We start from the raw sequence: 72,089 nt of genomic DNA on the forward strand, positions 1-72,089 counted from the left end.
GGGTAGTGGAGCGGGATCGTGGCTATCATCGTGGCTCGCCACATGGAATCAGTTACGGGGAGTGGACCGGCGTCTGCTGTCGTGACTCGTCAGAGAGTGGTGGAATCACACAGAATCCACCGCAGGGAGTGGAGTAGAGTCGTGGCCGTTAATACGGCCTGTCAGGGAGTAATGGAGCTACACAGGGTCCACCGTAGGGAGTGGAGCAGAGTTGTGGCCGTTAAAATGGCCTGTCAGGGAGTAATGGAGCTACACAGGGTCCACTGCAGGGAGTGGAGCAGAGTCGTGGCTGTTAATACGACCTGTCAGGGGGTCCAGACTTATCGGTCGAAGCTCGATTGGAGTCGGTGGTGAGGTCCGGTACCCGTAGGAGTTTGGGCGAGATCTTCCTGCAGTCGGAATAGAAGATGAAGTCTGACTGTCATAAAAGTTCGGATGCAGTCTACTTGCAGTTGGGGTCGTAGGCGGAGTCCGGCTCCCGTAGGAGCCCGGGCGGAGTCTTCCTGCAATTGAAATCAAAGGCGAAGCCCGGCTCCTGTAGGAGTCCGGATGAGGCTTACCAGCAGTTGAAGTTGGTGACGGAGCTCGGCTCCCGTAGGAGTCCGGGTGGAGTCTTCCTTGCAGCAAAAGTTGTGGACGGAGCCCGGCTCCTGTAGGAGTCCGGGCGACTGAAGTCGGTGGTGGAGCCCGGCTCCCATAGGAGTCCGGGCAGAGCTTCCTCGCAGTAGAAGTCGTGGGCAGAGCCCGACTCCCGTAAGAGTCTGGACGGAGTCTTCCTTGCAGTAGAAGTCGTGGACAGAGCCTGGCTCCCGTAGGAGTCTGGGTGGCTGAAGTCGGTGGTGGAGCCTGGCTCCCGTAGGAGTCCAGGCGGAGCTTCCTTGCAGTAGAAGTCGTGGGTGGAGCCCGGGTCCCGTAGGAGTCCGGGCGGAGTCTTCCTTGCAGCAGAAGTTGTGGATGGAGCCCGGCTCCCGTAGGAGTCCGGGCGGCTGAAGTCGGTGGCGAAGCCCGACTCCCGTAGGAGTCCGGGCGGAGCTTCCTCGCAGCAAAAGTTGTGGGTGGAGCCCGGCTCCCGTAGGAGTCCGGACAGAGTCTTCCTTGCAGTAGAAGTCGTGGGCGGAGCCCGGCTCCCATAGGAGTCCGGGCGGCTGAAGTCGGTGGCGGAGCCCGGCTCCCGTAGGAGTCCGGGTGGAGCTTCCTCGCAGTAGAAGTCGTGGGCAGAGCCCGGCTCTCGTAGGAGTCCGGGCAGAGTCTTCCTTGCAGCAGAAGTTGTGGATAGAGCCCGGCTCCCGTAGGAGTCCGGGCGACTGAAGTCGGTGGCGAAGCCCGGCTCCCGTAGGAGTCCGGGCGGAGCTTCCTCGCAGCAGAAGTTGTGGGCGGAGTCTGGCTCCCGTAGGAGTCCGGGCGGAGTCTTCCTTGCAGTAGAAGTCGTGGGCGAAGCTCGGCTCCCATAGGAGTCCGGACGGCTGAAGTCGGTGGCGGAGCTCGACTCCCGTAGGAGTCCGGGCGGAGCTTCCTCGCAGTAGAAGTCATGGGCGGAGCTCGGCTCCCGTAGGAGTCCGGGCGGAGTCTTCCTTGCAGCAGAAGTTGTGGACGGAGCCCGGCTCCCGTAGGTGTCCGGGCGGCTAAAGTCGGTGGCGGAGCCCGGCTCCCGTAGGAGTCTGGGCGGAGCTTCCTCGCAGCAGAAGTTGTGGGCGGAGCCCGGCTCCCGTAGGAGTCCGGGCGGAGTCTTCCTTGCAGTAGAAGTCGTGGGCAGAGCCCGGCTCCCGTAGGAGTCCGGGCGGCTGAAGTCAGTGGCGGAGCCCGGCTCCCGTAGGAGTCCGGGCGGAGCTTCCTCACAGTAGAAGTCGTGGGCGGAGCCCGACTCCCGTAGGAGTCTGGGCGGAGTCTTCCTTGCAGCAGAAGTCGTGGACGGAGAGACGGGAGTTCACCAACAGTAGTCGAAAGTACAGAGGGTCGATCTCGCCAAGAACTTCGACCGAGAGAATTTTATACCCAACAAATAGCAAGCCTTGTGGATAGCACAACAAGCTCACTAAGATCTTGACATACTCTATTGACCAAGTTTGAAGGAAGGTCTTTTGTAGTTTCTACATCACTAATCAATCTAAGTGTGAAATTCAATAAGACCAAACTGGCTAAGTAAGTGGGTGGAATGCCCCCCGTAGCTTTCCTTAGACACCAATAGAGTTGGTCAGGCCAGCATACAGACCTAATTAGAAAATTATCTATCACACTTTTCTCGACACCAATTGATCTAAAGAATTCGACTTTGAATTGAAAGTGAATCTCGATATTACAACTTAATATAATTTTTAAGAGGGACTTTGAACTGCACTCGATACGTCCTAACTACATCTACATAAAATATACTCTACATATTATGCAATATGGCATGTAATCATCAATCATACTAGCAATCATATAATCATGCCAAAAATCAAATAAGGGTGCAATTGAAGTCATAACATATGACAAGCATATCTAAGAAATACTACTAACCCTAATCATATTAGGCATGCATAACACCCTTAACCATACATTGATTTAAGCATGAAGCTACCATGATAATATAAATTTCAAATTATCATAAATTCATAATTTTAATAATTAAAATTTAAAATCTTGATACATATAAAATCAAAAATATTTTTTGAGACTAAAGATCAGTGCTAAAAATCAATACAATATTTTTGGCAATGTATGACCAATAACAATTCTATGAAACTATTTTGCACTTATTTGATTGAATCAGATAAGGATGACTCTGATACCACTATTGAATTTCAGCCATGCCGTAAAAAAAAATTTTTAAAATTTTTAAAATCAAACAAGTCAATAGCTTTAACAATTAAAACTATTGAGTCGAATCCAAAATCCTAGAATCATCTTATCGATATCAATAAAACAAAACAAGCATGCAAAAAGGAATAGAATTTTTACTTTCACCAAAAAGGATGAAATGGCACATTTGTGTTCTCCATGAGACTCCAAAGTAGAAGCCCTCCAATGGTGATCTACATGGAAGTTAGCCAAGGTCCTTCCTAACTGGTGCGCTACCGCAGCCTTTTCTTCTCAAGAATACTGCCAACTTTGAACTCTAGGAATGATCACATCAAAGCCCAGTTACTTCTGATATTGCCACCAGAATGACATCAAGAAAAACACACCAAGAAGACACTCTTCAGATATCTCACAACTTAGGATTTGATTTTTGGCTCTAACACATGAAAAAAATCAAATCTTAGGGCACACTAGGAACACTTGCTAAAAATCTCACTACCCTTCTTGCAACTTTTGTCACTCAATTTTTTCTTGCATTTTTCTCAAATTTTTTTCAAAATTTTTTCTATGATTCTCACACCCCTTATCTCTGGTTTCAATACAAAAATATAGTAGCAAAGTGTTGCTCAGCTATGCAACCCAAGAGGGGGGGTGAATTAGGTTTTTGAAATTTTAAAGTTAATTTAGAAGCACAAGGATTAAGTAATAGTAAGCAAGTTATGTATAGTAAGTGACTTAAGCTAGGTATAAAAATGAGATGTAAAAATATAAAAAAATAAAGAGATTTAGATAGAGTAAGCAAGCACACCACAAACAATCAAGATTTATAGTGGTTCGGTGCCAACCTTGCACCTACATCTACTCCCCAAACTCCTATTGGGAATTTAAATCCACTAAAATATATTCAATAAGAATACAACATCGGTACCTCCGACTCTAGCTATTCTAAACTAGAATACTTATTTCTCAGATACAAACCAACCCAATACAATCTGATTCAAGGTTCGGATCAACCTATCCAAGTTTTGGAACCCTTCCAAAACTAAAAATCAAGACAAAAGCAGAGTGTGAGAGTTAATGACAAGAAATATAAGTTTAGCTTCTTTAATGAGCAAATAAAACCTTAAATACACTTTATATAATAAGGAAGAAGCTTTTTTGATTTTTTTCAAGGTTGTTGAAGACTTGAATGAGCTCTTGAGGGTTGGTGAACTTGAAATGAAAGCTTCTTTTGCTTAAAGAGGGCTTTTTGCTTCAGGCTGAAATGAATGCTTGAAAACCTTCTCTTTTTCTCTCCTTTAAGTGTCTTTATATCTTCAATGGATGCTAGAGACAAATTCGAGCTGAAATAGAGCCATTGGAGAGCTTTAAATGAGCATTAAATATGATCAAAACAAGCTAAAAACTAGCCATTACGAAAATTTTCCGTCACAAGGGAGAAGGGTCAACTCATAGGGTCGACCTCTGCACAGGGGTCGACTCATAGGGTCGACCGCTGTGGCACAGAATAGAAAGTCACTATTTTGTATTTTTGACTTGCACAGCAGTAGAGGTCGACTCATAGGGTCATCCCCTTTGGGTGTGCCAACCAAAAATAACATGTATGATTCGACCTCTGCACAGGGGTCGACTCATAGAGTCGACCGCTGTGGCGTAGAATAGAAAGTCACTATTCTGTATCTTTAATTTGCACAGCAACAGAGGTTGACTCATAGGGTCGTCTCCTTTGGGTGTGCCAGCCAAAAATAGCATGCCGTTCAGCCCTTTTGATAGGGATCGACCCTAAGGATCGATCTTTTTCTTTAAACTTAATTTTTTCTCAAAATACACATCCAAAAATTATGAAATTACCTCCAATAAATCATAAATCTTCTATTCTTGCTCTTGAGATTTTTGAATCAGAACTTGATAAAATTATAATTTTATCTCTAAAATACAATAAATCTTTTTTCAAGCCAAAATCATTAGTAACCCCCTCAAATATTTTGTAATCATCAAAATCAATTCATGGAGCAACAATCTCTCCTTTTTTGATGATGACAAAATACTTGAGCAAAAGCAAAATATAACATATATAAAGCATTGATTAAGAATTTTAAATTTATGAAGATGCATCATTTAAACATTATAGCCAATTATTTGAATAAAATACATCATAAATAGTTTGAAGATTAGTTTTAAAATAGCTTATAAGATTATTTTCTTTTGACAAATTTGCTTATTGCTCAATTTTATTTCTCTACTCACTCTTTTTGACACCATCAATTAAGATCACTACTACCCTTTTTAAAGAAAAATAAAAAAGACACCCCCTCACTATAGCAATCATAAAAGATATTTCAAGTTGCTCATATAGAAAATATTGCTATTCATAATATTTCATAGCACATATATGAGGTATTTTTCATATCACATAATTAAGATATTTCAATTGATGCCATTCATAAAAATCAATCCAAATGACATTCATAAAAGTTAAAAGCATATATATATATATCCAAAATATGATTGAATACATAAGTGTCACAATACATAAGAGTCAAGTCAAAATACATAGGCCATACAAAATGACATTCATAGAAGTTAAAAGCATATATATATATATCCAAAATATGACTGAATACATAAGTGTCACAATACATAAGAGTCAAGTCAAAATACATAGGCCATACAAAAGTCATGGATAACAAAAAATGCAACTTTCCATGAGTCAATCAGCCAACAAATACAAAGACCATAAGCTAGATCCTAGACATAAAAGACTAACTATACTAGATCTAATAAATATCATGGCTAGAGGTATCAGAAGAGTCAGAGATATGATGAGAAGTCTCAGGATCAAAGCCACGGGCATGTCCTCAACCACGTCTGCCTCGGCCACGGGTAGAAGTACCGGCACGAGCAGAAGGGTGTGAAGATCCTGGAGCATGGGAAGTTATGGACTATGCTAGGAGAAAAAGTCTGATGGTGTCTAATTGTTCCAAAGCTCTCATCAAGGACTGCATCAGGGTACCAATCTGAGTAGAGATAGTCTCACTGGAGCCCCTGATCTCCCTCCTCAAAAAATCAAAGCCACTCTACAAAATACCTTGAAGCCTAGCCACCACTGCAGACAGGTCGGAGACCTCCATGATGTTCTCTTACGATTGGGGATGGGCTAAGGCTAGTACCTGCCTCTGCAAATCTGAAACTCTGTCCATCAGTCTCAGAATATATCCCTCAAGCTCTTCAATTCATGCAGACTGAGTTGTAAGCATCTGAAAGATAGTAGAGATATGAGGGATCAAGATCTGGTCTGAAACAGCTTGAGATGTCATCCTCTGAGCAAAACCTGAGGTGGCAAACTGCTGGGATAAAATTTGAGCAAAACCACGGGTAGAAGTACCACATTGGGACATCAACTCAATCTGATCGTCTGCAAGTTTGATCTCTGAAGGATCTACTCTGCTCCCAAACTATCGTACAAAAACATGCCTCCTCACTGACTCTGAGGGACTAGTCTTATAATCAGACACGAACTAAATATCAGGAGATACTCTATGATCATGAGGAGGTGAAGACAGTCCCTCCTCCTCTGCTCTCTCCTCAACACCCTTCGACCAACCGCCATCAGTCTTTGAAAAACTCATGCGATGCAGTGTGTGGCGGTTGATGGTGTAAGAATGTGATAATCTGGTGACTGTCTCCCCCTTAAAATAGACTTCGAACCTCCTAAAGACTAGGGTCAGTACCATACCAGAAGGTAGGTGAGCCTTAGACCTATTTAGGGTCTCTCTCATGACCACAAACATCAAAGCAGGAAGGTTCAAGGGGGTCTCAGTGATCACATGGTACATGATGCAAATATCCCTACCAGATAAGAGGTCATGCCTGCCACTCCTAGGGACAAAATATTTGGTAACCATGTGATGCAAAAGTCTCATCTCTATGGAAAGAACCCTTGCTTCTAATTTATTTAAATTTTCAGTAAATATTCTCCCTAAAATAACACTTATTCCTTCTTCTTTGATTGGGAGCTCCATATGAGTATAACCTTCACAAGGCAAGTACAAGATTTATCACAAATGTAATGGATCAAGAACAATGTTAACACCTTTCACTAAAGACTTTACTGTTCCATTGCAGTAACTTAAATTCAAATAGAACTCTTTGACCAAATCAACATAAGTATTTTCCTTCAAAAGACAGTAAAACTCCCATCCTTGACTTTTAATTTTTGATCCAATAGAGAACCCTTCTTTTTCAAAAAACTTAAAATCTATGTTCTTTTTGGGTTCCACTTTTCGATTAGAGAGAGGTACCTTGCTTGGATTAAGTGAGAACTGTGAAGAAGCTGGAGCAGGATCTGAAACTGGGGTTGGAGCAGGAGAGGGCTCGACTGCCATTCTTTTTCTATGCACATCCTCTTCTAACCCACGAACAGACTTTTTTCTCTGCGGTAGCTTCAATTTGGGAGCCATTTCGAACAACAAAGACTTGCAAATAGCTTAAGAGACCTAATGAGAGGTAGAGTGGAAAGAATTTTAGAGGAAAAATAAGGATTTTTAGGGAGATGAACCATCAATTTGGAGATGAGGGTTTGAAGCTAGGATAAGCTTGATCCACCCAAATGAGAAAGAGAAGGAAAAGGGATTTAGTTTCTAAGAGGGCAATTTGAATGGAGAAAATTGGTGGGAAGAGAGATTTTAAGAGATTTTTGCGATTGAGAGAGTGGAGAGAGAGGAGATTTTTGTTCGGTGGGATGAGGAAGACGAAAGGCAAAGGGTCGGCTCATTTGCAAAAGAAGATTTTCTAATAAAACAAAGCACCTGATAGATTTTAATAAAAATTATAAGTTTATCCTAGGATCGACCCTGGGGTCGACGCATGATAAGAAAAATTTAAAAGAATGATGAAAAAAATTTAAAAAAATTTGAAACTTGAGGGAAGGGTGTCTATTTAAAAGATTGATCATATGAAGGATAGTTTTGTGCTTTTAAGAAGGGAGAGATAAGAATTTAGCTCAAAAATAGGTTCAATAAATTTTTGACAAAAGGAACTTGAAATCAGAAAGATACTTAAGCTGATGGATCAAGGATTCCTAGTTTTCTCTTAATTTCATAAAATCTATCTTCACTTAAGGCCTTGATAAATATGTCAATCAATTATTTTTCAGTATAAATATAATCAAGAATTATATTATTATTTTGGATATATTCTCTTATGAAATGATATCTAATTTCAATATGCTTTGATCTAGAATGCTGAATTAGATTTTTAATTAGATTAATAGTACTAGTGTTATCACATCTTATGAGAGTTTCATTAAGTTTGATGCCAAAGTCCTCAAGTTGTTGCTTAATCCACAAGATTTGAGCACAGCAACTTCTGGCTATAATGTATTCAGCCTCGACCGTAGATAGTGCCACCGAATTTTGCTTCTTGCTAAACCAAGAGATTAAGTTAACTCTTAAAAATTGACAAGTTCTACTAGTACTTTTTCTATCTAATCTACATCCAGCAAAATCGACATCTGAATATCCTATTAAGTCAATTGATGAATCCTTAGAATACCATAATCCTAAAGTTTATGTACCTTTTAAATATTTAAAAATTCTTTTAATTATATTTAAATGTGATTCTTTTGGATTTGATTGAAAGTGAGCACATAGATAAATACTAAACATAATATCTAGTCTACTAGTAGTTAAATACAATAAAAAATCAATCATGCCTCTATAAAATTTTGAGTCTACATTTTTACCTCCTTCATCCTTGTCAAGCTTACATGATGGGCTCATGGGGATACTAATTACTTTGGAGCCCTCCATTCTAAATCTTTTGAGTAGTTCTTTTGTGTACTTGCTTGCTTTGGGTGATGGAGATTCCTTCCTTTATTTGTTTGATTTGGAGTCTGAGGAAGAATGTAAGTTCTCCCATCATGCTCATCTCGAACTCTCCCTGCATGAGCTTAGCAAAATCTTGACAAAGAGTTTCTTTAGTAGATCCAAATACAATGTCATCAATGTATATTTGTATAACTAAGATATCATCATGATTTCTTTTAATAAAAATGGTTGTATCTATATTTTTTCTTGAAAAATTATTATTAAGCAAGAATTTACTTAACCTTTTATACCAAGCCCTAGGTGCTTGTTTTAAACCATATAATGCTTTGTTTAATTTGAAAACATGATTAGAAAAGGCATGATTTTCAAAATCGAGGGGTTGTTTAACATATACTTCTTCAGCAATATAACCATTTAGAAAAATATTTTTGACATCCATTTGGAATAACTTAAAATTCATAAAGCATGCATATGCAAGTAAAAGCCAAATTGCTTCTAATCTAGCAATAGGTGCAAAGGTCTCATCAAAATCAATTTTCTCTTCTTGATTATAACCCTTTGCAACCAATCTTGCTTTATTCCTAATTACATTTCTATGTTCATCCAATTTATTCCTATATACTTATTTTGTGTCAATTACTGGATAATTTTTAGGTCTTGATACTAAAGTCCATACATTATTTCTTTTGAATTGATTAAGTTTCTCTTGCATTGCATTTATTCAATTATAATCTTTTTCAGCTTCATCTATGATTTTAGGTTCAAAATGAGAAACCAATGCAAAATGATTATATGCATCTCTAAGTGAAGAATGAGTTCTTACTCCATGTGTAGGATCACCAATGATTAATTCTTTAGGGTGATTGTGATCATACCTCCATTCTTTAGATAGATCATTAGTACCTTGAGGTTGTTCTTGTTGTTCTTCACCTTCATCCTCTTGTTTGTTTTCATGTTCTTCTTCATTTTGAATTGTTGAGTCTTTTATGGTGAGCTCCTTCATCCCTTCTATAAGAGGATCTACATCATCAATACCTTCACTCTTCCTTGAAGAAAGATCATTAGTCTCATAAAAAATAACATATATTGACTCCTCTACTACTAAAATTCTTTTCTTGAAAACTCTAAAAGCTTTGCTAGAAGAGGAGTAACCAAGAAAAATAGCTTCATCAGATTTTGCATCAAATTTTCCTAATCTCTCTTTACCATTGTTCAAAATAAAACATCGGCAACCAAAAACATGAAAAAAATACAATGTTTGATTTTCTTCCTTTCCAAAGTTCATAGGCTGTTTTCTTTAGAATTGGTCTAATTAAAGTATGGTTTAAAATGTAACATATCGTGTTAATTGCTTCCGTCCAAAAGTATCTTGGGAGGTTACTTTCACATAGCATGATACGGGCCATTTTTTTAAGAGTTCTATTTTTTCTTTCTACTATCCCATTTTGTTGGGGTGTCCTAGGTGCTGAAAAGTTGTGGTCAATACCTTTTTCATCGTAAAACTTTTCAAAATCTTAATTTTTAAATTTAGTTCCATGATCACTTTGAATATTTTGAATTGAAAAACTTTTTTCATTAGTAACTCTTCAATAAAATTTTGAGAACACATGAAAAATTTCATCCTTATGTGCCAAAAAAAATTTATGTAAAATGAGAGAAATTATCAATAATTACAAAACCATATCGTTTTTCACCTAAACTAGTAGTTCTAGTGGGTCCAAATAAATCCATGTGCAATAATTCTAATGGCCTAGAAGTTGAAATAATATTTTTAGATTTAAATAAAACTTTTATTTGTTTACCTAGTTGGCATGCATCACAAATTCTATTCTTTTCAAAATTTAATTTAGGTAAATTGGTAACCAATTTCTTTTTAATAAGTTTTGAAAGTGAATGCATGCTAATAATATGTGAAAGCTTATAGTGCCAAAGCCAACTAGTCTCTTTTGGCATTCAAGGCTACTAGGCATTGCATGTTTATCTTGGAAAGATCATTCAAATCTACTATATAAATATTACCATGTTTATGCCCAACAAATTTAATGCCTTCATCATTGGGACTAGTTACTATGCATAATGAAGATTCAAAAATAACTTTATACCCTTTATCACAGAATTGATTAATTCTTAATAGATTATGTTTCAAACCATCTACTAATAAAATATTTTTAATATACTTGGAGAGAGTGGTACCAATGTTACCTATACCGATGATCTTTCCTTTGCTATTGTCTCAAAGGTGACCATCCCTCCATCTTTTGCATCAAGTGTGATAAATTGAAATTCATCACCGATCATGTGTCTTGAGCACCCGCTATCAAGATATCATTTATGATTTGTTCCTTATGATGCAAGACACACTTACATGCAAAAATTAAGTTTTCACTTTAGGTACCCAAGTTTTCTTGGATCCTCTTTGGTTAGTCATAATGGTTCCTTTTAAAACCTATATTTTCTTCATATTAGAATTTTCTGATTTGCTAGAGAAACATGTATAAGATTTGTGTCATACTTTACCACATTTAAAGTAAGTAATATTTAAAAACTTGTTGCTTGATGAGTTCACAAAGATATTTTTCAGAAATTTTTATTTCTTTAAAGAATTGTATCCAAGACCAGCTTTATCATAAACGACCTTTTGATTATCAAGTATCATTTAAAATTTATTTGAACTTAGAGTGAATTTTTCTATCATAGATTTTAACTTAGCAATTTTATTTTTCAAGTTTTGATTTTCTTGTGTCAAGATCAATTTTTTATTTTAAATAATCTCATTTTCTTTTAGTAAAGATTGATTCTTTGATTTTAATTCTTTATTCTTTACCCCTAACTTCTTTAGATTAGTAACTAGATCATAAAATACTTCTTGAAGTTCTTCAAAAGTAAAGTCACTAGGAGTTTCAGTATTTACCTCATTTTTATATGCCATAAGGTACAAGTTGGTTTGTTCATGTGAATCTTCTTCTTCGGAGCTTGACTCATCACTATCACTCCATATAGCTACCATAGTCTTTTTCTTATACTTTTTGGGGCTCTTCTTAAGTTGTGGATATTTAGACCTAAAGTACCCTGACTTTTTACATTCATAACAAATAAGGGGCTACTCCTTATCCTTCTCCTTGCTATGCTCCCCTTTTGTAGGTGGCCTCTTCCTCATCCCTTATTTTTTTTTCTTCATAAATCTTTTAAACTTTCTAGTGATGAGGACATTTCTTCATCTTGCTCTTCATTTTTTGTTTCATCGAATTCTTCATCGAGTTGAGCAGTGGATTTGAGGGTGATTGTCCTCTTCTTCTTGACATGAACTTAATGTTGTTTCATGCTTAGCTCGTATGTCATTAGCGATCCTAGAAGCTCCTCCAAGGATAAGACATTCAGATCTTTGGCTTCTTGGATTGCGGTCACTTTAGCCTCCCAAGTCTTTGGTAAAGACCTAAGAATCTTTCTCACAAGATCACTATTAGAGTAAGACTTATCAAGACTTTTTAGACTATTAATAATATCCGTAAAGTGAGTAAATATTTTAGTTATTGATTCATCATGCTCCATTTTAAAGAGTTCATATTTATGCACAAGCATGTTAATTTTTGATTCCTTAACTTGATTAGTGCATTCATGTGTTACTTCTAACCTATCCCATATTTCTTTAACTAACACGCATGTTAAAATACGATTAAGCTCATTAGCATCTAAAGCAAAATATAAAATATTCATAGCTTTAGCATTTAGTTGAGCCATTTTCTTGTCAACCTCATCCCATTTTTTTTTTGGTTTGGTTGATTCTACACCATCAATTATCTTAGTGGATGTGTATGGTCCATTAGCTATGATACTCCACATATCATAGTCAAGAGCTTGGATAAAATTTTCATCTGATCTTTTCAATAGGTAAAGTTTGACCCATTGAAAAGTGGAGGTCGGTTTGTGGACTGCCCCTCGGCTAGTGAAGCACCAACTTGAGTTGCCATAGACCTTTAGCTCTTTAATGGTTAAATCAAAGTAGGGCTAGAGCACCGATCTCTGATACCACTTGTTGCCCAGCTATGCAACCTAAGAGAGGAGGGTGAATTGGGTTTTTGAAATTTTAAAGTTAATTTAGAACCACAAGGATTAAGTAATAGTAAGCAAGTTATGTATAGTAAGTGATTTAAGCTAGGTGTAGAAATGAGATGCAAGAATGCAAGAAAATAAGGAGATTTAGATGGAGAGCAAGCAAGCACACCACAAACAATCAAGATTTATAGTGGTTCGATGCCAACCTTGCACCTACATCCACTCTCCAAGCTCCTTTTGAGAATTTAAATCTACTAAAATATATTCAACAAGAATACAATGTCGGTACCTCTAACTCTAGCTATCCCAAGCTAGAATATTTATTTTTTGGATATAAACCAATCCAATACAATCTGATTCAAGGTTTGGATCAACCTATCCAAATTTTGGAACAATTTCAAAACTAAAAATCAAGACAAAAGCAGAGTATGAGAGTTAATGACAAGAAATACAAGTTTAGCTCCTTTAATGAGCAAATAAAATCTTAAATACACTTTACACAACAAGAAAGAAGCTTTTTTAATTTTTTCAAAGTTGTTGAAAACTTGAATGAGCTCTTGAGGGGTTGGTGAACTTGAAATGAAAGCTTCTTTTGCTTAAAGAGCACTTTTTGCTTAAGACTAAAATGAATGCTTGAAAACCTTATCTTTTTTTCGCCTTTAAGTGCCTTTATATCATCAATGGATGCTAGAGATAAATTTGGACTGAAATAGAGCCGTTGGAGAGCTTTAAATGAGTATTAAATACGGCCAAAATAAGCTGAAAACTAGTCATTATGAAAATTTTTCATCACAGGGGATCGACTCATAGGATCGACCTCTGCACAGAGGTCGACTCATAGGGTCGACCTTTGTGGCACAGAACAGAAAGTCACTATTCTGTATCTTTGGCTTGCACAGCAACAGAGGTCAACTCATAGGATCATCCCCTTTGGGTGTGCCAGTCAAAAATAGCATGCCGTTCAGCCCTTTTGACAGGGATCGACCCTAGGGGTCGACCCTTTTCTTTAAACTTGATTTTCTCTCAAAATATACTTCTAAAAATTATGAAATTATCTCCAATAGATCACAAATCTTCTGTTCTTGCTCTTGAGGCTTTCGAATCAGAACTTGATAAAATTATGATTTTGCCCCTGAAATACAATAAATCTTTTTTCAAGTCAAAATCATTAGTAACCCCCTCAAATATTTTGTAATCATCAAAATCAATTCATGGAGCAACACAAAGCCATGTGGGACATCACCTTTAAATAAGGGACCAAGGGACGTGTCATGGGACCAAGGGGTGCCAATCTTTGGTGCTCCACTTTCTCACGCAGTGAATAAATTCACCATGTGGAATTTTTGGCACATGAGAGCCTTCATACAGAAGGAATCTCCCTCTTCTATGTGCCATTAAAATCTTAATTAATTTTGGTGACAAATCAAGAGAGATCAGGTTGAGAACTAAAGGCGACGCATTAAGATAAGAGTCTTCATTAAGAAGGACTCTTCATCTTCACATGTTAAAATGAATGGGGTGGCATTAATATTTTGGTGTGATGTCTGGTGGGTGTAGAGGAGTCCTTCTCCACTTGAAACCATTTCAAGTTTAATAGGAAACTAATTAAGATAGACCCAATCTCATTAGGTTAAAGACAACTAGTCTAGATTAGCTCAAACACTTTGATCTAAACTAATTTAGGAACTTGGATTAATATAATATACTAGCATATCTAATTAATCCATAGAATTTACATTAAACTCTATTAAAATCAAATCAAGACTAAATCCCAAAGTGTGTAATCCATTGAATTCCAAATCTAGCCAGCAGTGGATCAGAACTTTCGATGTAATCCTAATCTGATGAGATTAGGTCATCCGAAGAGTCCCAATCAACTAAGACTCTTCCTATTTGATTTCAGAATTAAACTCTTTTAATTTTGATGAGTCCATAAGTCAAGATTGATATTTAGTAATGTATCGTGACTACTCAAAAGATTTAAAATTTTGATAAAAAATTATCAAAATATCTTTCAGTGGTAAGTTACTGTGTAATTCAATCCTTCAGTCAAACAATATCTCAGATGAGCTGTGGGCATAGAAATATGTCAAATCTAATCACTTATATTTATGTATCTTGATCTGAAGGTGATGATTCAGTTGATGATACATTAGAAATCTTTTTTCTAATTATCGTCCTGCTTTAGCCAAAGACTTTCGAATCATCAACATATGAGATCACATAGGATGTTCGCTCTCCTTATTATGAATGATTGATCTCTTATTAATCACTCACAACCTCCATGCATACTTCACCACATCCAGAACACCCCATACAAGGATCAAAGAATCAAGTTAGAAAATGAACTAAAATATGGATCTATGTACACGAGATACCATGGTGATCTCTAGTCAAAGGATCACATACACAACTCCCACTAGAGAATCATCAATTGACATATAAATAAGACTCCATCTGATATTCTCTCATAGGTCTATTCAGTAAACTCATTCTCTAATGAGCACACATACCCTTATATTAGTGTCACCACACAAGTGGTTGTGAGATCAACCATCCTTATTTTTGAGCATACATAAGACATGCCAGTCTTACCAGTATCATTGATCCCTGACTCAATGAATGAATGACTAAAAATATTTTAAGTCATGACTATCAAGGATTTAGATCTCACTGGCGTGATCTCATCGCAGCACTAAAATCATTGTCCAGACTTATGGGGTTCATTATAATCTTAAAAATAATAAGAGCAGCATATAATAAATCAAAAATATTTATTTTATTAATAATATAAATATCAATTACATGAGTTTGGAAGATAAATTATAATAAACATCCTATCGTATCTCATATGCGATTGGCTTGTAGGATATTATTCTTTCAAATGGTGTAGCAGAAAGGAGGAATCACACTTTGATAGATATGGTGCGGTCTATGATGTACTTTACTGATCTCCTAATATTATTCTGGAGATATTCCCTAGATACTACCATATATATTGTAAACAGAATACCTTCAAAGTCTGTTGCAAGCACACTATATGAGATATGAAAGAGAAGGAAGCCTAATCTTAAATTTTTTAAGATTTAGGACTGTCCTGCTTATATCAAAAATATTTTTGGATATAAGCTTAGTATTAGATCAGACAAGTGTAGGCTTGTAGGATATCCTAAAAAAATTAATAGATACTACTTCTACCATCCTACTGAACAAAAGGTATTTGTTAGTAGGTACGTCACTTTCTTGGGAAATGAATTCATCCAAGAAGGAAGTAGTGGGATGAATATTGAACTTACGTAAGTTCAGAATCTATAAACTGATTTAGAAATACATGTGTTTAAACCATAAGAAGATCCTCAATCAAAAGTACCTAAGGATGAGGTACATCCACACTACACACCTCCTCTTCGAAGGTCAGATAGAGTGCGTCAAACACCTCTAAGATATGGTTTTATCATTGAGAATGATAATACGATCAACATCATTCAAGATGATGATCCACTGACCTATTTGGAAGCTATCATGAGTGGTGACTCAGATAGATGGCTGGAAGCCATAAAATCTGAGATGGACTCGATGTACACCAACCAAGTGTGGACTTTGGTTGATGCGCCTGAGGGTGTGACCCCAATAGGGTGCAAGTGGATCTTCAAGAAGAAGATTGGAGTAGATGGTCAAGTAGAAACCTACAAAACTAGGTTGGTGGTGAAGGATTTCAGATAAAGATAAGAAATTGACTATGATAAAACCTCTTCACCAGTGGATATGCTTAAGTCCATCCAAATTTAACTTGCTATAGAGGTATACTATAATTATGAGATCTGGCAGATGGACGTCAACACCGCTTTCCTCAATAGTAATCTAGAGGAAGAGGTCTATATGACTCAGCCAGAGGGATTTAGCTTAAGTGGAAGGATAAATCAAGTATCCAAGCTAAAAAAAATTATTTATGGATTGAAACAGGCTTCAAGGAGCTAGAACATTCGATTTGATATAACAGTCAAAGAGTTTGGCTTTATCAAAAATAAGGATGAACCGTGTGTGCATAAGAAGACAAGTGGAAGTGCTGTTGTCTTCTTGATTCTGTATGTCGATGACATACTGCTCATTGAGAATGATATCCCAATGATGCAATCGATCAAGACTTGGCTATCGAATAATTTTTTCATGAAAGACTTGGATGAAACATCCTATATACTAGGTATAAAGATCTATAGAGATAGATCTAAAAGGATGTTAGGCTTACGCCAGTCATGATACAGATCTCATACTAAAGAGATTTAATATGGAGGCATGTAAGAGAGGTTACCTATCTGCAAGTTATGGTATACGTCTCTCTAAGAAAATATGTCCTAAGACACTAGAGGAGAGGAAGAGGATGAATGAAATCCCTTATACTTCGACTGTGGGATCAATTATGTATGTCATGCTATGTACCAAGCCTGATGTAGCTCATACTTTAGGTGTAGCTAGCAGATTTCAGATTGATCCAAGGGAGGATCATTGGAAAGTAATGAAAAATATTTTGAAGTACCTAAGAAGGATTAAAAATATTTTTCTCATATATGGAGGAGGATCAGAGTTGAAATTAGAGGGATATACAGATTCTAATTTTCAATCTGATCCAGATGATAGAAAGTCAATATCAGGGTACGTGTTTATCTTAAATGGTGGGACAGTGAGTTAGAAGAGTTTCAAGCAGTAAATAGTAGCTGACTCAACCACCGAAGCAGAGTACATCACTGCTAGTGAAGCTGCTAAGAAAGCTCTCTGGATAAAGAAATTCATTATGAAATTAGGAGTCATTCTTGAGATTGAAGGACTAGTGCCCTCTATGGTGATAACACTAGGGCCGTTATTTAAGCTAAGGAACCTAGGTCTCATCAAAGATTCAATCACATCCTCAAATGCTTCCACCTCATTCAAAAAATTATAGAAAGACAAGATATTTTCTTAAACGAGTAGATACAAAGAATAATATAGCAGACCCATTCACTAAAGTCATACCACAGTAGCTATTTGATCGCCATCTTGATTGTATGGGGTTGAAAAATAAAGACGATTGGCTTTAAGTGCAAGTGGGAGATTAAAAGAAGAGTGCCCTATAAGCCAATCACAAGTACATTGTGATGAATTTTTTTTTGTAATTTTTTAACTCATGTAATGATATTTATTATTTGATAATAAAATGAGGTATTGATTCATCATTTTAGCTGCATCTTATTATGTCTAAGATTATGATGAATCTCAAAGATTAGGGTAATGATTTTAAGAGATATTAATGGATCATATTAGTGAGACCTAAAATCTTAAAATCTTAATCTTTAAATATTTCTGATTGTAGAAGCATTGAGTCAGAGATCAATATTTCGGATAAATTGGCACATTCTATATATGCTCAATGGAGAGGGTGGCAGATCTCACTAGCCACTTGTGTATAGGACACTAACACAAAGATGTGGGTGTTCCTTTAGAAATGAATCAACTGAATTGACTCGATAAAAGAGAACATCTTATGAAAGCCTTACTTGCATATCAAAGATGGTTCTCTAAGTGAGAGTTGTGCAAGTGATCCTTAGACCTGAGATCACTATGAAATCTTGTGCATATGAACTCATATTTTGGTTCATATCCAGGCATGGTATTAAGACATGTACGGAGTGATCTAGATATGGTGAAGTATGTATGAAGGTTATAAGTAGGTCAACATAGAATCGATCACTCCTAGTAAGAGGAGATCGCATCCTGTGTATTCTCATTCCTAGATGACTCAAGAAAAGTCTTTTGGCTAAAAGTAGGAAGGAGATTAGAAAGAGTTTTTAATGCTTCACATCGGAGTCATCATTGATTAATTGAAAATCGATATAAATATGTGTTTGAGTTTGATATGATTCCATACTCATGAACATATTTGGGGTGCAGGAATGATCGAAGGATTGAATTACACGGTAACTTGCCACTGAAGGATATATTTGATATTTCTATTAAATTTTATATCTTTTGAATAGTCATGATACATTGATAGATGTCAATCTTGACTTGTAAGTTTGATCGAATTAAAAAATTTAATTCGATCGCCAATTAGAAAGAATTCTAATTGTTAAACTCGGATCAGCTTGATTGGATCTAAATCGATTAGATTGAAATTCAATCAAATTCAGTCAACTTACACCTGGACCTACTACTAGCTAGATATAGAACCAAATGAATAATGCATATAAAAATTGGTCAAAGACCCTTTTGATAAGGTTGATTGAAATTTTGGATTCAATCAGGGTTCCCGATAAGCATGCTAGCACGTGTGGAAATCCTAGTTCTTTGGGAGATCAATTTGGTCTCATGCCTTGCTAATTTGCTAGCCCAATTTGGTCAGCAATTGGGTCTAGTTGTGCCACCTAGAAGTAGCAAAAAAGAGGTGCCACATCTCTTGATGAATGCTAAAACCCAAGAGTCCAAGTTGTGGAGGACTCTTGGTGCAAATAAGAAGAGCGCACACGCTCTTTGGTTTTGGCATGCAGAAGAACTAAGAGTCCTTCTGATTTGGGTCTCTAATTTTTATGGCAATAAGATTAGATCTTTAACCACCTAGCATGCCATTTAAAGTATGAAAAGACATTGGGATTGCACATAGAATTTTTGCTGGAACCTTTCCATGCACGCGAGAGGTCTTCTGCACATGCGAAGAGATGTGAAGATTCCTTCTGTTTAAGGAGTCTTAGGCGATAATTTTATCTGGTATTTTTTTTGATAATGATCACATTTAAATGCTGATTACATGTAATTAATCTAGAAAATAATCAGATGATGGAATGTTGTCTTTGATGCCCTTTTTTTGTGCGTGCGCATGCACGATGGAGAGAAGGCACTCACGCATCTCTCCGATGAAGAGTCCTTCTTTGGTTTAAACTCTTATCCAAATGGGGTGTCACTTGCTGATACCTTCCCATTTGAGTCATGGATTTCATGGCAAAAGTTTATGCAAATTTGGAATTAGAAGAGATGCCAAATGCATCTCTTTCTGGACGTGCATGCGTGAGAGGGAATTAATCGACATATCACACCCTAAAGAGTCCTTCTGTCTGAAGACTCTCAGATATGTGATATGAGGATCAGATATGGCTTTCCAAATAACTTGTGCCTTCTTTGTTGGTGCCCCATCTGGTGCTATAAATAGGGGATAGTAGATGGATTGATCATTCAATTCTTACATCTCCTATCCACTCCCTATCTCCCTCTCTTACAACTCTAGGGTTTAGGACAAAGGCTTGTTCCTTTAAGACAAGCCTAATCCTAATAGCTCTAAGGGTTTAAGAGGTCTAGAAGAAGATGGTCAGGTCCAGTGGGTGGTTCTGAGAGGTTCAGACTTAGGTCTGAAGGAAGGTCTGATCGATTGGTGGCTAGTTGAGTTCTAAGGGTTAGAACTCGTGAAGCAAAATAAAGAAGGAGTGCTGTCTTTGGTCTAATTTCTATGTGGATAACCATTGGAGGATGGACACTTGGATGTCTCATAAAAATTAGATTAGTGCTACAGGTATTCTTCTTATCCAAGTTTAATTTAATTATGCTTTGATTGTTATAGTCAAGGGTTTTTGGGTATTAGGGTTGCCGGAGCATCAGGTGTTTTGAATAAAAATTTTAAACACCTAACCCTTCCATTGTGTCACCAAAATCCAACAGTTCACCATCCATGGTAAAACTCAATTATCTCAGATGAGTGATCAAATCAATCATCTTTAGGATATGTGTTTGCACAAAGGTGCCTTCAGTCATGCGGGCATGAAACAACTGCTTAGATATCCCATATCTAGCAATTTGATTTTGTTCTCCATATAACTCCTTAAGACTAAGGAGTATAGAGGGAATATCCATATCCTCATACTGCCTTTGAAGCTCATTGCTTATCGAGGCAAGTATGATGCATTTGGCAGTCGCACTGTCATCTTTTCACATCTTATAGGTAGCCCTTTCCTCCTCGAAAGCATCTTCCCAAATCGAATCGGGTGTAGGTGTATCCATTATGTAGGAGACTTTCTTCTGAGTGAGAACTATTCTCAGATTTCTCAATCAGTCCACATAGTTCGATCTGATCAATTTGTTTGCATCTAGTATGCCTCTAAGTAATAGTGAGGATGCCATATGTGCAGTTAATCTATAATAACAAGGATATAATATAAGCAAATAACTCATGATGACATGCACAACTAGATTAAACTTTTGTCTAATTGTGTCTCTCACTATTTTAATAAATTTTATAGTCCTTAAGTATGAAAAATGAGAAATATTCTTATATTTCTTAGTGAGGTTAAGATCTCTATTCCTCACAAACACCTTGTGGATAGCACAACAAGCATTCATGAGTTCAAGAGTAAGTAACTCTTTACCAATTGTACTTCATACAATTCTCAACATTTTTCTCTCTTGTCTCTAGATCACATATAGTCTTGTAGATAGCATAACAAACTATAGTGTTCTAGTTAAATTAACCCTTCAATCCCATATGGTCATACTTAAACAACGCTGCCCTTGTAGATAGCACAACAAAGCAATACTATTCAAATATACCATAAGCATCAATATGCACTTAGTCAACATTATACTAATTTCTATAGTAAGCCTTGTGGATAGCATAACAAGCTTACTAAGATCTTGACATACTCTATTGATCAAGTTTGAAGGAAGACCCTTGTAATGTCTACATCACTAATCAATCTAAGTCCAAAATTTAATAAGACCAAATTGGCCAGGTCAGTAGGTGGGAGGCTCTCTGTAGCTTTTCTTAGATACCAATAAAGTTGGCCAGGCCAGCATATAGACCTAATTAGAAAACTACCTTTCATATATTTCGAAATACTAATTGATCAAATGAATTTGACATTTGAGTTGAAAGCGAATCCTGACATTACAACTTAATATAATTTTTTAGAGGATCTTTGAACTGGTCTCGATAATCCTAACTATAACTACATAAAATATACTATACATATTATGCAAATCAACATGCTTTTACAAGTCATAATAACAATCATATAATCATATAAAAAATCATATAAGAGTGCATAAAATGAGTTAATATATGTCAAGCATATCAAATAAGAAAGCAAACCCTAATCAAATTAGGCATGCATAATACCCTTAACCATAAATCAATTTAAGCATCTAGCAACCATGAAATAATAAATTTTAAATTATTATAAATTCATAATTTTATTAACTAAAATTTAAATCTATGGTTCATATAAAATCAAAAATAATTTTTAATTTTAAAAATCAATGCTGAAAATTGATGCAATATTTTTGGCAATATATGAACAAGAACAATTCTATACTACAACTTTGCACTTGTTTGATCAAATCTAACAACAGTGGCTCTGATATCACTGTTGGATTTCTATCATATAGTAAAAGTTAATTTTTAAAATTTTTAAAATAAATAAATCAATAGCTTTAACAGTTAAAACTATCAAACCGAAACTCAAACCTTAGAATCACTTTGCCGATGTCAATCAAAACAAAAACAAGCATGCAAAGAGACAAAATTTTATAATTTCACCAAAAAGTAATATGGCATGATGGTGATCTCCATGAGACTCCAAAGTAGAAATCCTCTAATGGTGATCCACATGGAAGTTGGCCAAGGTCCTTCCTAACCGATGTGTTGCCGCAGCCTTTTCTTCTCAAGAATATTGCCGGCTTCAAACTCGAAGTACGATCACATCAAAGCCCAATAGCCTTCAATTTTACCACTAGAATCATGCCAAGAAGATACTCTTTAGATATCTCACAACCTAGGATTTGATTTTGGGCTCCAACATATGAAAAAATCAAATCCTAGGGCAAACTAACAACACTTGCTAATTCTCTCATCATCCTTCTTATAACTTTTGCCCCTCAATTTTTTCTTGCATTTTTCTTAAATTCTTTTCAAAATTTTTTTTCTCTTTTACACACCAATTACCTCTGATTTTCATCCAAAATCCAGCACCTAGTCCATATGGGATGCTCCATATAAATAGGTGACCATGGGATGTGAGGAAGGACCAAGGGGCACCAACTTTTGGCTCTCCAACTTCTCACATGGTGAAATAAATCACCATAATTTATTTTGGTATAGAAGAGTCTTCAAATAGAAGGACTCCTCCTTTTCTACATCCCATAAATATCTCATGTAAAATCAGCATGAATTCATTAAGGTTCTGGATGAGAAAACTAGGCGATAGGATAAGATAAGAGCCTTCATTAAGATGGACTCTTCACCTTCTCACATTAATTAAGAGTCAGTGGCATTATTATTTTAGCTTGAAACTTGGTGGGTGCAGAGGAGTCCTTCCACACTTAAAACTATTTCAAGTTAGATAAGAACCCAATTAAATTGAATCCAATCCCATTAGGTCAAAAACAACTGATCTAGTTTAGCTCAAACACTTTGAACTGAACCAATTTAGGAATATGGATTAATACAATGTGCTAACATATCAAATTAACCCTTAAAATTTATATTAAATTCTAATTAAATTAGATCAAGATTAAATCTCAAAGTGTGTGACCTATTAGGTTCTAAATCTAACCACCAATGGATACAGACTCTCGACGTAACCTTAATCCAATCAGATTAGGTTAGCTCAAGAGTCCCAATCAACTAGGACTCTTTCTAATTAATTTTTAAATTAATTTATTTTAATTTTGATGAGTTCATAAGTCAAGATTGACGTCTAAAAATATGTTATGACTATCCAAAAAATTTGAAATTTTGATAAAAAATTATCAAAATATCTTTCAGTGGCAAGTTACTATATAATTCAATCCTTTAATCAAACAACATCCCAGATGGACTGTGGATATGAAAATATATCAAACCCAATGCTTATCTATATGTATCTTAATCAAAAGATGATGATTTAGTTAATGATATATTAAAAATTTTTTTCTAATTATTATCCTGCTTTGGCCAAAGACTTCCAGAATCATCAACCTATGAGATCACATAAGATAAGATGTTCGCTCTATTTATTAGGAGTGACTGATTCTTTATTGATCACTTACAACCTCCATGCATACTTCATCACATCCAGAACATCTCACACAAAGATTAAAAAATTAAGTTAGAAAGTGAACCAAAATATGGATTCATGTATATAAGGTACCATAACGATCTCAGGTCAAAGGATCACTTACACAACTCCCACTAGAGAATCATCAGTTGACATATAAATAAAACTCCATCAGATATTCTCTCGTAGATCTATTGAGTGAACTCATTCTCTAATGAGCACCCACATCCTTATATTAGTGTCACCACATAAGTGGTTATGAGATCAACTACCCTCATCTCTGAGCATACATAGGACATGCCAGTCTTATCGATATCATTGATACCCGACTCAATAAACCAATGACTGAGAATATTTTAGATCATGACTATCAAAATTTTAGGTCTCACTAGCATGATCTCATCACGGTCCTAAAATCATTATCCAAATCTATAGAGTTCATTATAATCTTAAAAATAATAAGATACAGCATATAATGAATCAAAAATATCTATTTTATTAATAATATTAATATCAATTATATGAGTCTGAAAGATAAATTATAGAAAATATCCTATCACATTCCATATGTGATTAGCTTATAGGGTATTATTCTTTTAGAACTATGTGTGTTTAAGAAGACTAGTGGGAGTGCCATTGTTTTCTTCATCTTATATGTGGATAATATACTGCTCATGGAGAATGACATCCCTATGTTGCAATCGGTCAAAACATAGCTATCTCAAAAGCTTTTCATAAAAGACTTGGGCGAAGCATCCTATATACTTGGTATAAAGATCTACAGGGATAGATCGAAAAAAATACTTTGCTTGTCCCAGTCTAGATACATAGGTCTTGTGCTGAAGAGGTTCAACATGGAGGGAAGTAAAAGAGGTTACTTATCCATGAGTCATGGCATACAGCTCTCTAAAAAAATATCTCCTAAGATACTTGAAGAGAGAAATAGAATAAGTTTTATTTCTTATGCTTTAACTGTAGGATCGATTATATATGCTATGCTGTGTATCAGGCCTGATGTGGCTTATGCTTTAAGTAGATTTCAGGCAGATTCAGGGAAGGATCATTGAAAAGCTGTGAAAAATATTTTCAAGTACTTGAGAAGGACTAGAGATATTTTTCTTATATATGATGGATTTGTTTGAAATCGAAAGGTTTTACTGATTCTTGTTTTCAATCCGATCGGAATGATAGTAAATCCATATCTGGATATGTGTTCACCCTGTATAATGGTGTAGTGAGTTGAAAAAGTTTTAAACAACAAACTGTGGCTGACTCAATCACTGAGGTCGAGTATATTGCTACTAGTGAGATTGCTAAGAAGGCCATTTGGATGAAGAAGTTCATCTCAGAGTTTGGTGTGGTTCCTAAAATTGAACAACTAGTACCTCTTTTGAAGGAAACATAGGTAGTGCTATGCATGTAATTTTAAATTTTTTATGCAGCGAAAGAGTAAGATTAAACTATTTAATCTAAATTATATACATAAGATCTAATCTAGACTACCATACCATAATCTATGATATGAAATAAGATGCACTTTAGATCAGAACATAAAAACTCACATCGATCTCATCGATGCTGAAATTCTAGATCTAACTATTAGATCCAACAATACAATCAAGACAAGTTAGAAACAATTACCAAACCAAAGAGATCTTGATCTTTGCTGGTCCAACACTTGGAGAAAATATCCCTCAAGTCACTCGCAGCCACACAAAGTCATCTGGCCTGTATAGAAAATCCATGTAAAGACTGACACAGATCATGATCTTTGGAGGTGCTAGCCTGCAAAGAACTTCGATGGCTGATTTCTTCCTTCTTCTTCAAAGGCCTTGGATGCTCCAAAAGATGAAATGATCTGGAGGAGGAAGAGAAGAGGAAGAGAGGAGCTCTAGAAAAATAAAAACCAGCAAGAAAACTTGGATGTGTGACGCCAAGAAGAGAGTCACCCTTTTTATAGGCAAGGTCTAGGGTTTTTATCCAAGAAAGAGGGCGCCCAAGAGTCCATGCCAAACTCCTTTTGGCATCCCAAAAAATTCTAGAAAAGACTCTTTAGTATGGAGAAGGAATTTGGTGTCCCATATGCCTAAGAACTACCCAAAAGAAATACAAAAAAAATCATTAAGGCACCAACAACTTTTCTTATATGAAAAATCCCTTTCCTTGTTTTCATCTTATCTCTAATTCAGATCACATTCGAATTAGGCAAGAGATAGGATTATGAGTCATCAATCATTTCCACCCACCCTTATTGGGTCTTCTTCTTTGACACCAAAAATGTCAAGCCAAATCCAATTTGGCGTGGAGATAAGGGCATGGGTTCAAGTGTGGCACAAGAGATAAGGATAGAGTCTCAGTCGATTAGGACTCTTCATTCTAATCTGATTCTAATCCAAATCAAATTTGGATTGAACCTAATGATAGAAATGCATTTAATCCAATTAGAAATCTAAATATCTTAATAAATTTTTAACCCAATTAGGAATTAGCTGAGTCCAAATCCTAATCAAATCAGGATCAAATTTTTCTTGTAATCCGGCTCGATCATATCAAACCCAATCTCAGATCATATCAAACCCAATCTAAGTCAAACTGAATCTAATTCAATTAGAATTGATCCAAAGCTCTTTACTCAATCAAATTGAGTGAATTAGTAATCTAATTACTAATTAATTCTTCATTAATAGTAGAGTCCCAGTTCTAGTGAGACTCTTCTCCAGAGTCTCGGTCTCAGTGAGACTCCTCACCAGAGTCACTATCCAATTGAACTCTTCAGCCATCAGATCTGATCAAATCTTCTAATGCGTATGCCCCCATAGGCTCGAACCTAAGTCAGTAGCATAGGAACAACTTTTTACATCAATCGATGTAACCATCTAGCAATGATGACCCGATATCTGGATAGGTCGAAGTATTGTAAAGCAACATTCTAGAACCTACTGACGTATGATTATCGTATAATTCATCTCTTTGATCCTAATGTTCAAAGTGACCTAGGATTTCACTGTCAATCCTAATTTAGTCGACCACATTGTATTTCAACCTTTTAAATCCATCACATGGATTATCCTGATCAAAGTTTTACTAAATTGAAATACACTGATGTATATCTCCTACTAATTCATAGGGGTCAATTCCATCTTGACTCACACATCGACTTGATAAGTACTTGACTGCATCCAATATCCTTTCATCACTGAATTAGAAACTTAGATGGTCTGATACTAAAGTATAGTGAGTTATTTACAAGTCACCATGGTGGTTTTAGGTCTGAGAGATACTTATACCCATACCCTTCTCGAGCTACTCTTGACAGTAGAGTGCTCCGCACATGGTCATGTTCAATGTGAATGTACTCTTACATTCTATCTGCATGCTATAACAGTATCTCCATGCTCTTCAATTAAAGGGACAACCAACTCATATGGCACACAATAATCTATACTCGATATTGCTATCGTCCTATTAATAGCATATCATTTGGTTGCGAACACTTTTAAGGACTAAACGATAAATTCTCTTTTATCAATTAATTATAGTCCTAAGGACTTCATTACAACACAGAAGTTCAAAGATGGATAATTTATAATAAAAAATATCAAATAATTTTTATTAATAAAAATTCATATACATTTACAAGCATGAGCACAATCATCAATAAGCTGATGATTGATTTCGGGATACATTTTCCAACAACTCTCACTTGGAGTAAAGCCAATCAATACAGTATCGTATACCCATCTTCAACTTGTGATCATCGAACTCCTTAATTTTGAGAGCTTTAGTAAATAGGTCAGCTAGATTTTTCTTTCCATCGATCTTCTAAAGGTCGACATCACCTCGATCCACGATCTCCCAGATAAAGTGATAGCAGCATAGAATATGCTTGGTGCACTGATGGGACCTCGACTCCTTGACTTGAGCAATGGATCTAGTATTGTCACAGTATAACAAGATAGGGCTATCAATGGAGGGTATCACTTTGAGCTCATCGATGAACTTTCACAACCATACAGTTTTCTTCGCAGCATTAGATATCGCGATATATCCCTCTTCGCAAACAGAGTCGGTCACGATGTGCTGTTTAAAATTTTTTCAATAGATCGCTCCATTATTCTGGATAAAAATATAACCTGACATACTCTTGCTATCGTCATGGTCTGACTGAAAGCTAGAGTCGGTAAATCCTATTAGTTTCAAGTCAGTTTCCCCATATACAAGTCACTGGTCCTTAATATTTCTCAAATACTTAAGGATAATTTTTACGACCTTCCAGTGGTTCTCTCTTGGATTAGACTGGTATCTACTTACTACTCCTAGTGAGTATGCCACATCTGATCTTGTACATGTCATGGTGTATATTATAGAACCCATTGTCGAAGCATAAGAACTCTGCTCATATGCTCTCTCTGTTGAGGAGTTATCGGACAATCCCTCTTTGAAAGAGAAATTCCATGGCCTATCGGGAGATAGCCTTTCTTAAAATTCTCTATGCTGAACCATTTCAGCACGGTGTCAATGTATGTGGACTGGGACAATCCAAGCGATCTTTTCAATCTATCTCTATAGATCTTTATTCCAAGGATGTAGGATACTTTTTCTAAGTCCTTCATAAAGAATTGAGATGATAATCAAACTTTTGTCCCTTGTAATGCAGGGATGTCATTTTCGATTAAGAGAATATCATCCACATATAGAGTAAGAAATACGACCATAGAATCATTTACCTATTTGTAAATGCAGGGTTCTTTTTCATTCCTAACAAAGCCATACGTTCTGATAATCTTATCAAAACACATGTTCCAACTTCTAGATGCCTGCTTCAATTCATAGATGGATCTCTGAAGTTTGCACACTTTGGACTCATCTGTGGATGTAAAACTCTCAGATTGTATCATATACACCTTTTTTTGTAGCTCTCTATTTAGAAAAGCTATTTTTACATCTATTTGCCAGATTTTATAATCCATGTATGCCGCTATCGCAAGCATAATCCGAATGGATTTGAGCATTGTCACAAGAGAAAATATCTCGTTATAGTCAATACCATAATGCTGATGATAACCCTTGATAATCAAATGGGCTTTATAGGTCTCCACCTTCCCATTTGCATCCCTCTTCCTTTTGAAGACCTACTTACACCCTATGGGTTTAACCCCTTCAAGTGGGTCAACTAATATCCATACATTGTTGACCTTCATAGACTCTATTTCGAATTTCATGGCTTCAAGTCATTTATCAGAGTCGGACCTCTGCATTAAATCCATATAGGTGATCGAATCCTCATTATTCTCATCGAGTTCAATAGGATCTCCATCTCAGATTAAGAAATCATAGTATATATCCGATTGACGTGATACTTTATCGAATCTCCTTAATGGTATCTCTACAACAGGTTTCGAATTTAACATCATCAAATTCAGTTCTATGGGTTTACTAGACTGTGTCAGTTCTACCTGTTGAACTTTCTCAAGTTCAATCTTAGAGGCATTAATCTCTTCTTTAAGAAATTTTTTTTCTAAAAAGACTACCTTAAGGCTGACAAACACCTTTTGTTCATCAGCAAGGTAGAAGTAATATCCCTTAGTTTCTTTGAGATAGTAAAATTATATCTATCAGATCTAGCTCTTAGTTTGTCTGGTTTCAAATATTTGACATAAGCTGGACATCCCCAAATCCTAAGTTGAGTAAGCGCTAACTTACGTCCAGTCCATATCTCATATGATGTTTTACTTATAGATATACTAGAAATCCTATTAAGCACATAACAAGCCGACTCGAGTGCATATCCCCAAAAGGATATCGATAGAATAGAAAAGCCCATCATAGATCAAACCATATCCAACAGTGTTTGATTCTTCCTTTCCGACACATCATTATGTTGTGGCATTTCAGGAGGTATTCTTAAGAGAGAATTCCATTCTCCTCAAGATATGTCAAAAATTCACTAGAAAGATATTCACCTCCTCGATCTAATCGAAGAGTTTTAATACTCTTTCTAGTTTATTTCGCTACTTCATTACAAAATTATTTAAACATTTCAAATGATTCAGACTTATGTTTCATCAAGTAGACGTACCCATATATCGATAGGTCATCTATGAATGTAATTAAATAGTGATACCCTCCTCTGGCACTTGTGCTCGGAGGTCCACATATATCAGTATGTACTAGACTCAGAACATCACTAGCTCATTCACCTTTTTTAGTAAAAGATGACTTGGTCATCTTTCCAAGTAAACAAGACTCATAGATAGGTAACAATTCATAATCGTCTTTATCAAGAATCCCTTCTTAAGCTAACCTGTTCATCCTGTTCTTGTTAATATGACCTAGTCTACAATACCAAAGGTAGGCATCCATGACATCGACAATCCTAGGGCATTTATTTGACATGTACATTACATTAAGCCTAGATACAATATAAATTCTATTGTTTAACTGTCCACGCAATATTATAACACCATTCAAAATGATATTACAAAATTTTTCTTTTTGATATTTCATAATTTGATTTGGCCAAAAGGCCTACAGAAATAACATTTAAAAGAAAATTGGGACAGTAATGATATTCATTAAGAATAATAGAATGAGACTCGAATCCAAGCTTGATGATTCCTAAGGTTAGAACTAGAACTGATCTTCCATCTCTAACATTTAGGAATCTCTCACCATCTCCAAATCTCTCACTGACCTAAAGGCCCTGCAATGAATTGCAAATACTAATAGGGCTACCAGTATCCAAAACCTAGATCATTATATCAAAAAGAGAAAAGTTACAAGGTGTTATCACATAAGTACCTTGTCTAGCAACTGATTGCTTCTTTTTCTTTGGCTTGTTTGGGTAAAAGGAAGCTACATACTGAGGATAATTTTTCTTCCAGTGATCATGCTTCTTACAGTAGAAGCACTCTGTCTAACTCTGATTAGCCTTGAACTTATGCTTTTGGGTCTGACTCCCAATACTTTACACCTTTTTATTTTTTTTCTTTTTTTCTTTCCCAAAGGGACTATGACTACCCAAAAAAGATCCTCCCACTAGATTCACCATCTCCTTGTGGAGCTGGTGATCCTTCTCAAAAATCTGTAACAATCCTAACAGACCATGGTAGTTGACTATAGGCTTCGTCATTCTAAAATGACTGAGAAACGGTAGGTAGGATTTGGATAGGGAGTTTAGGATCGCATCCTTCTCCAGCTGTTCATGCAAGGAGAAGCTGAGCTTGCTCAGTTTCTCAATCTATTCAATCATGTACAATACATGATTGGTAATAGATGCACCCTCCCTCATTCGAACATTAAAAATGATACAACTAGTCTTGTTGCACTCAATATCGTCAGAAGTACCAAAGGACTCTCTCAACACTTGCAGCATTTCTTCTGACTAAGCCTCTTCAAATTTTTGGCTGAACTCATCGTTCATGAAGGCCCGCATAATGCAACGAACTGTGGTGCGATCATTGAGCCACTTCAAATAAGTGTCTCAAACCATGTCTCGAGTGTTGGCAGCAGGCTCCTCATGTACCAGATCCATAATCACATACAGGATCTGCTGGTGCTCTGAATGATCTTAAGCTTTCGATACCAGTTATCGAAATTGGATCAAATCAACTTTTCACTATCCAACAGTGAACGGAGCAACAAGTTTGAGGTCATATCTGCATACACAAGGAAAAACCAAAATCTAATCAGCATATGAATTTATTAAGCCTAAAAATATGAACTTTAGTCTAAAGATTCTTCTATTATTTTATACGAATCGGTAGACTCTACCTCCAATTCAAGGAATTACTTTAATTCATTAGCGGATACTAGAATCTACACTAACTACATATGACCTCGACTTTGGTCGGCCCACCCATGTGCATCCATGGGTAGGTTCATTAACCAATTATTTCATCTAACAATTTTTAGTAGTTAATTTAGCCCTAAGTAACTTTTCAGTTGACTTGGGTCTTCTGTGCAAGTCTCTGGTTAGATCCAGCCATTAACATGATCATATTTATGAATCTAACTACCAAATAATTAGGTCAAACTTTGGTCAGCTAATCTGACCACCTGATAGAGAGACTCAACTAAGTCATCATATTATGAATGATAATTCCAATAGCAGATGAGCATCAGGCCTTTGGGTCTCCAATGATCATCATACTAATGGATCCATTATCACCCAACTTAATAGAAGGCTATGATCTAGTTATCACCATAACCATCTCATTTTAGAGACCTAATAATTTAGAAGATTTAATCAATTTTGAGAAGAAAGAATAAGAGATCAATTAGTAGACCACAATCCTCCCACTGACTTCACCAAGTCACTGAATCGGGTTAGGGTCATGCTGATTGAACTGGCTGTTGGGTTTCGGTTGTTGGGTTTCGACCATGCAGCAAAAAAATATTTTTTTTTTAATTTTTAAAAATACTCAAATCAATAGCTTTATCAAATAAAACTATCGAGCTGAACCCAAAACCCTAGAATCACCTTGCCGAACACGATCAAAGCAAATTCAAGCATGCAAAGAGATAGAATATTATACTTTAACCAAAATAAAAAAGTGGCACATTGGTGTTGTCCACAAGATGCCAAGGTAAAAGTCCTCCAACGGTGATTCATATAGAAGTTGGCCAAGGTCCTTCCCAACCAGTGTGCAGCCATAGCTTTATCTTCTTAAGAACATTGTCGGCTTTTAACTTGCGTCACGATCGCACCAAAACCCAGATGCTTTTGATCCTACCATCAAAATGACACCAAGAAGACACTCTTCAGATATCACATAGCTTAGGATTTAATTTTTAGCTCCAACATATGGAAAAATTAAATCCTAGGACACTCCAGCAACACTTGCTGAAAATCTCACCACCCTTGTAGCAACTTTTGCCACTCAAATTCCCCTCCTTTTTTTATCAAAATTTTTTCATATTTTTTTCTATGATTTTTACATCCCTTCTCTCTAGTTCACCTAAAAATATTAGCCAGAAGCCATCTGAGGTATCCCCACTAAGTAGGAGACTAGGGGATGTTACATGGGATGAAGGGGCACCAACTTTTGGTGCTCCAACTTCCCACATGCTAAATAAATTCACCAAGTAAATTTTTGGTGATTCAGATACTTAGAGTAGAAGGACTATTCCTTCTCTCTATGCCATAAAAATTTCATTAATTTTTGGCATTAAAACATAGAATTTTTTATTTATCTTCTAAGGCAACACATTTAATAAAGAGCCTTCTTTAAGAAGGACTCTTTATTTCTCATGCTGATTTGAGGTGGGCGGCAATTATATTTTTGCAAGGATTTTGGTGAACTGGAAGAGTTCTTCTCCACTTGAAACTAGTCTAAGTTGGATAAGGATCCAATCCAAATTGACCCAATCTCATTAGGTCAAAGCCAACTGGTCTAAGTTAGCTCAAATACTTTGAACCAAACCAATTTGGAAACTTGGATTAATACAATGTGCTAGCATATCAAAGTAACCCATAGAATTTACATTAAACTCTAATTAAATCAGACCAAAACCAAATCCTAAAGTGTGTGATCCATTGGATTCCAAATCTAGCCAGCAGTGGATCCAAACTTTCGACGTAACCCTAATCTGATGAGATTAAGTCATCCGAAGAGTCCCAATCAACTTGGACTCTTCCAAATTGATTTCAAAATCAAATTCTTTCAATTTTTATCAAGCCCACAAGTCAAGATTGATATCTAGCAACATATCATGACTACCCAGAAGAGTTAAAATTTTGGTGAAAAATTATCAAAATATCCTTCAGTGGCAAGTTCCTGTGTAATTCAATCATTCAGTCAAACAACATCCCAGATGAGCTGTGGGCATAGAAATATGTCAAACCCAATCACTTATCTTTATGTGTCTTGATCTGAAGGTGATGATTTAGTTGATGATACATTAGAAACTCTTTTCTAATTATCATCCTGTTTTGGCCAAAGACTTCCAGAATCACCATCTTATGAGATCACATAAGATGTTCGCTTTCTTTATTAGGAGTGATTGATCCCTTATTGATCACTCACAATCTCTACACATACTTCACCATATCTAGAACACCCTATACAAGGATCAGAGAATCAAGTTAGGTAGTGAACCAAAATATGGATCCATGTACACAAGGTACCATGGTGGCCTCAGGTCAAAGGATCACTTGCACAACTTCCACTAGAGAATTATCAGTTGACATGTAAATAAGACTCCATCTGATTATTCTCTTGCAAGTCAATTTAATGAACTCATTCTCTAATGAGCACTCATATCCTTGTATTAGTGTCACCACACAAGTGGTTGTGAGATCAACCACCCTCATTTCTGAGCATACATAGGATGTGCCAGTCTTACCAGTATCATTGATCTCCAACTCAATGTACCAATGATTAAAAATATTTTAGATTAGAGCTATCAAGGATTTAGGTCTCACTGACGTGATCTCATAACGATCTTAAAATCATTGTCCAAATCTATGAGGTTCATTATAATCTTAAAATTAATAAGATGCAGCATATAATGAATCAAAAATATCAATTTTATTAATAATATTAATGTCAATTACATAAGTTTGGAAAATAAATTACAATAAACACCCTATCGCATCCCATATGCGATTGACTTGTAAGGCATAATTCTTTCAATCTCCCACTTACACTAAAGCCAATCGTCCCTATACTTGTTACCCATGCTATCAAAGTGACGGTCAAACTGCTGTATTGACAAGGTCTTAGTGAATGGATCCGCTATATTGTTCTTGGTGTCAACTTGCTCCACGATCACATTGCGTCTTTCGACTATCTCCCGAGCAAAGTGGAACCATCTTAGGATGTGCTTGGATTTATGATGAGACCTTGGTTCTTTGACTTGAGTAACTGTCCAAGTATTATCACAATAAAGAGGCACTGGTTGTTCAATCCCTAGAACTATATCTAACTCTGTGATAAATTTTTTCATCCAGACGGCCTCCTATGCAGCCTCACTTACAGCAATATACTCAGCCTCAGTGACCGAGCCAACAATAGTTTATTGCTTGAAACTTTTCCAACTTACTACACCACCATACAAGGTGAACATATATCCAGATATCGATTTGCTATCATCCAGATCAGATTGAAAACTAGAATCGGTATAACCTTCCAGTTTTAAATTAGATCCACCATATATTAGAAAAATATCTCTAGTTCTTCTCAAGTACTTGAGTATTTTTTTCACAGCTTTTCAATGATTCTCTCCAGGATCGCCTGAAATCTACTTACAATGCCCAACGCATAAGCCATATCAGGCCTGGTATATAACATAGCATACATTATTGATCCTACTACCGTAGCATAAAGAATAGAACTCATTCTATTTCTCTCTTTAGGTGTCTTAGGAGATATCTTCTAGAGAGTTGTATGCCATAACCTATGGGCAAATAACCTCTTTTACATCCCTCCATGTTGAACCTTTTCAACATAAGGTCAATGTACCTAGACTAGGACAAGCCTAGCATCCTTTTCGATCTATCCCTATAGATCTTAATATCAAGTATATAGGATGCTTCATCCAAGTCTTTCATGAAAACCTTTTGTGATAGCCAAGTCTTGACCGATTGCAGCAACATCAGGATATCATTCCCAATGAGCAGTATATGTCATCCACATACAAGATAAAGAAGACAATAGCACTCCCACTACTCTTCTTGTACATACAAGGTTCATCCACATTTTTGATGAAGCCAAACGATTTGACTGTCTCATCAAAATGGATGTTCCAGCTCCTCGATGCTTGCTTTAATCCATATATTGATCTATTCAGCTTGCATACCTGATTTGCTCTCTCACTTGAGACAAATCCCTCTGGCTGAGTCATATAGACTTTTTTTTCAAGATTTTCATTGAGGAAGGCAGTCTTGATATCCATCTGTCAGATCTCATAGTCATGGTATGCTGCAATAGCAAGCATTATCCGAATAAACTTGAGCATGGCTACCGACGAAAAGGTTTCTTCATAATCAACACCTTATTTTTGTCTGAAACCTTTTGCCACAAGTCTGGCCTTATAGGTCTCTACCTGGCCATCCACTCCAATCTTCTTTTTGAAGACCCATTTGTAGCCTAGGGGTCATACCCTCAGACGCATCAACCAATGTGCAAACTTGGTTGGCATACATGGAGTCTATTTCAGATTTCATGGCATTGAGCCACTTGTCAGAGTCACTACTCATGATAGCTTTCGAATAGGTCGTAGGCTCATCATTTTTAATGATGTGGGTTGTGTTATCATTCTCAATGGCAAACCCATACTTGAGTGGTACACTACGTACTCTACTCGATCTTCAGAGGGGAGGTGTGTGTAGTGGCTATGCCTCAACAATGGGCACATCTAGTTGAGAATCATCTGGTGAATCCTAGATGGATTGTAAGTTTTGAACTTCCTCAAGTTCAACAGACCTCCCATTGCCGCCTTCTTGGATAAACTCTTTCTCCAAGAAAATGACATGCCTACCAACAAACATCTTTTTTGAGTAGGGTTATAGAAGTAGTATCCTATACTCTCCTTGGGATAACCTACAAACCTATATTTTTTTGATCTAGCATCCAGGTTATGTCCATCAATATTTTTCACATAAGCTGGATAGCATCAAATCTTAAGATGCTTAAGATTGGATCTTTTTCCTTTCCATATTTCATATGGAGTGCTAAAAATAGATTTCAAAGGTATTTTATTTAAAATATATGCTACAGCCTCGAGGGCGTATCCCCAAAAAGATAATGGAAGATCCATGAAACACATCATGGACCGTACCATATCTAATAAGATGCGATTCCTTTTTTTCATAATTTTATTTAATTATGGAGTATAAGGAGGTGTCCATTGAGAGAGTATACCATTTTATTTCAAATAATCAAAAAATTCACTAGACAAATATTCTCTTCCTTGATCCGATCGAAGAGCTTTAATACTTTTATTAGTTTATTTCTCGACCATTCTTTGATACTCTTTAAATTTTTTAAAATTTTTAAATTTGTATTTCATTAAATACACATATCCAAACCTAGACATATCATCAGTAAATGTGATGAAGTAAGAGTATCCACCTCTGGCTTGAATTGATATTGGACCACACACATCAGTATGTACAAGGTCCAAAATGTCACTCACCCGATCTCCATGTCCAGTAAATTGAGTCTTGATCATTTTTTCTATGAGATAAGATTCACAAGTTTCATATGATTCATAGTCATAAGGATCAAAGAAATTATCTTTGTATAACTTGTTAATCCTTGACTCATTTATATGGCCAAGTCAGCAGTCCCAGAGGTATGTGACATTCACATCCTCTCTCTTTCTTCTCTTCATATTATAAACATGAAGCACATTATCATTAAGTGAAAGAAACATAAGACCATTATCAATATAAGCACTTCCATAATATTCATTAAAAAAATATATAGAACAACCATTGTTCTTTGCAATTATTTCAAAACCTTGTTCCAATAATAATGGTACAAAAATAATATTTCTAATAATATTTGGAATGTAATTACAGGTCTTTAGTTTCAAAATTTTTTTCGAAGGCAACTTCAAAACCCTAGTTCCTATGGCTTCGGCTTGAATGGACTCTCCACTTGCGTTGAACAACTCGAAGTCACCTTTATTCAGATTTCTTATTCACTATAGATCCTGCAACGATTTGCAAAGGTGCGAACCACAGATGGTATCCAATACCCAAGAATCTGACATTGAAGTACTTAGTGATAAATTGGTTTGTATTATATACAAATTTTTAGCAACATTTGCTGATTTCACGGTTCAAGGTACTCCTTGCAATTTCTCTTCCAGTGTCCTCTTTGCCACAGTGATAACAAGTACTTTTGGCAGAGATCTTCTTCACCTTCTTCTTGGAGATGTCAGCCTTAGGGTTCAGCTTTTTCTTAGAATCTTTCTTTGCCTTCTTCTTGCTGATCTTATCAACATGTAGAACCTGAGCCTTTTCACCCTTGAAATAGTTTTCTGCTATTTTTAACATATTCAGTAGCTCAGACAAATTGATGTTCAGTTTGTTCATATGATAATTAATGACAAACTGAGAAAAAGAGTCAGGAAGAGACTGCAGGATCAAATCCTGACTCAGTTCACTATCCACGACAAAATCCAGCTCTCCCAAATGAGTGATCAAATCAATCATCTTTAGGACATGTGTTTGCATGGAAGAGCCTTCAGTCGTACGGGCACGAAACAACTGCTTCAATATCTCATATCGAGCAGTTCGACTTTGCTCCCCATATAACTCCTTAAGATTAAAGAGAATAGAGGGAACGTCCATGTCCTCATGCTACCTCTGGAGCTCATTGTTCATGGAGACAAGCATGATACATTTGACAGTCATACTATTATCTTTTCACATCTTGTATGTGACTTTTTTCTCTTCGAAAGTATCTTCCCCAAGAGAATCTAGAGCAGATGTATCCAAAATGTAGGAGACTTTCTCCTGAGTGAGAACAATTCTCAAGTTCCTTGACCAATCGACATAGTTGGGTCCGATCAACTTGTTAGTATCTAGGATACCTCTAAGTATAGTTAATCTACAATGACAAAAACATAATATAAGTGGATAACTCATGAAGACATTCACAACTAGACTAGGACTTTTATCTAATTGTGTCTCTCACTATTTTATCAAACTTCATAGCCCTCAAATATGAAAATCGAGAAACATACTAATATTTCTTAGTGGGGTTGAGATCTCTATTCCTCACAAACATCTTATGGATAACCCAACAAGAATTCATGAGTTCAAGAGTAGATAACTCTTTACCAATTGTACCTTTATAATTCTCAACATCTTTCATTATAACCTCTAGATCACATATAGTCTTGTGGATAGCACAACAAACTATAGTATCTAAATAAGTTGACCATTCAAACCCATATAGTCATACTTAAATAATGCTGTCCTTCTGGATAGCACAATAAAGCAACACTATTCAAATATGCCATAAGCATCAATATACACTTGATCAACATCATGTCAATTTCTATAGTAAGCCTTGTAGATAGCACAATAAGCTCACTAAGATCTTGACATACTCTATTAACCAAGTTTGAAGGAAAGCCCTTGTAGTGTCTACATCACTAATCAATCTAAGTTCAAAATTCAAGAAGACCAAATTGGCCAGGTAAGTAGGTGGGAGGCTCTCCATAGTTTTTCTAGACACCAATAGAGTTCGCCAGGCTAGCATACAGATCTAATTAGAAAATTACCTTTCACACTTTTCTCGACACCAATTGATCTTAAGAATTTGACTTTTGATTTAAAAGTGAATCCTGATATTACAACTTAATATAATTTTATGAGAAATTTTAAACTGGTCTCGACACATTCTAACTATATAAGCGCATAAAATATACACTATAAATTATGCAAATTTACATGCTTCTACTATTCAAAATAGCAATCACATTATTATGCCAAAAAATATATAAGGATTCAATCAAAGTCATAACATATGACTAACAAATTCATATAATATAACATACTCTAATCTAATTAGGCATGCATAACACCCTTATTAACTATACATCGATTTAATCATCATGCAATCATGATAATAAAATTTTAAATTATCATAAATTTATAATTTAATAATTAAAATTTAGAATCATGGTTCATAAAAAGTCAAAAATATTTTTTTGAGTTTGAAAAATTGATACAAAAATAATGCTATATTTTTGGCAAGATATGAATAAGAACAATTCTAAGCTACTATATTGCACTTGTTTGATCGAATCAAACAAGGGTGGCTCTGATACCACTATTGAGTTTCAGTCACATAGTGAAAAATAATTTTTAAAAATTTTTAAAAATACTCAAATCAATAGCTTTATCAAATAAAACTATCGAGCCAAACTCAAAACCCTAGAATCACCTTGCTAAACATGATCAAAGCAAATTCAAGCATGCAAAGAGATAAAATATTATACTTTAATCCAAATAAAAAAGTAGCATGTTGGTGTTCTCCACAAGATTTCAAGGTAGAAGTCCTCCAACGGTGATCCACACGAAAGTTGGCCAAGGTCCTTTCCAACCGATGCGCAGCCGCAACCTTATCTTCTCAAGAACACTCCCGGCTTCTAACTTGCATCATGATTGCACCAAAGCCCAGATACTTTTGATGTTGCCACCAAAACAATGCCAAGAAGACACTCTTCAAATTTTATATAGTTTAGAATTTAATTTTTAGCTCCAACATATAGAAAAATCAAATCCTAAGACACTTTGGCAACACTTGCTGACAATCTCACCACCTTTATAGCAACTTTTGCCACTCAAATTCCTCTCCTTTTGTTCTCAAAATTTTTTCATATTTTTTCTTATGATTTTCATGTACCTTCTCTCTAGTTCATCCAAAAATCTCAGCTAGAAGATATCTGGGGCATCCCCTATAAATAGGATACTAGGGCATGTTACATGGGATGAAGGAGTGCCAACTTTTGGCGCTCCAACTTCCCATGTGCCAAATAAATTCACCAAATGAATTTTTGGTGATTCAAACTTGGAGTAGAAGGAATCTTCCTTTTCTATGTTTCATAAAAATTTCATTAATTTTTGGCATTAAAACATAAGATTTCTAATTTATCTTCTAAGGCAATGCGTTTAATAAAGAACCTTCTTTAAGAAGGACTCTTTATTTCTCACGCTGATTTGAGGTGGGTGGCAATTATATTTTTATGTGGCTTTTGGTGAGTATGGAGGAGTCCTCCACTTAAAACTAGTCTAATTTGGATAAGGATCCAATCCAAATTGACCCAATCCCATTAGGTCAAAGCCAACCGGTCTAGGTTAGCTCAAATACTTTGAACCAAACCTATTTGGGAACTTGGATTAATACAATGTGCTAGCATATCAAATTAACCTATAGAATTTATATCAAACTTTAATTAAATTAGACCAAGGTCAAATCTCAAAGTGTGTGACCCATTGGCTTCCAAATCTAGCCAGCAGTTGATCCGAACTTTCGATGTAACCCTAATCCGATGAGATTAGGTCACCTGAAGAGTCCCAATCAATTTGGACTCTTCCAAATTGATTCCAGAATTAAATTCTTTCAATTTTTGTCAAGCTCACAAGTCAAGATTAATGTCCAGCAATATATCATGACTAACCAGAAGATTTAAATTTTTGATAAAAAATTATCAAAATATCCTTCAGTGACAAGTTTTTGTGTAATTCAATCTTTCAGTCAAACAACATTCCAGATGAGCTGTAGGCATGAAAATATGTCAAATCCAATCATTTATCTTTATGTATCTCAATCTGAAGGTGATGATTCAGTTGATGATATATTAAAAATCTTTTTTTAATTATCATCCTGCTTTGGCCAAAGACTTTCAGAACACCATCCTATGAGATCACATAGGATGTTCACTCTCCTTATTAAGAGTGGCTGATCCCTTATTGATCACTCACAATCTCTATGCATACTTCACCATATCTAGAATATCTCATACAAGGATCGAGAATCAAGTTAGGTAGTGAACCAAAATATGGATCTATGTACATAAAGTACCATGTGACCTCAGGTCAAAGGATCACTTATACAACTCTCACTAGAGAATTATCTGTTGACATGTCAATAAGACTCCGTCTGATTATTCTCTCACAGATCAATTCAGTGAACTCATTCTCTAATGAGCACCCATATCCCTGTATTAATGTCACCATACAAGTGGTTGTGAGATCAACCACCCTCATTTCTAAGATACATAGGATATACCAGTCTTATGGGTATCATTGATCTCTGACTCAATGTACCAACGACTAAGAATATTTTAGATCAAGACTATCAAGGATTTAGATCTCACTAGCATGATCTCATCAGGGCCTTAAAATTATTTTCTAGACCTATGGGGTTCATTATAATCTTAAAATTAATAAGATGCAGTATATAATGAATCAAAAATATCAATTTTATTAATAATATTAATATCAATTACATGAGTTTGAAAGATAAATTACAATAAATATCCTATCGTATCCCATATGCGATTAGCTTGTAGGGCAAAATTTTTTTACTAGTAATGTTGCAGAATATGGTTTTCAAAAATTTTTACATGCATTCAATTATTGAAAATAAGTTAACAATTAAATAGGACTACCGAAACACAAAACCTTAGGAATACCTTGATGACTACAATCAAACAATATAAGCATGCATAATTACAAAGGATCAGATGTTATATACCAAACATGAAGACAAGAATCTGATAATTGAGTGATCTCCATAAGGCTCCAAAGTAGAAGCACTTCAATGGTGATCCACACAGGATAGATCAGAGCCCTTCCCAATTTGACGTAGTGCTGCAGCCATTTTCACAAGTCCACTACCGATTGTCCTTCTCAAGAATGGGTTGCATCACTACTTGTATGCCTTCGAATCCTCCACTAGGTCCACACACTAGGAACCATTATTTACAAGAACTCACCATACAAAAATTAGATTAGATGTTCAACACTTTAAACAATCTAATTTTTAAGACAAGCATCACATGCTTTCCAATTTTCTCTTGCCTTCCTTTCTATTTTTCTCTCCCCTTTTTTTTGTCCTTTTTCTAGACTTTTCTTATCTTTTTCCTCTCATTCTCATTCCTATTCTCAGCCAAAAATGGGGATGTCCAACTTGATGTAGCACCCCCCCTTTAAATAGGAAAGAAAGGGGCACTATCCACTTTCAAGGGATGCCAACTTTTGGCATCTCTCATTCTCATGCGGTGATTTCAATAAATCACCACAAATAAATGGTGTGTGGGGAAGTCAAGGAGCAGAAGGACTCTTCCTTCTCATGGTCCCATAAATCCAGGCATATAAGAATTAAGAGGTACAAGAAAAAAATATGTTTGGCGCATTAACACCTCACGCGATGTCCCCTAAACTCCCACAATGAATAAATTCTCCATATAGAAGTTTTTGGATGTGGAAGAGCCTTCATGTAGAAGGACTCCTCCACTTCTACACCAACATATCCCCAAGAGCCATCGATGGTGCATGGAATAAAGGGACATGTGAAAAATTAGGAAGGAGCTAAGAGGCTTCGTTAAGGACTCTCCTTCTTAACGCTAAATAGTGTGGCGCCATATTTTTCTTTGGTGTGTGGTTTGGCATGGTGGAAGTTGACTTATTATGGAACACTTCTATAAAAATTAAATAAGCCATCTTATATCTTAATGATTGAACCCAATCTTATTAGGTCAAGGCAACAAGGCAAGGGTTAACACAAATACCTTTGCACTGAACCCAATTGAAAATTTGGGTTAATTCATATGCTAGCAATTTAATTAACCCATAAAAATTATAATAAATCTAAATAGATTAGATCAAGATCAAATTCTTATTGTGTGTGATCCATTGGGTTCCATATCTAGCCAGTAGTGGACTCAAACTCATGACCTAATCCGGTTAGGTCAGCCCCAAAGCATCAATTAATCAGAACACCTTCTAATTAATTTTTTAAATTAAACTTCTTTAATTCTTGCAAGTCCACAAGTCAAGATTGACATCTAGCAATGTATCATGACTATCTAGAAGATATAAAATTTGATGAAAATACCAAAATCATCCTTCCATAGTAAATTATCGTGCAATTCAATCCTTCGATTACCCAACATCCCAGATAGGCTATGGATATGAAATCATGTCAAATCCAAATATCTATCCATATGTATCTTAATCTGATAATGATGATTCAATTAATGAACTAGTAAAAATTTTTTCTACTGTTCATCCCTGCTCTGGCTAGAGACTCTCAGAGTCACATCTTATAAGATCACATAGGATATTCTCTCCTCCTACAAGGAGTGACCAATTCTTTATTGACCACTCATAACCTCCATGTACACTTCACTAGATCCAGAATATCCCTCACACATCTCAAAGTGGCATGCTAGAGAATAAACCAAAGTACAGATCCATATACACAAGATACCATAGTGATCTCAGATCAAAGGATCATTTGCACCACTCCCATTGAAAAATCATCTGTCGACATACTGTAAGACTCCATCAGATGTTCTTCCTGTGGATCAGTTCAGTGAACTCATTCTCTAATGAGCACCTATATCCTTGTATTAGTGTCACCACACAAGTGATTGTGAGATCAATCACCCTCTCCATCGAGTATACATAGGATGTACCAGTCTTACCAACATTATCAATTTCCGACTCGATGATCCAACAACTAAAAATATTTTAGATTAAGACTATCAAGATTTTAGGTCTCACTGGCATGATCTCATCATGGTCCTAAAATCATTGTCCTAATCTAGGAGGTTTATCATAATCATAAAATTATGATGCAGCAAATAATAAAACACAATACCTCATAAATAAAATAACCAATATCATGCAAATGAGTAAGAAAAAAATATAGAAAAATCCTTTCACATTATCCATGTGATTGGCTTATAGGATACTATTCTTTCAATCTCCCACTTGCACTAAAGCCGATGTCCATACAATCAAGGTGGCGAACACAGTGCTGCTGTGTTAAGGCTTAGTGAACTGGTCTATTATATTATTCTTTATATGAACTTATTTTCTGATCAAATCATGAATGAAGTAAAAGTGCCATTGGATGTGCATGGGTTTCTGGTGAAACCACACCCAACTCAATGATGAACGCTTTCATGAGGCGACTTTCGTTAGCAATCTTTACTAACAATATTTAACTGAGTAAAACACAATTTACTGTTTGAAAGTCTTTCAATTCACTGCTCTTCTAGTACTTCTCAAATACTTTGAGAATATTTTTCATAGTTTTTAAAAAATTCTATCATGGATCTGTCTAAAATCAATGATTATGCACAAGGCATAAACCACATCAGGCTAGGTGTATTGAATATATGGGTAAATAAACACTTTTACACCCCCTTCAACATAAAATCTATGTACCTAGATGGGACAAGCCTAGCATCCACTTACATCTATCACTATAGATGCCAAGTAAATTGGATGCTACACCCAAGTCTTTTCTATGAAAACTTTTGTGATAAGCATGTCATTGATCGAGTGTAATATCGAGACTACCTTCTCAATATGCTATATGTCATCCACATACATAACCAAGAAGTTAGTGGATCTCTCACCTATCTTCTAGCACATACATGGTTCATCAATATTTGATAAAGTCAAACATTTTGATTATCTCATTAAAAATAAAAGTACCAACTCTTCAATGCTTACTTTAATCCATAAATATATTTGCCCTCCCACTAGAGACAACTCTCTAGATGGTGTGTGGCAATAGCAAGCAAAAATTCAAATTGACATTCCTGTTAGCAACCTATTAGGTTATATCCATAGATGCTTCAATCATAGTCCATACTTGATTGATGTACAGGGAGTTCATTTTGAATGTCATGGTTTCAAGCCATCTGTCAGAGTCTCTACTCATGACTATTTCTGAGCAGGTCAAGAAAACATCATTCTTAATGATGTATGGTGTATCATTATTCTCAATGACAAACTCATATTTTGAATGGTGTATTACACACTCAGATTGACCTTCGATGAAGAGGTGTGTGTCATGGTTGTATCTTATCAATGGGCACATCTAATCGAGGATCAACTTGTGGACACTCCACAGGTTATGATGGGATAGTTCATAGGTCTTGAAATTCTCAAGTTCAATTATCCTCCCACTATCCCCTTCTTAAAATTTTTTTTTTTCAAAAAGTGATATACCTACTGACAAAATACTTTTTATCCAGTAGGGTGGTAGAAGTAGTATCACATACTACTCTTAGGATAACCTATAAACTTATATAAACCTGATCTAGCACAAAACTTATATACATCAACTCTTTTCACATAAGCTGGGCAACCTACCTTTTTTCTTTTTCATATCTCATATGGAGTGCTCGTAACATATTTTAACAGTATCTAATTCAAAATATATACAGTAATTTTTAGAGCATATCCCTAGAACAAGATTTGTGAAGTATATTAAGGAACACACCATATCTCATATGTAGCATCCATCTCTGGATCGAGATATTATTAATCTTCTAATATCCATATGTTCAAGACCTAATACCTTGCTCATTTTTTTTCATGTCCAGTAAATAGAATTTTGATCATTTTATCTATGAGACAAGATTTACAAGTTATATATAATTTAGAATCATACAGATCAAAGAACTCTTCTTTGTATTACTTGTTTATCTTTGTCTCACAAAAATAGCCAAGTTGGCAATGTCAGACATATGTGACAATCACATATTTATTTTTTATTCTCATCAATATGAAGAACAATATCATTGAGTGATAGAAATATGAGACTATTATCATAAATCCATAGCCATAAGCTTTACTAGAAGAAGAGCAACTTTTACTCTTAACATTAATTTCAAAACCATGCTACAATAACAAAGAAATTGAAATAATATTTTTAATAAATTTTGGCATATAACAATGGTCTACTAGTTTCTAAACCTTGCTAGAAGGTTACATATATAAATAGGTTCCTACAGCCTTAGCATGAATGGATGATCCATCAATGCCAAAAAGCATGTAGCCATCTCACTTCAGCTTTATAGGTCCAGCAATGCTTTGCATAAGTGAGACCTATATGAGGTATCTCATATCCAAAATTCTAAAGCTGAAACTCTCAATGATAAATTAGTTTGTATCATATACAAACTATTAGTAGATGTAACTTTTGCATCCTGCTACTGCTTCACACTTGCAAGACAACTCTCGTAATTTCTTTCCAATACTTATCATTACTATAATGATAATAGATACCCATGGCTAAGACATTCTTCACCTTTTTCTCCTAGAAGATACTAAAGAAGGAATCCAGGAGAGTTTGTAGGATCAAATCATGGATTAACTCACCATCCATGATAATGACTTAATCGCATAATTAAGTTAATTAGGATACATTTGATAGTCATACTATCAATTCTCGCCATATCTTATATGTGATTTTTTTTCTTTATAGTATCATCTCCGATCAAATCAGAATTAGGAGAATAGGAGATTATCTCATATGTGAGAACTATTCCTCAATCATTCCATAAAGTTCGATCAATATAAAAAGTATCAAATATACCATGCAGTGATAGTGAAGATGTAGATAAATATATAAGAACATAAAAAGACTACTCATGATGACATGTACAATTTAGATGAGGTCTTTTATCTAATTGTGTCTCCCATTATTTTAGCAAATTTTATAGTCCTTAAGTATGAAAAATGAGAAAATCTATCATAAAGTTCTTTAGTAGGGTTGAGATCCCAATTTTTCATAAAAAATCTTGTGGATAGGTCTACAAGCTCCTATGAGTTCAAAGGTAGGTAACTCTTTACCAATTGCATCTCATGCAACTCTCAACATAACTTTTGCCTCTAAAATATTTATAACCTTGTAGATAGCATAATAAATTATAGTATTTTAGCTAAGTTGTACCCTTCAATTCTATATTTTTATATCTGAATAATATTATCCTTGTGGATAGCACAACAAGGCAGCACTACCAAAATATGCCATAAGCATCACTAAGTCAACATCATATCAATCTCTATAGCAAGTCTTGTGGATAGCACAACAAACTCACTACAGTTTTTTACATACTCTATTGACTAGGTATAAGCTAAGTACCATTACCTTCATTATGCGTCAAGACAGTATCACATCAGTCTCCACAGCAGGCCTTGTGGGTAGCACAACAAGCCTACTATGGTTCTTGACATAATCCTAATTTGACATGAAGGCATGGTTAGTGTTCTTAACACTTCGCCATTATAAATTAATATAATTTAAATGAGGGACTTAGGTCTTATACACATTCAAAACATATACAAATGTATCATATGCAATTTAAATTTTAACTACCAGCATGTAAGAGCAAATAAAAGGAAATCTAATAGTTATAGACTTTTGAATAAAATACATCCAAGCCACAAGATAGTAAATGGGTCAAACCCAAGGTGCATCATAGATTGAACCATCTCATAGTCAATCCTAATATGCCTCTGCTCTCCAAATGCTTGATAGTTCAGTCTTCATCTCCATGAAGACTTCCATGAATACTCAATTTTTATCTAAAATTAGGAAGAAATAATTTCTATCTATTTTTAAATAAAATTTTTTCTATAATTTTACATCAACATGTAAAAATTTCAATCAACGGTTGGAAACATACAAAAGAAAGATACAGCTGATAATACAATACATCTAGGGCACCCAACCCCTATTGCAACTCTTGCAGATGTATTTATATAATCAACCAATAGGGAAGCTTTCATACATACATCCATCACATGGATGTACCATAGGCTATAACCACTCATCATATATTGTATAATAATTATAAAACATGATTACAAACTTCTCATGTTATTTTAATTATGATATCATTCAAAAACATGCCAAAGTAGATGTTTACATATATGGGCATAGGACCCATCTAGAGTTTATGATTCGGGTTCAACTCTTGACCCAATTTACTTTTAAGTCAATCATTTTTCACTCTTTTGAGTTGAGTAAATCAATTCTTAGGTTAACCCTAATCCAATTAGGTTAGTATAGATTCGATCAACCATGACTCATACCCTAATCAAACTAGGTCAATGATAATTTGATCAACCTAAATTAAACATAATTTTTAGTCAAATTAGAAACATAAATTTGATTTAATATATAATCATAAATTTTAATCACATTAGATTAATGAATTATAATTAAAATAAATTCATCGACAAAAATCCTAATCCATGTCTAAAGCATCCTTTCCATGATCAAAAATTTTACGGCCCCACACATTCCTAGGACAACCACCAAGATGGAAAAACCACAATGGTGAGTGCCCAATAACATGGTGGTTGGCCCTTGGATCTTAGGTGAATACATCAAATGCAAGAACCCTAAGTCTTGGCAATATACATCCAATATATCATTCCAAGGCTTCACGCATCACATGCATTGGATTTACAACTCCATAAAAAATTAGATTATAGGATATAGCTTAAACTTGTCACACAAGTCTAAGGACCATGAAATCTTATATCCAAGTTTGATCATAGATTGATAACATTTATCATTAACAAAGGATGCATCAAAAATATCAATTAAATATCAATCAGAAAATCTAATTTTGATATAATCTGAACTGGATCTAATCTATATCACAATAATAACATGATATTTGATTGAAGCAATCAAGGATGGCTCTGATACCACTGATGGGTTTCAATAACATAGTGGAATATGATTTTCAAAAATTTTTATATATATTTAATTATTGAAAATAAGTTTAACAATTAAATAGGACTACCGAAACACAAAATCCTAAGAACACCTTGATGATTACAATCAAACAATATAAGCATGCATAATTACAAGGGATCAGATATCATATACCAAATATAAAGATAAGGATCTGATAATCGAGTGATCTCCACAACACTCCAAAGTAGAAGCCCTCCAACGTTGATCCACACGGGATAGATCAGGGTCCTTCCCAATTCGATGTAGTGCTATAGCCATCTTCACAGGTCCACTACCGATCATCCTTCTTAAGAATGGGTTGCACCATTGCTTGTATGCCTTCGAATCCTCTACTAGGTCCACACTAGGAACCATTTCTTACAAGAACTCACCACACAAAAATTAGATTAGATGTTCAACACTTGAACAATCTAATTTTTAGGACAAGCATCACATGCTTTCCAATTTCCTCTTGCCTTTCTTTCTATTTTTCTCTCCCCTTTTTTGTATCCTTTTTCCAAACTTTTTCTATCCTTTTCCTCTCATTTTCACACCTATTCTCAGCCAAAAATGGGGACATCCAACCTGATGTAGCACCCCTCCCCTTTAAATAGGAAAGAGAGGGGCGCTATCCACTTCCAAGGGATGCCAACTTTTGGCATCTCTCATTCTCATGCGGTGATTTCAATAAATCACCATGAATAAATGGTGTGTGAGGAAGTCAAGGAGCAGAACAACTCTTCCTTCTCATGGTCCCATAAATCTAGGCATGTAAGAATTAAGAGGTATAAGAAAAAATATGTTTGACGCATTAACATCTCACATGATGTCCCTTAGACTCCCACAAAGAATAAATTCTCTATATAGAAGTTATTGAGTGTGGAAGAGTCTTCATGCAGAAGGACTCCTCCACTTCTATGCCAACATATCCCCAAGAGCCATCAGATGGCGCATGGAATAAAGAGATGCGTGAAAAATTAGGAAGGAGTTAAGAGGCTTTGTTAAGAAGGACTCTCCTTCTTAATGCCAAAAAGTGTGGCATCATATTTTTCTTTGGCATGTGGTTTGGCATGGTGGAAGTTGACTTCTTATGGAACACTTTCATAAAAATTAAATAAGCCATCTCATGTCTTAATGATTGAACCCAATCTTATTAAGTAAAGGCAACAAGTCAAGGGTTAGTACAAATACCTTTGCACTGAACCCAATTGGAAACTTAGGTTAATTCATGTGTTAGCAATTTAATTAATCCATAAAATTTATAATAAATTCAAATAGATTAGACCAAGATCAAATTTCTATTGTGTGTGATCTATTGGGTTCCATATCTAGCCAGCAGTGGACTCAAACTCATGATCTAATCTGATTAGGTCAGCCTAAATGCATCTATTAATCAAAATACCTTATTAATTTTCTGAATTAAACTCTTTTAATTCTTGCAAGTCCACAAGTCAAGATTGACTTCTACCTAGAAGATATAAAATTAGGTAAAAATATCAAAATTATCCTTTCATGATAAGTTATCGTGCAATTCAATCATTCGATCACACAACATCTCAGATAGGCCATAGACATGAAATCATATCAAGCCCAAATACCTATCCATATGCATCTCGATCTGATGATGATGATTTGATTGATGAACCAATAGAAATCTTTTCTACTGTTCATCTCTATTCTGATCAGAGACTCTCAGAGTCATCATCCTATAAGATCATATAAGATATTTTCTCTTCCTACAAGGAGTGACCAATTCTTTATTGACCACTCATAATCTTTATGCACACTTCACCAGACTCAAAATATCCCACACACATCTCAAAGTGGCATGCTAAGGAATAAACCAAAGTATGGATCTATATATACAAGGTATCATGATCTCAAGTCAAAGGACCACTTGCACCACTCTCACTGGAGAACCATCTGTTGACATGCTGTAAGGCTCCATCAGATGTTCTTTCTGTGGGTCAGTTCAGTAAACTCATCTCTAATGAGTACCTACATCTTTGTATTAGTATCACCACACAAGTGATTGTAAGATCAATCACCCTCTTCATTGAACATATATAGGATGTACCAGCTTACCGACATCATCGATCGCCGACTCAATGATCCAACGACTAAAAATATTTTAGATTAAAGCTATCAAGATTTTAGGTCTCACTGAGATGATCTCATCATGACCCTAAAATCATTATCCTAATCTAGAGAGTTTATCATAATCATAAAAATATGATACAGCAAATGATAAAACATAATATCTCATAAATAAAATAACCAATGTCATGCAAATGAGCAAAAAGAAAATACAAAAAAGTTTCTTCACATTATCCATGCAATTGGCTTGTAGGGTACTATTTTTTCACTGGCACCTAGATCAGTCACACTGATCAACCTTAATGGCATAGGTTAACTCGAATCACTTAGCGATCTAATCAAAATCTAATTCACCAAATTGGTTAGGTAAGTAAGATCGATGGGAGGGTCTGCTAAGCTCACCTTAGACACTATCGAAATAGCTAGATAAGCTGCTTCTAATTAAAAGCTACTGATCGAAATGCCAAACTTATCTTAGATACCAATTAGTTAATTAGTTTTGATTTGACCAATCTAATGATTCGGGTTCAACCACTGAGCCACAATTAAGGTCCATTTGGTCTAATCAAAGTCATAGACTTGACTATCTACAACTATTGTATTAGAAAAATCCTAATTAATCTAATTTAATATTTGGTTAGACTTAATCAATTTCTCTACATGATCAATCAATTCTTTAATTCTAACCTTAGGTCTAACCCGATTAAAGAGAACGACCTGATTTGAGCTAACCCATGCCCCAAATTTTATGCAATGTCATTAGATCTTAAATCATAATTCTATATCTAATTAATCTAACACTTAATTCTTAATTAAGTTTTACATCAATAAGGTTAAGATTTTGAAAATAACTTTTTATGTAAACTTTTTACATTAAATCATAATTTTTTTTTAGATCAAATCTAAATTTTTATGATTTTAAATCAAAATAATTTTGGTTAATCAAAATTAGATGTAATTAATTTCTTTGCAACTTGCATCACATATAACACCTAGGGTTTTAAGATCTAAGATTTTGCAAGAAAGTAAGCTTTTCTCTTTTCATTTTTTTTTTGATAGGACCTCACAGTGGCACCCCTACACACCATAAAAGCAATCCATTGAATGAAAAGAGAGGGTCATATAACCTTACTTGCTCCTATGATCGGATAGCCTGGTGATTACCCAATCTAAGTACTTTGCTACTCAGATCATCTAATCTAAACATGATAAAAATCAGATCTAAAAATAAATATATTTAGATCTAATCTAAATCATAAATAATTAGATCTAACATCATAAAATCATATCTAAAGGTATAATAAATTATATCAAAATAATTATGGCTCTGATATATACCAATTGAAGGAAACATAGGTAGTGCTATGCATGTAATTTCAAATTTTTTATGCAGCAGAAGAGTAAGATGAAACTATTTAATCTAAATTATATGCATAAGATCTAATCTAGACTACCACATCATAATCTATGATATAAAATAAGATGCACTTTAGATCTGAACATAAAAACTCACATCGATGCTCAAATCCTAGATCTAACTATTAGATCTAACACAATCAAGACAGGTAAGAAACAATTACCAAACCAAAGAGATCTTGATCTTCACTGGTCCAACACTTAGAGAAAATATCTCTCAGATTGCTCATAGCCACATGAAGTCATCTGATCTCTATAAAAAATCCACATGAAGACTGGCACAGATCAGGGTCCTTGGAGGTGCTAGCCTGTAAAGAACTTCGATGGCTGATTTCTTCCTTCTTCTTCAAAGGCCTTGGATGCTCCAAAGGGTGAAAGGATCTGAAAGAGGAAGAGAGGAGGGGGAGAGGAGCTCTAGAAAAATAAAAACCAGCAAGAGAACTTGGATGTGTGATGCCAAGAAAAGAGCCACCCTTTTTGTAGGCAAGGTCTAGGGTTTTTATCCAAGAAAGAGGGCGCCCAAGAGTCCACACCAAACTCCTTTTGGCATTCCAAAAAATTCCAAAAAAGACTCCTTGATGTGGAGAAGGAATTTAGAGTCTTACACACCCAAGAACTCTCCAAGAAAAAAAGAAAAAAAATTATTAAGGCACCAACAACTTTCCTTGTATGAAAACTTCTTTTCTTTATTTTCATCTTATCTCTAATTTGGATTGCATTCGAATTAGGCAAGAGAGAGGATTATGAGTCATCAATCATTGCCACCCACCCTTATTGGGTCTTCTTCTTTGATGACAAAAAGATCAAACCAAATCCAATTTGGCATGGAGATAAGGGCATGGGTTCAGGTTGGGCGCAAGAGAAAAGGATAGAGTCCCAGTCGACTAGGACTCTTCATTTCTAATCTGATTCTAATCCAAATCAAATTTGGATTGAAACCAATGATAGAAATATATCCAATCCAATTAGAAATCTAATTATCTCAATAAATTCCTAACCCAATTAAGAATTAGCTGAGTCCAAATCCTAATCGAATCAGGATCAAATTTTTCTTGTAATCCGGCTTGATCATATCAAATCCAATCTGAGTCGAACTGAATCTAATTCAATTAGACTCGATCTAAAGCTCTTTACTCAATTAAATTGAGTCAATTAATAATTTAATTACTAATTAATTTTCTATTAATAGTAGAGTTTCAATCTTAGTGGGACTCTCCTCCAGAGTCCCAATCCCAATAGGACTTTTCACCAAAGTCACAATCCAATTGGACTCTTCAACCATCAGATCTGACCAAATCTTCTAATGTGTGTGATCCCATAGGTTCGAACCTAAGCCAGTATTATAGAAATAACTTTCTATACCAATCGATGTAACCATCTAGAGATGGTGACCCAACGTCCGGATAGGTCGAAGTATTGCAAAGCAATATTCTAGAACCTACTGGCATATGGTTATCGTATAATTCATCCCTTTGATCTTAATGCTCAAGATGACCTAAGGTTTAACTGTCAATCCTAATTTAGTCAATCATATTATATTTCAACCTTTTAAATCCATCACATGGATTATCTTGACCAAAATTTTACTAAATTGAAATACACAGATGCATATCTCCTACTAATTCAGAGAGATCAATTTTATTTTGACTCACACACAGACTTGATAAGTACTTGACTACACTCAGTATTCTTTCATCACTAAGTTAGAAACTCAGATAGTCTGGTACTAAAGTACAGTGAGTTGCTTACAAGTTACTGTGATGGTCTCAGGTCTAAAGGACACTTATACCCATACCCTTCTTGAGCTACTCTTGATAGTAGAGTGCTCGACACATGGTCACGTTCTATGCAAATATACTCCTATATTCTATCTACATACCATAACAGTATCTCCGCACTTCTTGGTTAAAAAGACAACCAACTCATATGGCACACAACGACCTATAGTCGATATTGCCGTCATCCTATTAATAGCATATCATTTAGTGGCGAACTCTTTTAAGGACTAAATGATAAATTCTTCTTTATCGATTAATTATAGTCCTAAAGGACTTCATTATAATACAGAAGTTCAAGAATAAATAATTTATAATAAAAAATATCAAATAACTTTTATTAATAAAAATTTATATATATTTATAAGTATGAGCATAATCATCAACAAGTTGACGATTGGCTTTGGGACATATTTTTCAACACTTTATTGTGACAATACTAGCACAGTTGCTCAAGCTAAGGAATCAAGGTCTCATCATAAATCTAAACACATCCTAAGGTGGCTCTATCTCATTCGAAAGATAGTCAAAAGATACGATGCGATTGTTGAGTGAGTTGACATCAAGAACAATATAGCAAATCCATTCACTAAGGCCTTATCATTGCAGCAGTTTGACCCCACCTAGATTGCATGGGCATCAAGTATAGAGATAATTAGCTTTAGTGCAAATAAGAGATTAAAAGAATAATACCCTACAAGTCAATCTCATATGTGATACGATGAGATATTTTTCAATATTTTATCTTTCAAACTCATATATTTGATATAATTTATTAATAAAATTAGGTATCTTTGATTCATTATATGCTACATCTTATACTTATTTAAGATTATAGTGAACCCCATAGATTAGGACAATAGTTTTGGGATCATGATGAGATTATGCCACTGAGATCTAAATCTTTAATAGTCCTGATCTAAAATATATCCAATCATTGGTTCATCGAATCAGAGATCAATGATATCGAAAAAAACTAGCACATCTTATATATGCTCAATGGAGAGGATGGTTGATCTCACAACTACTTATGTGTGACACTAATATAAGGATGTGGATGTTCATTAGAGAATGAGTTCACTGAATTGACCTACAAGAGAATATCTAATGGAGCCTTATTTGCATGTCAGCAGACTGTTCTCCAACAGGAGTTGTGCAAATGATCCTTAGATCTGTGATCATCATAGTACCTTGTGTACCTGAATCCATATTTTGGTTTATGCCCTAGGTTGGATCTCTGATCCTTATGTGGGGTGTTCTGGATATGATGAAGTATGCATAGAGATTATGAGTGGTCAATAAGAGATCGATCACTCCTAATAAGGAAAGCGAACATCCTACATGATCTCACAGATCGATGATTCGAAAAGTCTTTGATAAAAGTCGGATGATAATTAGAAAGAAATTTTTAATATATCATCAATTAACTCATCACCTTCTGATTGAGATACATATAGATAAGCATTTGGTTTTGACATGATTCCATACCCATTGCTCATCTGAGACATTATATAACTGAAGAATTGAATTGCATGATAACTCACCACTGAAGGATAATTTTGATATTTTCATCAAATTCTATCTCTTTCGGATAGTCATGACATATTGCTAAATATCAATCTTAACTTATAGACTCACAAGAATTAAAAAAGTTTAATTCAAAAATTAATTAGAAAGAATTCTGATTAATTGGTACAATTGGGCTTACCTAATCTAATCGGATTAGGGTTAGGTCAAGAGCCTGGATCCACAACTGGCTAGATTTGGAATTCAATGGGTCACATATTTTAGTATTTGATCTTTATCTAATATTATTTGAACTTATTATAAGTTCTAAGGGTTAATTTGATATGCTAGCATATTATGTTAACCCAAGTTATCAATTTGGTTAGTTCAAAGTGTTTAAGCTAGACTTAACCTGTTGCTTTGAACCTACTTGGATTAGGTCCATATTTAATTGATTTCTTGCCTTTACATAAAAGTGTTTCATATGTGAAAGAGGTTTTCCATGCCACCCATCTGAATTCAATACCAAAATTTATGGGTGTGGCAAAAGAAGAGTCTTTCTTTTAATACATCTCTTTGTTTCCCACTCCATTTATTTCATTCACACACTATTAATATATGATATTTATAGGTGTGGAAGAGAAGCAATTTTTTTGCACCTAGGACTCCTCCACACCATTTATTCTTGCATGACGATTCATTTCTCTATGTGAGAAGATGGAGCACCAAGAGTTGGCACCCCTTGGGAGACCCATGCACCTCTTCATTTTTTATTTATAAGGGATGCCTGCTATAGACTTTGGAGTAGATATTCTGGCATTTGGGTATGGGATAAGTGAGGATTAAGCAAAAAAATTTTGGAAAAAATTAAGAAAAAGAAGAGAGAAAAAAATAGGAAGAGAGAGAAGAAGAAAGAAAAAGGCAAGTGAGGGCTGCTTGATCTAGAGCTTGGTTTTTCCATATGTTGGAGTACAAAACCAAACTCTAGATAGTGAGATATCTTGAGAAGAGGTTCTTGGCATGGTCCTAGTGGAGGAATCAAAGGCAAATAGATAGTGGTGTGATTCATTCTTGGAGAAGGACATCGACAATGCTCTTGTGAAGAGAGGCTGCAGCACTATATTAGCTGGAAAGAACCTTGATCATCTTTCGTGTTAATCACCATTGGAGGACTTCTACTTTGAACCCTTGTAGAGATCATTTTGCTATCTGATCATCTTCTTTAGGAAGTATAATTTCTATCCTATTGCATGCTTGAATAGTTTGATTAGAGTCTACAAGGTGATTCTCGGGTTTGAGTTTCGATATGTTGGTTTTAAGTATTAAAATTCTTTTTATGCATCTTAAAAAATTTTGAAATTCATCTTTCACTACGTGATCAGAATCCAATGTAGTCGAACCACACTCGGGCCTGATCATTCATTTGTTAGATACACTAAGTTCTGTTAAGTTAATGGTTGAACCTAACCAGGACTTGCAGAGAAGGCCAAAGCCTACTAAAAAGTAACCTGGGGCAAAATTTATACTAGAAGTTATTTGATGAAATAATTGATTAAGACGTACCCATAGGTGCACAAGGGTTGGTCGAGCTACACTCAGGCTCATGTATAGCCTGTGCAGATTCTGGTATCTGCTAAGAAATTAAAATAATTTTTTGAATTGGAAGTAGAGGCTACTAATTTGTATAAAATAGTGGAAAAACTTTTAAACTAAAGTCCATGTCTTTAAGCTTAATCAATTCATATACTAATTTGGCTTTTACTTTTATGCAGTTATGGCCACTACTTTGTTGCTCCAATCACTATTGAATAGTGATATGTTAATGGGATCCAATTTTGATAGCTAGTATTGAAAATTGAAGATAGTTCTGGGGTACAAACGAATCATATACATGCTATCAGATCTGGCATTGGAGGAGCCTGTCCCAAATGCATGTGGTGCGGTATAAGACACTTATCAAAAGAGGCTTAATAATCGAACCATGGTTCGTTGCATTATGCGAGTAGCGATGAACGATAAGTTCAGTCACAAGTTTGAGGATGCTCAATCGAAGGAGATGTTGCAAGTGTTGAATTAATCCTTTGGCACTCCCAATGATGTTGATGATGCAAGACTAGTTGTGCTATTTTCAATGCTCAAATGAGGGAGGGAGCATCGATCATCGATCATGTATTATACATGATCGAGTAGATTGAGTGCCTAAGCAAGCTCGACTTTCTCCTGCATGAGCAGCTGGAGAAAGATGCGATTCTAAACTTTCTGTCCAAGTTCTACCTCCCATTTCTCAATCATTATCGAATAACAAAGCCTGTAGTTGACTATGATGATTTATTAGGGTTGCTGCAGACTTTTGAGAAGGGTCACCAGCTCCATAGGGAGATGGTGAATATGGTTGGTGGGTCTTCGAGTGAGCATCATCTCTTTAAGAAAGAGAAGAAAAAGAATAAAAATAAAAAGATGGTGCAAAGTACTGAGGCATCAAAGCCCGATCAGATCAAGAAGTTTAAGTCCGATCAAAGTCAGGTATGTGCTTCTACTATAAGAAGCAAGGTCATTGGAAGAGGAACTATCCTCTTTATATTGCTTCCCTTGACTCGAACAGGCCGAAAAAGAAGAAGAAGCAAGCGATTGCTGGGTAAGGTAATTATATGATAACACCTTACAACTTCTCTATTTGTGATACAATGACCTAGGTATTAGATACTAGTAGTCCTATTAATATTTATAATTTGTTACAGAGACTTCAAATTAGTTGGAGATTTGGAGAAGGTGAGAGATTCTTGAATGTTGGAGATTGAAGATCAGTTTCAGTTCTAGCTTTAGAAATTATCAAGCTTGTATTCAATTCTTATACTGTTGTTCTTAGTGATTGTCATTTTTGTCCTAGTTTCTTATTGAATATAATTTTTATAGGCCTTTTGGCCAATAATATTTATGAAATTTCAATAAAGAAAAGTTCTTATGATATCATTTTGAATGGTATTACTATGATGAATGTATAATTAAACAATGGCATTTACGTTATATCACAGTCTAGTGTAATGTACATGTCAAAGAAATGCCCTAGGATAGATGATGTCTCGGATGCCTATCTTAAGCATTATAGACTAGGTCATATTAATAAGAATAGGATGAACAGGTTGACTCAAGAGAAAATTCATAAAATTAATGATATTGAATCATTGCCAATCTGTGAGTCTTGTTTACTTGGAAAGATGACTAAGTCACCTTTTACTGAAAAAAATAAATAAGCCAGCAAAGTTCTAAGTCTCATACATATGGATTATATTTACAGGTGACCTATCGAGGTTTGGGTATTACTACTTCATTATGTTTACAGGCGACCTATCAAGGTTTGGGTATATCTATCTAATGATGCATAAGTCTGAATCATTTGAAATGTTCAAACGGTTTCATAATGAGATAAAGAAACTAAAAGAATAATACCCTACAAACCAATCGCATATATGATGTGATGGGATATTTTTTTATATTTTATCTTCTAAACTCATATATTTGACATTATTTATTAATAAAGTTAGATATTTTTGATTTATTATATGCTGCATCTTATACTTGTTTAAGATTATAATAAACCCCATAGATTAGGATAATGATTTTAGGGCCATGACGAGATCATACCAGTGAGACCTAATTCTTGATGGCCCTGATCTAAAATATTTTCAATCATTGGTTCGAAGATCAATGATACCAAAAAAACTGACACATCTTATATATGCTCGATGGAGAGGATGGTTGAACTCACAACCACTTGTATGCGATACTAATACAAGGATGTGGGTGCTTATTAGAGAATGAGTTTACGAAATTGACTTACGAGAGAACATCTGATGGAGCCTTATTTGTATATCAGCTAGTTGTTCTCTAGTGGGAGTTGTGCAAGTAATTCTTAGACTTTAGATCACTATAGTATCCTGTGTACATGAATCTATATTTTGGTTCATTTTCGAGCTTGATTCTCTATGTGAGGTGTTCTGGATATGGTAAAATATGTATGGAGGTTGTAAGTGGTCAATAAGAGATTGGTCACTCCTAATAAGGAGAGCAAATATTTTATGTGACCACACAAGATGATGATTCAGGAAGTCTTCGACCAAAACTGATGGAACCAGATCTAGGGTTTCAGGATTAGATCTTGAAACTTTTTCAAGATCAGACAGCGGAAGACTAAAATAAATTAAAATTTATCTTATAAAATCAAAGAATCTCTATATCTAAGATCCTATTACATGACATTAAATCAGAAATTAAAATATAAAGAGCAAGAACTACATGTTGATCATATCAACATGTTTCTATACTACATCTAATGTATGTAAAATATAATAGATCATATCTATTATCTTGCAAGTTAGAAGTTCTAACATTGCTGATCTGGGCTTGAGGATGATGTTGTAAGCCGCACACACGTTCAGCCTCTAAGAGTCATCCACACGAGCCCACGAATTACGATCAGAAGTTCTGATCCAGAAAATCAGCACAGTATGCTAGTACTGTGCTGATCTTTCTTCGATGGTCAATCAGATGCCTCCTTCTTCTTGATTTAAACTCTTCCAAAGATGAAAAGTAAGAGAAGGAGTTTTAGATATAAGACACTCTCAGAAAACTCACAAATGGAGGAAGGGAAGAGGTGAACTCAGCAACCCTAGAAGAAGACCCTCTTCTTCTTCTCTTTGCTCTAACCCAGACACTTAGTTTTGTGTCTATTATATCTCCACACCCTAACACTCTTTCTCCTTGATTTTCACATGCCCCAAAGGTCTCTCATTCTCTTTAATCCACAAAAATTTTCAAAAGAAATTCATCTTCAATCAAGAGATATAAAAAATCTTTGTCAAGGTCAAATACCAAGTCAAGGAAAATCCAAATAGGGCAAGACAAGGGGTGCCCAACTCTTGGGTGCCCCCTCCTTCTTTTTCTACCATGGACCACTAGTAAAGCATGCACAATATATGCCATAAAACTCACAAAAATCTCAAAAAAAATTTGGATAAAATCAGTGCCATAAGGAAAGAGTTTTGGTTTCCTAAAATTCTATCTTATAGAATTTGAAATCCAAACTAATTCCTACTTTGACTACGTCCACAACCACATTTTATGTAAGAGAGAAAGAGTGGAAAGCTTTGGGCATGCGTGAAGGCCTGGGAAAAAAGATTTTATCACACAAAATAAGAGAGAGTGGGCATGAGGGGCTAAGGTGGCGCAAGGTGGAATCCTAGTTTTACTAGGGTTCAATCTATGACTTGTTCAAATTTGGTTTCTCAAACTAAATCAAATCAAAACTAAATCGATCTAATTAAAATAGATCTTAACCCAATTAAGAATCTAATTTAATCAAATTAAATTATATTTAAATCTAATTTAATTTTCTAATCGAATTAGAAATTAGGTTGATCCAAGTCTTAATTGAACTAGGACTAGTTTTTTCTTGCACTTAGCTTATCCAAATCTAATTAAATTATATTCAATTAGACTTAATTTGAACTCATTGGATTAATCAAATTAAGCTAATTAGCAATCAAATTGCTAATCGATCCTCTTGCAACACTTGCACCAGGTTAAATGTCAATCGTATTGATCGTTTAACCCTAGAACGATTCTTAATTATTGATCAACCATCCGATTGGATCATGAACTCTAATGTGTGTGACCTCATAGGTCCAAACTTAAGTTGGTAACATAGGAATAAATTTCTACACCAATCAAAGTGACCATCTAGCAATGGTACCCGACGGTCGGATAGGTCGAATGTGTAGAACAACATCCTTAGAACCCATGCAGATAGAGTTTTCATATAATTCATCCCCTTGATCAAAATACTCATAGGACACCTCAGAGTTCAACTGTCAACTCTGATCAAGTTGTCCATATTGTATTTCAAAATATCAAATTCATCTGATGGATTATCCTGACCAAGATTTTGCTAAATTGAAATACAGTGACTCATTCTTCTCCAACTCTTGGAGTGGTCAATCCCATCTTGATCACACTCTGACTTCGCAAGTACTTGACTATGCTCAGAAGCCTTCCATCACTGAATTAGATATTCAGTTAGTCCAGTACCAAAGCACAGCGAGTTACTTGCAAGTCACTGAGACGATCTCAGGTCTAAAGGATACTTATACCTATATCCCATCAGAGATATTCTCGATAGCAGAATGCTCTGAAATTGGTCACGTTCAATGATGATGTATCCTTACATCTCACCTGTATGCCATACCAATGCTCCACACTCCTTAGTTAAGAGGATAACCAACCCATATGGCCTACAGCGATCTATGCTCAATAGAAGCTGTCATCCTTATTAATAGCCTATCAATTGGTCGTGAACAGTTTTAAGGACTAATTGATAAATCCTCTCTTTATCGAACCTAAATAGTCCTAAGGATTTCATCACAATAATGGAGTTAATTAGAAGATGAAAACTTATGATGAAAATATCAAAAATATATTTTATTTATTAACCAATCAATTACAATACAAGGTTGCTCCACCGTCAATAGACTGATGATTGGCTTTTGGGACATATTTTTCAACAACTCCCACCTATCTTAAAGCCACTCAGCACAGTATCTAATACCCATCTTCAACTTGTGGTTGTCAAACTTCTTTATCGCCAGGGCTTTAGTGAAGGGGTCGGTCAGGTTCTCCTTTCCATCAATCTTCTGAAGGTCGATGTCACTTCGATCCATGATCTCCCAGACCAGGTGGAAGAGGTGCAAAATATGCTTCGTCCGCTGGTGTGCTTTGGATTCCTTTGCCTAAGCAATGACACCAGTGCTGTCACAGTAGAGTAGGACCGAACTATCGAGGGAGGGTGCTACTCCGAGCTTGGTGATGAATTTTCTCAGCCACACAGCTTTCTTCACGGTATTCGATGCTGCGATGTACTCTGCCTCATAAATAGAGTCTGCCATAGTATGCTGCTTGAAATTTTTTTTGCAAATGGCTCCACCATTCAGAGTAAAGATATAACCCAATATGCTTCTACTATCATCATGGTCAGATTGAAAGCTGGAGTCTGTGAACCCCACAAGTTTCAGATCTGACTCGCCATAAACTAACCATTGGTCCTTAGTATTTCTCAAATACTTAAGGATGGCTTTAACCACTTTCCAATGGTTTTTTTCAGGATCAGATTGGTATCTACTCACTACTCCTAGTGAGTATGCCACCTCTAGCCTTGTACATGTCATGGCATATATGATAGATCCCACGATCGAAGTATATGGGACTCTACTTATACGCTCTCTCTCTTCAGGAGTTGTCGGATAATTCTTCTTAGAGAGAGAAATTCCATGGCCTATCGATAGATAGCCCTTCTTAGAATTCTCCATGCTGAACCTCTTCAGTATAATGTCTATATACGTGGACTGGGATAATCCAAGCATCCTTTTAGATCTATCCCTATAGATCTTCATCCCTAGGATGTAGGATGCTTCATCCAAGTCCTTCATGGAGAACTGCAATGACAACCAAACTTTTATTCCCTGTAGTGTAGAGATGTCATTTCCGATTAAGAGAATGTCATCCACGTACAAGATAAGGAATACCACAACTGGACCATTTGCCCATTTATAGATGCAGGGCTCTTCTCCATTCTTAATGAAGCCATATGTTTTGATCACCTTATCAAAATACATGTTCCAACTCCGAGAAGCTTGCTTCAATCTATAAATAGATCTCTGAAGCTTGCACACCTTGGACTCATCTATGGATGTAAACCCCTCAGATTGTATCATATACACCTCTTCGGTCAGCTCTCCATTCAGGAAAGCTGTCCTTACATCCATCTACCAGATCTCATAATTCAGATGGACAGCTATTGCAAGCATTAGCCGAATAGATTTGAGCATTACCACAGGGGAGAACATCTCGTTATAGTCAATGCCATAATGTTGACGATAATCCATGACAATCAGACGGGCTTTATAGGTCTCCACCTTTCCGTCTATGCCCCTCTTCCTTTTGAAGACCCATTTACACCCAATGGGTTTAATCCCTTCAGATGGGTCAACCAATGTCTGTACATCGTTGACCTTCATGGACTCCATTTTGAATTTCATAGCTTCAAGCCATTTCTCAGAATCAAGTCTCTACATTGCATCCATATAGATGATTGGATCCTCATCATTCTCATCGAATTCAATTGGATCACCATCCCAGATCAAGAAATCGTAGTATCTGTCCGACTGACGCGGTACTCTATTGGATCGCCTTAATGATGCATGTATATTGGGCTTCGAATCTGATCTAATCAAATCCGACTCAAGTTCAACTATTGGTGTCGGTCCTTCTACCTGTTGAACTTCATCGAGTTCAACCTTAAGGCAACGGTTCCTTCACCAAGAAACTCCTTTTCTAGAAAGGTTGCCTTGAGGCTTACGAACACTTTTTGTTCATCAGCATGGTAGAAAAAATATCCTTTGGTCTCTTTGAGGTACCTATAAATGTGCATTTGTCAGACCTAGATCCAAGTTTATCTGTAACTAACCATTTGACATAGGCCGAGCACCCCCAGACCCTAAGATGTGAAAGTGCTGGCTTACGCCCTGTCCATATCTCATATGGAGTCTTAATTACAGACTTACTTGAAACCCTATTTAATAGATAACAGGCCGATTCGAGTGCATATCCCCAAAAGGATATTGGCAAGCTGGCAAAACCCATCATGGATCAGACCATATCTAACAGAGTCTGATTTCTCCTTTCAGACACACCATTATGCTGTGGTGTTCCTGGAGGAGTCCATTGGGAGAAAATCTCATTCTCTCCTAGATATGTGAAAAATTCACCAAAAAGATATTCTCCTCTTCGATCAGATTGAAGAGTTTTAATACTCTTCTCAGTTTATTTTTCTACTTCACTTCGAAATCGTTTGAATATTTCAAATGAATCCAACTTATGTTTCATCAGATAGACATATCTATATCTGGATAGATCATCTGTGAAAGTGATGAAGTAGAAATATCCACTTCTAGCACTTGTACTCATGGGCCCGCATACATCAGTATGTACTAGGCCCAAGAGCTCAGTAGCTCTCTCTTCTTTTTCAGTAAAAGGTGATTTGACCATTTTACCAAGAAGACAGGACTCACAGGTTGGAAGTGATTCACAATCACTGACTTTGAGAATTCTTTCTTGAGTCAACCTGTTTATCCTGTTCTTATTTATATGACCTAGCCTATAGTGCCATAAGTAGATATCTGATACACTATCTAATCTAGGGTGCTTGCCAGTAGAATAGATTACGTTAACAGGTCGTGATAACATATACACACCATTGTTCAAATGTCCACAAAAAATAGTAACACCATTCATAATGATATTACAAACTTATTTCTTTATTGAAATTTCATAATTATTTTTGGCCAGAAGGCCTACAGAAATAATATTTAAAAAGAAACTGAGACAGAAATGACAATCATTAAGAACAACAGTATGGGACTCAAATACAAGTTTCAAGATTTCTAATGCTAGAACTAAAACTGATCTTCCATCTCCAATGTTCAGGAATCTCTCACCTTGCTCGAATCTCCTATTGACCTGCAACCCCTGCAATGAATTGCAAATATGGTAAGGGCTATCGGTATCCAATACCTAGTTAGTTATATCATAAATAGAGAAATTGCAAGGAGTTATCATATAAATACCTTGCCCAGCAACAGCTTGCTTCGTTCTCTGCCTGTTCGGGTCTAGGGAGGCAATGTACTGAGGACAGTTCCTCTTTCAGTGCCCCCATTTCTTGCAAAAGAAGCATTCAGTTTGACTCTTATTGGGCTTGATCTTTCTGGTCTAGCCCTGCACTGATGTCCCAGCCTGAACTTGCACCTTCTTCACTTTCTTCTTTTTGTTCTTCTTTCTTTTCTTAAAGGATCGAGAATCAAAAGACGAACCTCCCACTAAGTTCACTGACTCCTTGTGGAGTTGGTGATCCTTCTCAAAGTTTGGAAGCAACCCCAATAACTCATGGTAGTTTACTTCAGGCTTTGTCATTCTATAATGAGTGAGGAATGAGAGATAAGACTTGGGCAGTGAGTTTAGTATTGCATCTTTCCCAAGCTGCTCATGCAAGGAAAAATCAACTTACTCAAACGCTCCATCAGCTCGATCATGTACAATACATGATCAGTGATAGAGGCACCATCTCGCATTTTGGCATTGAAGATGGCACAACTAGTCTTGTGCCTCTCTATGTCATCAGGTGTGCTAAAGGCATCCTCCAACACTTGAAGCATGTCTTTTGGCTGAGCCGTCTCAAATCTACGATTGAACTCATTGCTCATGGCAGCTAGCATGATGCAGCACACCATGATCTGATCACTGAGCCACTTCTGGTAAGTGTCTCTGACTATTCCACATGTATTGGTAGCTGGCTCCTCAGATGCAGGATCGGCTATCACATATAGGATCCATTCATGCTCCAAGACTATCTTCAACTTTTGGTACCAGCTATCAAAGTTGGGTCTCACCAACTTATCATTGTCCAACAATGATCGGAGCGATAGGGAAGTGGCCATATCTGCACAAAGAAAAATCATAACCTAATTAGTAATTGATTCATTAAACCTAAAGATTTAGACTTTAATCAAAAGGTTTCTCTCACTATTTTATTCAAATTGGTAGCCTCTACCTCCAATTCGAGGAATTATAAATTACCCTAATTCCTTAGTGGGTACTAGAATCTACTTAGACTGCACACAAGCCCAACTTTGATTGGCCAACCCATGTACATCTAAGGGTAGGTTCATAACCAATTATTTCTCTAAATAATTTTTAGTAATTTTAATTTTGCCCCAATCCCTAATCAGTATGCTTTGGCCTCCACTGAAAAAGTCTGGTTAGGTCCAACCATTAACATGACCATACTTGGCCCATCTAGCCAATGAATGATTAGGCCCAACTTTGGTTGGCTAACCTAACCACCATTTAGAAAGATGCAGTTAAGAAATCATAATATGAATGACAATTCCATCAGCCGATAAGCACCAGGCCTTTGGGCCTCCAATGATTATCCAACTAATAGACCCATTATTATCCACTTAATGGGAGGCTATAATCTAGTTATCACCATAACTATTTTATTTTAAGGACCTAATAATTTTAGAGAATTTAATTGATTTAGAGGAGGAGGTCAGATGAACCAGCTTATCATGATCCTCCCACTGGCTTCACCAAGTCAGCTTAAGGGAGACCATTAAAAGGGCTGGTCTAGGAGCACCTAAATCAGTCACACTGATTTACCTAGCTGACATGGGTCAGGTCGAATAGTCAAGTGATCCGATCAAAATATAATTTCATCAAGAGATCAGATAAGTTTGATCGGTGGGAGGGTCTGCCAAAGCTTGCCTTAGACACCATCAGAAATAGCCAGGTAAGCGGGCTGTCAATTAAAAACCATCAGTCTGGTTTACCTTAGACACCAACTGGTTTAATTAGTTTCGATTAGATCAGCCTAACAGTTCATGCTAGACCACTTAGCCAAGAATCAAGTCCATTTAGTTCTCGTTAAAGACATGAACTTGACCAACTACGACTATTGTAATTGATCTAGAGAATCCTTGACCTAATCTAAGACAACAATTGATTAGATTTAGTCAATTCTCTAATTAAGTCCATCTTTAATCTAACCTTAGGTCTAACCCAATTAATGGACCTAATTTTCACTAACACATTAACCCAATGTGTTATGGTTTGTGTCTTAGGTTCTTCAATTCACAATTCTAGAACCTAATCAAATAACTTCTTAATTCTCAATTAAGTTTTGGGCTTAGGGTTGGGGTTCAGCTTTTCAAAAATAATTTTTATGTTTGTAAAATATTTTTACAACATGGTTCTACCAATCAAGTTGCATGTTTGATTCATAATCAAAATACAAGTGAAATAAGCATGAAACTATTTTAGATCTAATCTAAATAAGTTCATGTAATTGAAATAATTTCAACTTTAAACTGCGTAAATTTCTCACAAAAATATATGATGGTCGAGCTGGCTCTTCATTGAAGTCGAGCTGGCTTGACGATGTTTCGCCCGAGCATCAGTTCTGTCTGCATGAGAGAGTCGGCTCAAATCAGCATCAAGCTGGCATGATTAATCCTCGAGCCGGCTCAGCTGTGTGTCCGAGCCGGCCTGACGGGTTTCAGCAGAACTGTCAATGGTTCTTTGCATGGGAATTATTAACAAAAAGATTTTATTTTAGATGTAAATACCTTTTAAATCTAATAAATCATAAATTTAATCTAGATCATATCTAACAAATTTATGATTAAAGATAGATCTACATGAACTAGGACAACCTTTGCACTGTAAGGGATAAACCTTACAGCAGGACAACCTATAGTTCATGATTGACCTAAAAATTTTAATTTTAGATTTAACAATCAAATTATAAATTAAATTTAATCTAAGAAATAATCTAAGTATGTATAAATAATTATGTAATAAACAACCTAGGCACTGATACCAATTGATGGAACCAGATCTAAGGTTTCATGGTTAGATATTGAAACTTTTCAAGATCAGACAGCGGAAGACTAAAATAAATCAAAATTTTTTTATAAAATTAGAAAAGTTTTAGATCTAAGATCTTATTACCTAATTATTATATGATATTAAATCATAAATTAAAATATAAAGAGTAAGAACTACATGCTGATCATATCAACATGTTTCTATACTACATCTAATGTATGTAAAATATAATAGATCAGATCTATTACCTTGCAAGTTAGATGTTCTAACTTTGTTGATCTGGGCTTGAGGATGATGTTACAAGCCGCACATGCATCCGGCCTCTAAGAGTCATCCACACAAGCCCACGAATCACGATCAGAAGTTCTGGTCCAGAAAATCAGCACAGTATGCTGTACTATGCTGATCCTTCTTCGATGGTCGATCAGATGCCTCCTGCTTCTTGATTTAGACTCTTTCAAAGATAAGAAATAAGAGAAGGAGTTTTAGATATGAGACACTCTCAGAAAACTCATAGATGGAGGAAGAGAAGAGATGAACTCAGCGACCCTAGAAGAAGACCCTCTTCTTCTTCTCTTTACTCTAACCCAGATACTTAGTTTTGTGTCTATTATATCTCCATGCCCCAACATTTTTTCTCCTTGATTTTCACACACCCCAAAGGTCTATCAATGCTCTTTAATCCACAAAAAGTTTTAAAACAAATTCATCTTCAATCAAGAGATATAAAGAATCCTTGTCTAGGTCAAATACCTAGTCAAGAAAAATCCAAATAGGGCAAGACAAGGGGTGCCCAACTCTTGGACGCCCCCTCCTTTTTTTGCCACGGACCACCAGCAAAAGGCACACAATATATGCCATAAAATCCATAAAAATCCTAAAAAAAATCTGGATAAAATCAGTACCATAAGAAAAGAGTTTTGGTTTCCTAAAATTCTATCTCATAGAATTTGAAATCCAAACTAATTCCTACTTTGACTAGGTCCACAACCACATTCCATGTAAGAGAGAAAGAGTGGAAAGCTTTGGGCATGTGTGAAGGCCTGGGAGAGAAGGTTTTGTCACACAAAATAATAGAGAGTGGGCATGGGGGGCTAAGGTGGTGCAAGGTGGAATCCTAGTCTTACTAGGGTTCAATCTATGACTTGTTCAAATTTGGTTTCTCAAACCAAATCAAACCAAAATCAAATCAACCCAATTAAAATAAGTCATAACCCAATTAAAAACTTAATTTAATCAGATTAAATTAGATTTAAATCTGATTTAATTTTTTAATCGAATTAAAAATTAGGTTGACCCAAGTTCTAATTGAACTAGGACTAGTTTATCCTTGCACTTGGCTTATTCAATAACCCAATTGGACTTGATCCAATCAAGCCCAAACCAAATATAATTAAATTATATTCAATTAAACTTAATCTCAACCCATTAGCTTAATCAAATTAAGCCAATTAGCAATCAAATTGCTAATCGATCCTCCTGCAACACTTGCACTAGGTTAAATGTCAATCGTATTGATCGTTTAACCCTAGAACGATTCTTAATCGTTGATCAACCATCCGATCGAATCATGAACTCTAATGTGTGTGACCTCATAGGTCCGAACCTAAGTCAGTAGCATAGGAATAAATTTTTATACCAATCAAAGTGACCATCTAGCAATGGTACCCGACGGTTGGATAGGTTGAATGTGTAGAACAACATCCTTAGAACCCATACGGATATTGTTTCCATATAATTCATCCCCTTGACCAAAATGCTCATAGGATACCTCAGAGTTTAACTGTCAACTCTGATCAGGTTGTCCACATTGTATTTCAAAATATCAAATCCATCTGATGGATTACCCTAGCCAAGATTTTGCTAAATTGAAATACAGCGACTCATTCTTCTCCAACTCTTGGAGTGGTCAATCCCATCTTGTTCACACTCCGACTTTGCAAGTACTTGACTGTGCCCAGAAGTCTTCCATCACTGAATTAAAAATTCAGTTAGTCCAGTATCAAAGCACAGTGAGTTGCTTGCAAGTCACTGAAGTGATCTCAGGTCTAAGGGACACTATACCTATATCCCATCAGAGATATTCTCGATAGCAGAATGCTCTCGAATTGGTCATGTTCAATGATGATGTATCCTTACATCTCACTTGTATGCCATACTAGTGTCTCCACACTCCTTGGTTAAGAGAACAACCAACCCATATAGCCTACAGCAACCTATGCTCGATAGAAGCTGTCATCCTTATTAACAGTCTATCATTTGGTCGTGAACAGTTTTAAGGATTAATCGATAAATCTTTTTTTTATCAAACCTAAATAGTCCTAAAGATTTCATCACAACAATGGAGTTCATTAGAAGATGAAAACTTATGATGAAAATGCCAAAAATATATTTTATTTATTAACAAATCAATTATAATACAAGGTTGCTCAACCATCAACAGGCTGACGATTGACTTTTAGGATATATTTTTTAACAAAAATAAGATGATAATTAGAAAGGGTATCTAATATATCATCAACTGAATCATCACCTTTTGATCGAGATACATATAGATGAGCATTTGATTTTGACATGATTCCATACCCATTGCTCATCAGGGATGTTGTATGACTGAAAGAATGAATAGCATGTAACTTACCACTTGTTACTGCTTATATTGATCGAGGTTGAAAGATGGATGTCTAGTCCTTATGTAGGAATGATGGTGCTGGAATGACCTACAAAATAAGTCTCAAACCAGAGGTTGTGGCTCAAGCGAGGATCCTCCAATGCTCAAATCAGAAAAGCAAAGAACAAAAGAGCAGCAATGGATCTTCTAAGAGAGATTTGATTTGACTTACTTAGGTCCTCGAAGCTCTGATTGTTTATATAGAAAGATGTCGGATAGCTGGATTGTTAGCTGTGAGATCGCACGATCCTGAGATTGTCAGACCAGTGGATATGCCAAACTGGGTGAGATAATTCAGTCCTTAATCACTCCCATGAGATCAGGAGAGACGGTTACACTGGATCTTACTATTCAAGATGGATAGCTGTTGTACATGATGACGAAATAAGTCAGCTAAAGCAGCTCAAGTTAGACCTCATGGATACCTCAACTCAATAGAGAGATGGACTCTTCAGCTCATACGATGGTCAGCGATCGTGTTAATGATCCGAAAACTTGAAATACCCTATGATGCAGTACCGATTCGAGGTACTCATGGTAACCATCGTAACACTAACCCTACTTTCGAGTTTGAGAATCAGGTGAAGGAAGTACTCCAAAAGTGCCTCCGATCTGGTGCTATCCATTCCTGCCTTTTCGTCTGCTTTTAAGGCTCATGACGTCAGCTGAGTACGAGTGATGCGGACAGGCATAACTGATGGGACCACTCAGACGATGGTCCCTTCAAGGTTTTTATTACTTTATAGTGGCTTTTCATTTTCTTCCTCCTTTAAATTTATGCTTTGAAGGCACAGCTAGCCAGAAATCTTCTCCCATTATGATTCCTTATGGCAGGACAGATTCACAGTGTGTGAAGAGACTTGAACAAATCCTAGCTCGTAAGAGACAGATCGTGGTTCCGATTGTTGAAGCAAAATCCATGGTTAGAGAAGAAAAACAGGCCGCTCCTGCCATTGAACCCACATCCTCACTATTGAAAATCATGGCGCAGGATTCTCCAAGAAAAGTTCTGGTCAATGGGGCACCATTGGAGATAGCTCCGAAAATGAGCACCGAGGGATGTTCCAAAAAGGATCCGACCGAGACAGTGTAGATGGAGAAGGTGATCCTCAACCCGAAGAAGGACCTGACGACAGCGATGGAAACTGGGAGATCTCTGGAGATAGCGACTCCTA

Source organism: Elaeis guineensis, chromosome 2, assembly GCF_000442705.2.
Source record: "Elaeis guineensis isolate ETL-2024a chromosome 2, EG11, whole genome shotgun sequence".
Lineage (NCBI taxonomy): Eukaryota > Viridiplantae > Streptophyta > Magnoliopsida > Arecales > Arecaceae > Elaeis > Elaeis guineensis.